Source organism: Myzus persicae, unplaced genomic scaffold (assembly GCF_001856785.1).
Source record: "Myzus persicae strain clone G006 unplaced genomic scaffold, MPER_G0061.0, whole genome shotgun sequence".
Classification (NCBI taxonomy): Eukaryota; Metazoa; Arthropoda; class Insecta; order Hemiptera; family Aphididae; genus Myzus; species Myzus persicae.
Window position 1 is genome coordinate 143620 of NW_019100980.1, and position 72089 is coordinate 215708.

General features: G+C 28.8%; 1 protein-coding gene across 1 annotated transcript; it reads right to left on the bottom strand.

The window, feature by feature from the left end:
- Positions 1-10256: 10256 nt before the first annotated feature.
- On the bottom strand, positions 10257-57690 carry LOC111027125 (tyrosine-protein kinase transmembrane receptor Ror-like). Its single transcript, XM_022305345.1, has 10 exons — positions 56928-57690; positions 21906-22061; positions 21700-21839; positions 18356-18523; positions 17587-17764; positions 16671-16832; positions 14088-14209; positions 13385-13558; positions 13166-13324; positions 10257-11134 (listed from the first exon to the last, which is right to left on the bottom strand). The coding sequence occupies exons 1-10, from the start codon at positions 56959-56961 to the stop codon at positions 10811-10813; spliced, it is 1617 nt and encodes a 538-aa protein (XP_022161037.1). The 5' UTR covers positions 56962-57690; the 3' UTR covers positions 10257-10810.
- Positions 57691-72089: the final 14399 nt, after the last annotated feature.

Below are 72089 nucleotides of genomic sequence, written 5' to 3' on the forward strand. Positions count from 1 at the left end.
TCCTTGGTTTCAATAGCTCTAAACATTTCATGGTGGGAAACAAATATTTTACTTCGATGAATGTTAACTAGTATTACTAAAATTCAATCTAAGAAGTTGTAGTTCTATACAGAGGCGTCAAAAATAAATATTAATATAATATTTTTCACATATTTTAATCTATGATGTACCGTGAACATATTGTAATACCAATACGATTTGAAAATCGAGTTCAAGACTCGTTTCTAATAATTTCTTCAGTTTCTCGTCTATTTTTCAAAATATAGCTTTTGGAAAACTAGTGAATAAATATATTAGCATAATTATATTAATATTGATTGTGTATATTATTATTTGAGAATTCGGTTTATAATAAGGCATAATTTAAATAAGCATTTTAATGCATTAAGAAAAGTATGGCATCAAACAGTTGTAACGGAACAAACATACACTACTAAAACGGCCATTATCATGGCCAACACATATCACTATATCACTATAGGGAGGGAAACACGAGACCGTAGAGAAAGAGATTTATATTTTGCCGATGGAAAACGACACTATGACAACCAAGCAACCATCGGAACGAGGACAGTTTGACTTGCCTAACCATGGGTCGGCCAGCCAATCAGGAACCGGAATACATTGGGGAACGGGTATATCTACGGGTGCGTTTCCCAATAAACTTCACTTCTTTCAAAACCTTCAGACCTTCAACATCTCTAACCAGAACAAACTCGAAGGACCTGAAGCCGCACCAGCCAACGACGATCGGAGAACTGACCACGGTGAAGACGAGCTACCAAGCGCTCCCGCAGCCCCGACGTCCACGAGCCACGACGCTCCGTAAGACGACAAGTGGAAACGAGCAACCAAGCGCTCTTGCATCATTACCACAACGACGATCTACGAATAGTCCGCGGCGAGCGCAGACATCAAGCCCTCTCACGGCATCGACCGCAAAATTGTCGAACACGCCGATTTCACCAGCAACGGAGTGAGGGTTGCCTATATTATACGACCAACGGCGCCTAGTATTGTTCGACACCGCTCAGGGCTAATCGACTAATCAGGCAACGTCGTACCCACCGACACCTGACGAACGTCCTCGACGTGCGAACAAATTAGCGTTAAACCGTATATTATATAGGCAACGCTGTGACACAGCCACAAGACCGTCGGCACTGACGAACAGTACTTCCGCTGAACTTTTATCCCGGCCGACGGCTAATACCGTCGGACAACCGCGGGAACCAACCGAAATCGTCCTTTTCAGGACGACCATACAGAACTCGACCCCCCAAGCGCCCTGTTACGGCCACGCTACCCGAACGAAGTTCATAGACCGAACGCCACTTGTATAAACGGGCCCGGTATATCAACTTCCTTCTTTCCACTTGACTTGTAATAATTATAAACCATTCACATTTCTGTACGGGAAACCGACGGCCGGGTGGCCCTCGAACCCTCCCCTTTTACAAATTGTAGATAATTAATCTTACCATAGAAATAAACAATAATCTTGTATACAAAAAACCCGAAGAAGTTGTTCATTATTACACGACGGTGCCACGTAAAATACGTGCACCGTTTCACAGTTTAACGTGTTCTCAAAAAAAATTATTATTTTTATCATTTTCACTCAATAAAAAGAAGGAAACTGAATGTGTTCAAAATTAATTATATAGATATATATTATGTTAAATGAATGAAAACAACTTAAATATTCAGAACAATTTGTCTACAGTTATTTAAATAGCAACCAAGTACACAACATCTTTAGTATCTAAAAACTTAGCAGTGCTCTCATTGATCCGATATCAAAGTAACTGCAATTAGTTTCTTACATCAACAACGCTCGAATAATGGACAAAAATTTACAATGTATAATTTCACTCAAATTCAACAATAATAACAATGCATTTTAAGTATGTTTAGAATCTTCTTTTTTAGCAATGAATCAATAAATTGATTTTTCAAAAACGTGGATTTTTATTTACTTATTAGTTATTAATAATATAATATGATAATACTAATTTTATCAATTATAAGCTTAGTAGTTGTACTTTATGGGGTAAAAGTAAAAATTCCCAATTTTTTTTTTAAATAAAAACGAAACACAAAAATCAAAAATAGAAAAAAATAGGAATTTTCACAGAATACTTTGATAAAAATTAAAAATATATACTTATGTAGTTAAAAATATAAAGGCTGACAGGCCATCTCACCTCAGAATCATTTTTCGTATAGAATAAATTATCATTTAGTTCAAATAAAAACATCGTATTGAGTTGAAAAACTCAACCAGTATTTGAAATTGAATTTTTAAATATCAATCAAAATCATTAAAAATCGTTTTAAAATAATAATATCAAAATCAAAACCCACATTTGTTATCTTTTCGTCTCATGAACGTACAACATAGCAAAATTCGTACTCAGTAGTTTTGATTTTAGTAGTAATCTTTAATAATAGATTTAATTGACCTATTATAGTACTTTAGATAAGTACATTTTATTTGTGCTTTTTCGTGGGTATCTTAAGATATTTTAATCATCAACCGAGACATGAGAATTTTCAAATTGTAATATTTTACTTACTCATATCTTACATCAAAATTAAAAATTTTAAGACCCCACATTAAAGCACAGAGAATATTCTAACCTTAAAGTTTGATAATATAACAGTTATCTGTATTATTACAGATTATCACACACAATTTAGGCTACTGAAGTGTCCTTTTGATGATGTTCAAAATTGATTTTAAAATTGAAAAACTATCAATTATATCAAACTAAAAATTGTTTTATAATTCATATAGGTACACAGATATATTTATGATAATTTTAATGTCAGGGCACTATGGAATAATTATTAATGATGGAAGAAACTCAATCAAAATTGCAATCTATATAACAATATTGAAATCGTGAAAATTAATAAAAATTATAATGTAAAAGTGATATTCGAAATGTAAATTAAAAATTGTATTTGAAATTGAAATACCTATACAAGCTCAAACACAATTAATTCGAAGTTCAGCAATAATAACAAAAACATAAAAATAATAACTATATTACATTTAAATTGAAACCAGAAAAAAAATATCGATAAGTGAAATTGAAATTAAAATAGAACCATTTTATTTCGATTTCAAGCCTCGTCTCCACGATAAGGTACACAACATGTACTATACAACAGAGCGGTACCTACTTCACCACTTTTTCCTTTTCCATTAAATTATATTATATTTTTTTTTCATTGATGACTCCTTTTCTATTAAATTATATTATGTTTATACATTTTCTTCATTAATGATTTTAACACATGTACTACATTTATAAAATATACATCAATATTATTATTTTATATTTATATTTACATTTTATTAAATACGTTTACATTTGTTAAACGCAGTGTTCGGTAGAATTCCGAATATTTTTTAAATATTCGGAATACTTTTAGAATACTGTTTCACAAAAGTATTTTATGCTGTATTCTGAATATTTTTGAACCATTCTAAATACATTACTCGGAATATATTGCATTTAATTGAAAACAAAAATTTAAAATTCAAATTCAATAGTTTTAAATTTGGAATTAATAATATTCTATTAATATCATACAATATCAAAATTCGTTTCATATGTTTACTGAGTACAATTTAATTTAATTATAAATTATCACAATGATATAATAAACAAACACAATATATTTCATCATTGACTATAATTTCTAAAAATTAAGTATTATTGTAATAATAAATACAAATATTTTTTAAGTATTTTGAACTCTTTGATTGTATTGGGAATACTTTATTCGGAATATTTTATTTATGAGGTATTCGAATACATTTTCGGAAAACTATTTTTCCATGAATATTCGAGTATTTATTCCAAATACTTAATATGTATTGTGAAATACTTATATTTAGTAAAGACTAACCTGCCCGAGACTGGTTGTACGTCACAGTTCATACTACAATTTATAACATTTGTTAAATACTAAAAAAGTTTGAAAAATACTATTTTAAAGCAGGCACCTACAACTTCGGTACCTGTGTCTAAATACTTTTTGTACAGCCAGTGTCTGTAACCGCATTTGAATGGGTACATACTTACCCACCTATCTTTTCACAGCTCAGTCATATTATATTATTACACCGTAACATAATATGATAGATAAAAAATATAGGCGTTTCTATCTCCATATTATTCAGTGACTAGAATTAATTTTGAACACAACTATTAAAATAATAATATAATATATTATAATAACATTTTGGGCTCGTGTAATTCTAGAGCAGTGTTTTCAAACAAACCGCTGTGGCAGTCGCGGCTGTGTTTGTTTGCAAATTATTCGAACGAATATAAATAATTTATGAATGCCATATTATAATGTTATATACCTACGTTGTTGATCCGCGTCAAGTTCTGTACCAACAGACGAAATTGAATATTTTAATAAAGCTTCAACATCGTATGCGCGTTTCACGTGCGCACACGCATATTTTATTTCGTTAGAAAGTCATATATAGGTTATACCGAAATTTGCTCGAATCTGCTGCGAGCTTATAACAACATCATCGACTTGCTGCTATATTAATTATTATCAGTGCCCGGATTTGAATACAAAATGTATTATTTTTCGGGGAAGTTCCGGCCAGTGATTTTAAATTACAAAATTCGTTTCAAACATCTGCAAATAATCGAAAACCTAAACTTTTATTTCATATTTTTTGTAACTTTTATGTAATTTTGTTAATTTTTGTTGCATGTTTATCCATTACATGCATTTTTGAGTGGTAATTCAAAATATTAGCCCAAGTAATATTGTTCTGACTATTTTTCATGTGTCGATCATTCTGTTTAAAATTTGGTTTTTTCTTCATGCCATTGTTTTCGGCGAGGGAGGAGCTAAGTTATAATTTTCAGAGAGCGTTTGATATTATGAAAGGTGTGTTTCTTTTTTTGAAAATTTTGTTTAGCAAAATTTAGCTTTTTACAAATACGGGCTTGGGTGGGGGCCACAGTTCTAGGACCCCTCTTCTAGAGCTCTGATGTATCTGCAGAGCGATTAATGGTTGACTCAAACCAGTAACAACTTATTGATCAGTTACGTCGAAATCGCTTTTTCTTCGTAAAATTAATATTTTTGTTTGCAGCTGAAGATGTGTTAAAAAATGTTTAGGCCATTTTTTAAGGATACTATAATCGTTAAAATTCATTTTTTGGAATTTTTGGATAATTAGAGGCATTTTTAGGCATAATTAGAGGTCCCTACTATTATTACACATTTATATTCAGTAGGTAATGTGGAATAAGCTAGGTGGGATTTTACATTTTTTTTATGAAACCCAGAATTATTTGTATTTTGATTAAAAAATTTGTATTGTCGGGATAAACATGAGGTTTCCTCAGTAATCACTAATCAGTGATACTACAAAAAACGTAATGGCTTTGGAACATTTTGAGTACGTAATTATTATTAAAACTGATAAAAAATTATTGTTAAATGTTTGATAAGAGTTTAAGACCATTTTATAATCAACTGATAAATATGTCCTCTCCAGCACTGTAGATAATATCTTAACATTTGTATTACAGATTTTTTCATAAAATTCATTAGGTCATTTTATTTTTTAAAGAGTATTGTAAAATTTTCTTCAAAATGTTGTATGGGGACTTTAGTTTCAAATAATCGTTTTTATAATCAATCAAACTGTTTGTTCGGTACCGTTGTTAAAAATAAATATTTCTGTTTGGGACATTATAGAACATGTTTTATGGGACTTTATTATTTTTATTTGATTTTTATTCACTAACAAACTGCTAACCTTAGTTTCTATATCTTAATTTCTTATGATTTAGGAAGTGTCAAACCAATAAGAAATGTATTTTATAACTGTGTGATGCAATGATGAATCTATAACTATCATATTTTATCCCAGTATTAGTTCTATTTTACCCCAATGAATGGGAAATTTGATATAGTTGTATAAATCTTTATTGTATCTTTATAAAATATATATATATGTCATATTGCAACTGAGGTTTTTAATCAACAACGTCCCATCATAGTATTAATATCAATGAAAAAAATAGTCTAAATAAAATTCGTATAAAAGGCTTAAGAATAATAGGTAATTAGTTACGTTTGTACTTTGTAATATGTAAGCACTTACTTCGAGTTTTAGTATTCAATTAAATTATACATAGCATTACGTTTATTAGCGCTTAGCACTTATGTATACCTACCTTACTAGTATATGTTGTTTTAATTAAGAATTAATTGCTACCCATCATAAGTAATAAAAACCTTATATTAAAATTTCAACTCATTCAATTGAGCCTTTACAGTTTTAAAATAACAATAATTTTAATATCTCACATTTTGACCAACGATAATTCAAATATTCAATATTACTCACTCTACGCTTACTCTAAGAAAAAATCATAATCACATTTTCTTTTAAAGTCATATTATAGAACTTTAGAGATCTATAGTTGGTACTTTGGGAAAACAAAAGTAAAACAATTCCCAGTGGATACACATCCAGTGGTTTTATGCCACGTAATTAATAATTATTGGTGATCATTTTTTTATTTTCTTCTTTTCGTTCAATTTTTTCATTTGTGAGTAAAAAAAGGATAACAATAAAATACAAAGCGATTCTTACTATTTTCGATACATGTGAATTCATAAGTATTATTCTTTGAAACTTTAAATGTTTACATTTTGTTGTAAATCAAAAGCGAATACGCAGGATACTTGAATGTTGATATAATGTATTGACAACAAGTTTCTAAAATTCAATTTTTCAAAATATTATTATCTTTATGAGCTATTCATGATATTTTAAATATTTTAGTATCTTTTAGTGAAAATTAAATTCATTGTTCTTCCTAAGTGTTTATTACTTGAAATAAAAAAAGTTATGTTTCATAAATATTTTAATATGCATTTTGACAAAATTGAATATTCACCGGGTTCATCGCTATTTTTGTTTGTAATGTCAAAATCATTAATCATAGAAATCTATTGTTACAATAGCTTTCTATACTCGACCATTATTATAATACCCTTATACTTTTCTCAGAATCTAAAATGGCATCATTGTCGACGGTTAAATTTTTTAGCTTTATTTTATTAAAATATATTTCAAGTGATTATTATTTGTTATGACACCTATGTTATATTGTTCCATATTGATTTAGGTATTGACAAATTCAACGAATGAATTTATAATTTAAAATTTTTCATGAAAATTTAAGAATATAAAATTATAGAATACCATAGACTGTAATCATAGAATTGTTTACTCAATATTGGTCGTACGTGATATTTTTGATTTTTATCCAATCGGTTTGTAAATTCTGTATAGTATAGGCACATATTATACTAACAAACTGGTGACCCAAACACGAGAGTGTCAGAGTGATATACATCGCCTCCTTTCCCTGGACGGAGCACGGCAGTTTGTATACATCTTACCTTTGGGTTTTCCGAAAGGAAAATTTTAAAACTCGTGATAACATTAATATTTTTTAACAATCCATTTGAAAGTGTGGACCAAGTAGTATCCGTATGCATAGCTATTCGAACTTGATATAAGTTTAGTCGATATGTCCCTTCATATTTTTACAAGGTGTTTCAGAAATCCCACATTGGTGGTGTAAAATTACAGACATATTGCGTTGCTATTGGCGACTCGTGCAGGTATGTTGACTATTAAATAATAAAACATGTACGCATTTTAATATTATGATTTTTCGAGTATCCTATCGTTTTATTGCTACATAGGCACCTAAATCAATTAAAAATGAAAAGAGACTATATTATTACAAAACGTTTTAACTGTTCAGTGTGCTGTCAATACAACATAATATGCACACATAATAATACCACGTACCTATATTTCCACGAAGATTGTTTACTTGTTAGATTCCAACTCCAATACCTACCTATAATATATATATATATATATATATATGTTGTGTTTCGTTGATTCCGGCATTGGGTTACGGTTGATTAGAATTAAATTTGTCGTTTCCGGTTATATCGAATTTCCTCTGCACAGTGTAAAACGAAATATGGGATCCGGTTGAACCTCTGTGAAGTACGATATTATATTATATAATGGCATGGTAGTTTATTCCGTCTCTAATAAAATGTTTCATCTGGAATTGATTGAAGTACCAACCTATATGAATATATATCGATTCTTTTCGTATTTGCGGCGTATTGCGTTTAAATTCATTCATTTCCATTTTCAGCCAGAAACATTTATATATATATGTCGAAGGAAAAATGATAGATGTTTTTTGATCGGTGTATATATAGAGGTACTTTTGTTTGAGTAAAAAAAAAACATTTCCGATCGCAAATAATACTTTATATTATAGATTTATTATTTTTATTGTGTTGATTTGAATCCAATAATAACGTTTAGCTCTCTATTATTTTAGTATCGGTGAGTTTTATTTTTCTTAGAAGTGGGCTTTGTACTCTACGTCGAAGTTTTGTAGACCATGTAAACCACAAAATAACAAAAGTAAACTTTAACACTATAACTCGAGTAAAAAGTATTATACTATATAGCATATACAATTACGGGCTTATTTTATTATTTGAAAATAATTATATCGAACCAACTCGTAAGTCTTAATACAGCTGCACAAAGACATCTTTGGAAACAATAATAAACCATGTGCCGGTTTCACAATAACGAATATAAAACATGTCTCGATGTTTTTTAACTTTAGAAAACTTTTAAGGCTTAAACGTACACTCGTGTACGCGAAAGAAATAAAACAGAAATCATAAATTATATTGTAAACAGTTCTGAATTCAATATTATACGTATATAGGTATATAAGTGATAGGGTATAAACCTTCTTCGAGCAATGTACATTACACCTGTGTCAATTGAATAAAATCTACATTTTTATTTTTTTTATATGGTATATATTTTATTTGTCTTTGGATTTTACAACTGTCGGCACAGAATTTTTATTACGACAAATCAATTACCTACTCAAATGTCGCATAATATGCATATTCTGTAGGGCTGTATAATAAAATCAAGACCATTTCTGTAAAAAACTTTGAATTCTGCAACCAAGTTTTATTTTAACGTTGTTTATTAGACTGCCCAGATTCTTAAATATCAATGTGTAGTTATAGGCACTTAATTAGCTACATTGCCTACATTTAAACTATATAGACAGTTTTACGAGACTTTGATCTGCAAATATAAATAATTATAATAATATAATATAGTCAAAGTTAATAGTTGTTTCTAATAATTTGACTGTAATAATATAAATAACAGTACAATTCTAGTTAGTTGGTGAGATTCTAGTTTCAGTAATGATTATATTAAAAATCACACACAATACAAATAATAATTAACAGTGTAGACCGGTATTGTTTTTTATTTAAATATTAATTGCGTTCGTTATGAGCAGCTAATAATATTCGATTTGGGTCAAGCAATGTGCGAACAGTTCAACACCCTTGTAGTGATGCCACGAGAAAAAAAGACATTCAATTTGAACGCACCGTGTTTTATTTTGTTTTCTGATTTTTACTCTTCCTCATCGTTTTTGTTTTAGATCCAAAATGGAGCTATTGTAGGTTTCACACAACGATGCGTGCTTTTCCCTTGGATTTATTACATTTTATCTGGTAATAAAAACCTCCACGATTTCCATTCAGCCCCTCTATAAATTGGAAATTGAACACGTACGGTACTTTAAATACATAGTTTTCGATAAAACGTAGTGGGAAACTGTACACCGAAGTAATTGAGTTAAAAAATTGTTAATAAACATATTAAGCATTTTTGAGTAAACCGATATCCACTCAGAATAATATTATTGCTTCAATTTTTTTTCCATGCTGACTTATCGGTTCCTGTAACCTGAAATGGCTAATAAACGGTGAACTACATTAAATAAAAATATTTCATGTTTATTAAATAAACATTAAGCTGTATATAATATATGAAACTCAAAATAACAATAATAATAGTTTTGAATTATGATATCAATAAAATAACAATAATCAATAAGTATAATAAATAATATAATGATAATATATTTGATTTTTAATTGATTAATAGATGGTTGATGTTATAATGATTTAAGAAAATCAATATACAATATTATTATCATATAACTGGTACAAAATATAATGTAATAATGTAATGTCACCACTCAGTTTAACTTATTTTTATACTATGAAATAATTTATAATTTACACAATACAAAATTTCCAAAGACTAAAATAATTGTAAAATAAAAATCACTTATTATAGTTATTATATAAATCTAAATCATTAATTATTCTAATTTATTATTATTATTTAGTAATAGTAAACAAAACCATTATGAACAGTTCACTAAAAATGGTAATTACTACTACTGATTACTTAAAATTATTAATATTTAAAAATATATTACAATATGACGTCGTTCTTAAAACTACAATACAACATAATAATATGTCACTTACAACTATATCTATACTATACTAATGATGTTCGAAGTTATTAAAATATGTTACATTTTGTTTATGAAAATCGATGTAAAAATGTATAGTATAAAGTCGTATTAGGTATCGAAAAAATAGCAGATCAACTCTTAAAATCCCAGTAAGTTTATGTTCAAAAATAATTATGTAAATAAACGTTATGACATATTCAAACTATAATGGTATACCTAACTAAAACGTAATCGACAGAAATCGTATATTATAAATATCGAGTACAAGCGACTTGGGTAGTAATAATATAATTATATTATATCAAAAGGAACAATACAAGAGTTTACAATGCAGGATATGGCATTATGTACTCCACAGTGACACGCTGTTCGTCGGGCTGCAGGTAATCGTCGACGTCCAAAAGTTCTTCCGAAGGCATTTTTCTCAAGCTCAGATGATCAACGATCACCGGCAATGTGGGTGGCCTGGGCAACGGACTGTCCAGTTCTGGTCGTTTGGTGACATTTTTCAAACGATCGTAAATGTCGGTGAACCGCAAACGTTCTTTGGGGTCACTTTTCCAACATCCGTTCATCAACACGCATATAACCGGAGGGCAGTTCATCGGTATGTCCAATAACACGCCATCGTGAATCAATTTTAAGACCTGAAAAATCACAAAATTACTCAATGCTTGGCAGAGACGTTGCTCGAGTCGGATATGAAACGGAAACTTCGAACACCAGCTGTAGGTATACCTCCTAAATATTATTGTATAATACAGTAGAAATCGTTTATAATGACACTGGCTATGGTGACATATCGGGTTTTATGACCTTAAAGTGAAGCACCCGTAGAAATGAATGGGTAAGTATTGTATATGTTAAATTTTATCCGTAGTTATGACTATCGGTTACTGTGACCTATATTTTCCTTAGTCTGAATGTCATTATAAACGATTTCTACTGCATTCTTAGGTTATTAAAATACATATGTAATATGTACTCAGCCCACTAATTATATGTTTAAATTGTGTATGTATTTTCAAATTTGATTTTGGAATTTTTAAATGAAGCGAAAGACAATATTTTCGAATACATATTTGAGTTTTTCATAAAGTACCTACATGTTTTAATGGAAATTGTGATTCAGATTATTTGTTTGAAACCATTGACGTATTTTAATTGAAATTTGAAAGAAATGTTCTGAGTTATTCTATTTCAAATACTAAGGATCTTCCTGAAAAGGTAATTGTTTCCTTTTCTTTTGAAAATAAGTTTGTGCAATATTAATCAATAAGCGTTTTGTAATATTATAACATTGTCTGAGTATACTTGAACAAGTAGTAATTATTAATACAATATTTTTTATTGCATACTTAATAATAATAACTAAGCTCGTATTAATTCGCAAAGTATTTAATATACTATACTATCCATAGTATTCAATGAAGAAAATCATAGTTTTAATAAATTCATTATTAGAGGAAAAATGAAGGCTCGTATGCTTAGTAAATTACTCTTTATGGGCGTGAACAAATGCATGGTGATAATATCATTTCACTGAGTGTAATTGTATTAATGTATGACTTTCACGTTCAACGACAACTATACAAATACACAATAAAACGTTTTTTAATATATTATTCTTTAGAATATTATATGGAATGTTATGCGACAGACGTTATGCCTAAACGTCAGTTTCAGTACAATATCCAGTGTTGTTCATGCGCCTTGATTGACGTATAATCGTAAACTTATAAATAATAGCAAAAGAATGATTGTTTTGTAATTGCATGCCATACATTTAAAATTACATTTAAGGCCGATAGGTAAATCCGGTATACCTTTACAGAGAATTAAGCACTGACGTTGGAACATGTCATAACCTAACCTAGTCCTGGTGCAATGTGTATGTAGGTTGTTAGATTTTGAATTTTCCTAGCATATTACATTTATGTCGTTTAAAAATATACAGTTTGAAGGAGGTGCGTTTCGTAAAATACCGACAAGACGTCGTAGATTTCCCATTATGCCTGTTATAAGTTATAGATATTCTATTATGTTTTTCATTGTTATAACTTTATAAGTAATATGCTTTGTTAATTAAATATAACATGTATTTGTCTATAATACACAGATGATAATAATTTATCGTTTGAATTGTTGGTTTTTATATTTTCATCAATAATAATAAGTTGAATACGTTCGTTATCTTTATATATATTTTTTTTTATATGATTTGCAAAATTCACATGGCACGTATAATATTATAATATATGAGCATGTTGCTGTGATTGTTGAACAATGCTTACGTAATGTTCGATTTGTCTAACTAACGCCGTATGTTCATATCGCACACCTCTAATGCTCGACAATAGTTTAAATTTAAAAGATTCAACTTTCATACTGTATAAAATCATTAATTATTTTTCGATTACTTTAAAAATGTCAACTTAGCACCTTTGACATAAGCAATCCTAAACAATTGAACTGTATCACTTGTAACTATTAACTACTACGGCAGTCGTATAATTGAACCCAAAATTGTAGATGGACAAGCGCCATAACAACTTTACTATTCTGTTTATTTATTCGGTCGAAATTGTTTTCTATGCGTAATTTATTATAATCATAACAATATTGTAATATATAATATACGAATCGAATTCAAATTATCCTAATCGTAAATTGCTCACCTCATCATTCGAATAACCATAGTACGGTTGTTTTCCCAGTGAATAAATTTCCCACAACACTACACCGAATGACCACACGTCCGATTCCAGGGTGAATTTTCCATAGACGACGCTTTCCGGTGACATCCACCTCACAGGAAGCAATCGGGATCCTCCGACCTGAAAACGACAAAGTCAAAATGAATGTCATATTCGTAGCGTGGTTAGGGAGCTTCGTACTTTGTAATAGTCACATGTGTAAATGTCCCTGCTCATTCCAAAATCAGCGATTTTCACAGTCAGATTGTTGCCGACTAGACAATTCCTACAAGCCAAGTCTCTGTGCACGAACCGCTGACTCGCCAAGTATTTCATGCCCGCTGATATTTGTAAGGATATCACCAACAATGCATCCTGAAAACGTTTCGAAATGTTAATTATAAACACCTATAATATTATGTATAGCCATATAGGAATTAAATATTTTTAATTGATTCAAACTCAGCTTTCAATACCTACCACGGTAATCTAATATTTCAAGTATTATGATCAACAAATCATTAAGACAATCTTAAGATGTCACCCGAGTATAAGGTTATGTATAATATATTTGTAATGTTCTAAAACCCGAGAACTATATTATTCGAAATTTATTTTTCAAATCTATATCTGCTAATATTTAAATATGTATGTCTTACAGCGAACTACAATAATAATATAATCTTTACAGTGTACTACTTTTCAAATCATTACATTTGGATGCGATGTTTGAGTTAGGCACCTATACACACAATAATATTAGTTTTTTTTATCTTTTGGAGTATTAATAGGCATATAGGTACCAATTTGAGTGATTTAATTTTAATGATAGAACAGAGATATTAACAATGATTCATTTTAAGCTTTCAAACATAATTTTTTTAATTTGTTAGTGAACACTTACTTTATCCAAATTCGGCAAATGTGCAGAATAATTTGTGAACTGATCACTGCTGTTTCTCAGAACTTCGGTTAAATCTCCATATGCCATGAACTCGAATATCATCCACGGAGAACATTTGTCTTCTAACCGAGCAAAATTTACAAACACACATTAATTACATTCATAATTATCACGATACGTATAAACATTATTTATATACTGTTACAGACAACTATGACGTATTTTGTATAAATTATAATATTAATAATCAACATATTATTATTATGTATTTTTAATTTTACATTGCGGTTGTGGTTCAAACGGAAGTAAATTCTAATCCCTACGGTTTATCAACTAGAAAGTACAGTAAAATATTGATTCAACATTGTCTTTTATTGCCTATTGGTAAATATGCACAATAAAAATATTGAAATGATTTACAAAATATCATCTATTAGGTTGAATACTTGATTGATTTATTGTAGGTATTCATTATTATTTATTTTACGCTTGCAAATCGGTTTGTTTGCCGCAAACGATTGAAAAATGAATGTTTGTTTATCTCAGAAAACAGTAGATTGCAATAATTAAGTGAACTTAATGGGCATTGTGAAAATCAATATTAATTCAAACATATTGTAGTTAAAACAAAATGCATTATAGGCAAGGATCGTGCAATTATCATAATGAAACTTTACGATTTAAACGTTATTTTAAATAAAAATAAAGTGAGGATAAATTAGGAAAAAGTAGCATAATGTACGACTTCGATAATCATGAATATAATTATTATACATTTTTCTCTAAGCATTTAAAGTAAATATTTTATTAATTTAAAAATAAAAATAATAAATAGGTATAACTTATAGGCAGTCATAGAAAATATTGAGCTATTAATCATCAACCGTTCTAATACTAATACATTAATAATCTATAGAATTAATTATTTTTATTTTTGATATATTTATTAAAAATTAAAAAATGTTCTGTTCAGATTAAAACAAATCGACAAAATTATTAGTTACATGTGGAATTTATTGTTTTGCCAATGCATGTGTTAGGTTTTGTCAGGTACCTACTATTACTGTTATGGATATGTTCGATCGATGGGTTTATGGGAAGTTCGTCAATATTGGATAATATGATATAAATCTTTGTAGTTTTATCGTTTTTAAATCAACAAGGAAAATAATTGCTTTTGCCATCGTTAATTATTATTTAATAGTTTTCATTCAATATAATATACTAATATCCAATTGTATCATAACTATTATTTGAATACTAATATTCTTTTAAAAAATAGCTAGGTATAGAAAAAAAACATTTAGTTGAACTTTACACCACAAACTTTTGACAAACGCGATAACTAGTTTTGATTAATACCCGAAATGGTGGTTCAAGTTCAAGTGCGTATATATGTATATATATATTTATATAGGTACCTATACATTACAGGTGGTGTATAATGTATGTATATATATATGGACTATAGATGAAGTAAATTGTTTCACTCTAAACTCTTATTTCCCTTGCGCGTTTAAACTTTTAACCACCTTAAAGGCTAAAGCTTATAATATATTAAAAGTAATTTGTAATTGAACACAGGTCTTTCAATACTCAACATCAGCCACACTCAACCTGGGGTTCAAAAAAACTTAAAATAAAAAAATGCATACTATTTTTAAAATAAAATTCCTCGTCACTATATAGCGCTCTTAATAAATAAAGTATATAACAAAATGAACATGTTTAGTGGGGTCTATCATCTTCTTGAAGAATAAATAAAATTTTACTTCTATACTGATATATATACATAATATATATAATATATATAATCAACTCTAACATTTAAGTTAACAGTGTGCAGAAATCTAGATTAATTAAATGAAAATAACTTCGAGTTCACAAAAAATATTTATGATAATAATTTAAAAATGTTCACAAATTGTAACAGTCGGTATGATATAATAATTAGCTTAACACTACTATAGTCCACAGCACTGAATTACGCTCGTTCTGCAATGTACCTACTCGTTCCAATTCCAATTCCCAATGCCACGTTAAAGGATGGCAATGGGATGGCAGTTGCGGGAATAGGTATCATTTGTAAGGTTTTATTTTTTTTAGTATCTGATACATTAACCGACATTATTATAAACTATAGAATTCTTAAAAGTAAAGTATTCAACTATAATGGTTTTAAATAATAACACTTCTGACTGTGTGATTATTATAGGTAGCTTAGATGTTCACATCAATAAATAAGAAGGTACTCAATAAAAAGTGAGTAACCATACAATTTTTCCCCCGGGTGTAAAATTATACGGCAACACTGCTTTGATCCTAGCATCATATGCTATGTATACGCGATATTAATTAAAAAGCATCAACATCAATCACGGACAATAACGAAATGGTATATTATATAATTAAATAAGCATGTTGGGTATAAACGTAAGCGACCTGTCCATATGTCGAAAACACACTTGAGAGTATTATATAAGGTTAAAATTATTATTTGAACAATTATAATCGTAAAGTTTAATATTAACTTTTATATTTTATTATTGTTGTTACCATGAAAAGCGTATCGCTTAATATTACCTTGGGGACAAACTCCAATCAATGTCAAGATATTCGGATGTCTGAAATACGTCATTATCTCTACTTCCCTCATGAAGTCTTCCTTGGCTTCCAAGTTTGTGTGATCCTTCAAAACTTTTATGGCGACTGTTTCATACTTGCCATCGGTCTGTTGGAGGATACCTGTATGGAAAATAGGTAATTAAATATTTAATTACTCATTCACTTTCAATACCGAATGCCAGAAAAATAAAAGATTTGCTTTTCATACACTGCATTGTAACGTCTTAATGGTTCGTATGCGATAATGCATACATGTGCATAAAATCAGATTAAACAGATTGTACAAAAGTAATAAAAAATACCTATATCAAAATTGTAAATAACTCATATTTGTATGACGTTAACGCATCATATAGTCTGTATGATGCTAAATATGAGCCGAGAGCGTATTCCTAGATGCGTTTCATATAATATATTATATTCAAAACAAATCATATTTTTATTAATGCATTTCTTAACTTTTTTCGAGGTCAGTGTTAAGCCTATATCGATTAATTGTATCTTTTATTTCATTTTGCTAAGTACCAACCTATAGTAAAGTTATATAAATTGGATAAAAAATATCCTTGTTTATGTCAGTCTCAATATTTGAACAAATTGTTCATCCTACTGATTTTTCTTTATGCATTTTTGATATTCTTTAGTGAATACATGGTTTTATATTTATATAAAAAACGAATTTATACAATTTAGATTTAATCTACAAAAATGCGTTCTTTTTTTATCATTATCTAGGCGACTAGGTAAATCTAAATATTACTTTTGTACAGGATTATTTTTAGATTGATAAGATTTATATTTTCTGTACTGAACATCACTGCCCGGGGTCCTGAAAATATAGAATAACTCCGTAATGGCAACAGTGTCACATTACCTTTGTAAACTTTTCCGAAAAATCCTTGCCCGATTTCCTCCATTGAGGATATACAACTTTTACTTAGATACGGTATCAGAATAGTATCTTTAGCGACGGGCGATGGAGCGGCGTATTGCGGATTCAGCGCGAAACTGTCTTCCTGGATCACTCCTCTTATCAGGGACACCACAGGTGACTAAACAGACATACGTGACGTAATTGATATTATATCATAGATTATTTGTAGTATTTTCAGGATATATGCTGAGTAGGCTTAGATATATTATAATACAATATACACACACAATATTAATTATATGTGCTTACAGAAGCGCAACCAGAAATTTCCAGGGGAAAATCATGATAATTATTATTGGAATTTATCAAATTAAATTTACCATTTTATATGGATACCGAGATACGGCTCAAGTACTCAACTCCCTTGTGGTTGCGATTCTATAGCACTTACAAGTATTGTGTACATTACATTCATGGTTGAAATATCAGGCATGGTTATTGCATATATTACATACTCTTCCCCATTGATTAATATTATATGATAAGGACAAAAACGTCAGAGTATAAAGGTAGGCAATCATGATCAATTATAATATTATGTGGTTCGCAATATTAATATCCATGTGATAAACCGTTAAGCAGCCATTTCGCATCTAATGATAACAATCAGTACCAAGGTATATGCAATAACCCGAATATATTGCAACCATGGTTATATCATAATATTATAATGGTACCCGCCTATACCACAAACACCGTCGATGCTTACAATGTTGTTGGCTGCTTTTGACTTGCAGCAGCCTTTCGAAGCTCGACTCCACCATATAGCCAGTATCAACGCCACCGACAAAAACGCTGCTATTCCCACCGCCAATATCATGAGCACGTTTATGCGCAAAATAAAACCCAATATGTTGACGTCCATGTTCTGTTTCACCTGCAGGAAAAAAATTTCATATTATGTTGTTTGAATGGTAAGAGTAATTCGATCGGCAATGATAATAAGGTGGATTCGCTATCAATTTAAATACATTATTTTTGTTTTTTTTTTCGCAAAAGGATAATTCTCTGAAAACCTAGTTATGACTTGTCCCTTTAGTTAAGTAGGTACTTTACTTAAGAATAGTCAATAGTGATGAAACAATTCAGAAACATAAATATTTTAATGTACCAGCTATAAATATTATACTCGTAAATTATAATATTTCTTTTAGCAATAGGTACTGTGACACTATACATATAGTGAACATATTATGCAATAATAATAATTTTACGGATCTGACTAAAGCGGAAAACAAACTAAAACTGACAATCTATCATATGAGCTATGGAAAAATTCAAAAACGCATTTTATACGCATGATGGTTTCAATAATATTTACAAAAATAAAAATATTGTTATTTTGTAACTTGTAGATTTTTGCTTGATGTATTTTTCACTAACGTGTTTTTTCGTCAATTTCCCATATATTTACTACCACCACACACAATTTGTTACGAAAGTCATTAAAGTTATTTTTTCAGTGAGTACTGCTTTTACTTTGGGACATATAATTTGAACTTTTGCCTACTTTTGTTTCAAATCGGGATTCCAAACTACACTATACCTACGTGTTACTCCGAAAACGTATTATAATAAATAGTTATACCATAAAAATAAATTATATGTTATGTTGTATTTGATACAGACAATCCTGTCAAAAACATATTTTATGGGATAATATGAAATAGATATTATAACCAACGTTCTATAAAATAACATTGCAATCAAGCTTTATTCACAGTACTAACCTAATGACCGGCTAACATCGATTGGTCATTTTTCTGCGTACACCGAGACGGTATTAAAATTAATAATTTCTCATAAATAAAACACAAATTATTCGTTCACGGTTATAAAATACCATTTTTTTATATATACATTTAATATATATGTATTAATACATACATAATAATGCGTATGCCGACAGTATGATATTATTTGAAGTATGACGTACAGTCTGAACTCAATGAAAACAATATATTTGCATTAAACGTTTCTTAAAACTATTTTATAATAAACGAAATATATTAAATAATTATTTTTAAAGTAGAGTTATTTGATTATAATATCAAGATATACGGATGAGTAGTATTATAATAAAGTGCAAGGTGGGTATTTTTTTAAAAAATTGTTCACTGCTGCAATGACTTAAAATCATGTACCTACAATTAATATTTTCACAAACATTAAATATTTTTCGTGTACATAAATTAATGTTGAACTTTAAAAGGATCGCCTTGTATATAGGTATTATTGTATTAACTATTTGGTAATCAATAATTATTTTTTATTACTTCAACTGTTTTTTTCTTTTCAGTAGGGGTGAAATGATTGAATTAAATAATTTATTTGGCAAATATTTTTTATATACATATTACATGGGCACAACTTATATCAGCAATCAGCTATCGTATTATGTTTCCCCATCAATAATTTGTTTTGCAACTCAATTTTTTTTAAAACCTGATTTTCCAATTATTTCTATTCATTGCCAAATGGCCAAATTATTTGTTATTGTTATTTTTGTTTTTCATGATAATGTATTATTTGTATAAAAACGGATGTAGAAAAAACTAGCAAAAAATAGTTCGTATCCAAAAACATGCTTCTGTAAGATATGATATATATTGATATCTATATATGTATGACAATGTATATTATATAGAAGATAATTATAAAGATGGGTAATTTTATGCAGTAAAAACCTGACAAATATAATGTGCACTAAAAATGCATAAATATTACATGTTTTTTTTATAGCATATTATGCATTCAAAAATGTACATTCTTTTAAGTATTAGAAGTTTAAGCTTAGTGAAATTCAAGCAAATCAAGAACATGTTTGGAAATTATTTTGTAGATAAAAACTAATAATACTTAGCCAAGACTTAAAAATATCATCCAAAGTTTTTCATTGATCGCTTTCATGGTAAACTAAAAAACTCAAAAAAAATTATTTTGATAGACCTTTTAAACTTTGACTGAATATAACTCACAATATTTCAATATAATTATATTGTAATTTAATAAATATTATTCATGGGGACTTCATTGATATTTTTCACTACTAATCAATGCAAATATTATTTATTTTTACTTGACTAATATTGGTCTAGTGGACTAAATATTTAAAATATATTGATTTATTTTTAGGTAGTTAGACCACGAACCTATTCACACAGGTCTTTGGTACATTGTTATTGAGTCATACGTTAATAGCAGTTAGTAATATTTTAATATAAGTGATTATTTTTGGCAAAACATAGTTAAATTGATCGTTAAATAAATAACTATAATACCAGTTCATAAATATTATGCAGAAAAACATCTTTAGAAAACTGAGACAAACAGTATCCTTTCAGAATCATTTTTTTCGTAAACAATAGTAGTTAATCATTAAAATTAATGCAATTTAACACGACCACCATTACTCAATAACAATTGAATTCCCCCCAATTTTTTTTTTATTTTACTTTGATGACAATATTATTTGTGAAGTTGTTGAAAATAGTCTACAAAACATCAAAATTTGCACTAAAAGATTAAATATTATGCATACATAATCGTAAAACAAGTCCTCCGAACATCAAAAGATCGAAATATGCATAAACATGAACTAAACAAGTTTCAGTATAATATTTTATCCTACAATGTAACAAATGGCGTGTTTACTAAACATAACATACAATCAACTAAAATAAAATACATGTATATTCATACAAGATACAAATTCACACTTTAGTGATAAAATACCGACTTCACAACTACGCACTGTCATGAATGTCATCTGAAATTTGAAATTAAATGGATTTATAGTTTATAACAAGCATATGGCCATATTAATACAGCAATAGTTATTCTTTGAAAAATCATACTTAGAACAATGCACAAGGAAAAAAGCTTTCATCAATGTGGATAAACAATTCGGTGATCATTGTACTTTTACCGAATCAATAATTTCCATTTCAACAATTTTATTTGTTGTTTTTATAATACATTTTATAGTAAACTACTCATGTCGAAGTATATCATGTAGGTATACAGTCGTAAGTCAAAATATTTCATACTCACGGGGGGAAATGATGTCGTTTGGTTTAGTGTGGTCTTAGTTGGCTGACTGGTGGTCGTGAACGGATGCACCACAGTTTCCAACTGTTTGTGTTCGTTTTTGTTGATGCTCAAGTTCACAAATGATTTCGGGGCCACTGGCACTACATATGGAACGATATACAGTAAAAATCAATACAAAATAATATGAATTAAAAAAAATATTTTACCTGTTTTTCTCGTGAGACATTTCAAGTCTTCGGTGGGCTCACTCAAGTCTTGTGGACATATACATATATACCATTCCTTGTCCAATTGCCGACAAGCCGCTTCAAACCCACACGGTCTCTTATCAACGCAAGATCCTAATCGGCGGTTACTTCCCGCTGAAATTCAAAATATTCACGTTATGTACATTATTGTATAATATATCTTTGAAAGTGGTCTAAGTGCATTAACTCGTAATGTTTGACATTATTATGATATTATAAAATAAATAAACTGACACACAATGCAACAGTTAAAATTTTTAATTTTCTTGAAAATTATTGAGTAGTTAAGTCTCTGTGTTATTTATTGAGTCAAATATAAAATATAGTACCTATGATAGTGTAATATAGAATGTATTAGCAGAATATCCATGCAATATATCATGTTATAAAAAAATGTATTTTAAGACTTATACATCATTTAATTACATACGAAAGTTACTTATTAAATTAGGTTAAAAGTCATAATTAAGACGTGAAACAACACAAATATAGTAACCCTTATAAAATCAATTTTTTAAATTAAAATCAAGCCAACGTTTTTCGACATAATTTGTGACTCGTTAACGCCTAGCCCCGGCCCTCGGTCACAATATCGAATGTACATTATATTATATATATATATACATAGACAAATTATGTATTATCCTAGGTGTGCGTAATCGTGAGAAAGCGCAAAGACGCGCACCGACCATATGTTTTAAGACGTACCTAAAGACATCAAAGGAACCGTGCGACCGTGCACAGAGGACGCCGACGTTTTAAAATAACGGATTTACATTTTCTACAGAGACCCAAACGCTGCAAACAGACAGACAAGAGTCGGATTACCGACTGTAATTTCAAAGTGGTCATAAAACAGTTGTTTACTTGTAATCGCGTAAAGTGCACGTGAGGGTTAACGCATAATAATAATATAATCGTCAAGGGTGCGTATATACATATATATACGTTTAATTATCGTCGTTAATTGTTATTGATATTTTTCTACTCGTTTACCTATTAAACACATTATTATTATTATTGTTATTGTTTTAGTGGGTATACGCCGTACAGTGAAATTTCAAATTGTTTTACCAACGCCATCGTTATTCGTTAGCTCTCACAATGCAGGACGATCAATTATATTATATTTTGACTTGTAATCTAGAGAACGACCGAAACTCCTAACGATGAGGAGTGTAATAATTGATTTATGCGTTTCCTTTTTCCACCAGCCCTTCATTATACGTATAAAATAATGTGTAGTCTAATAGGTTTTGATTGATATCAGTTGACAGCAGGGTGTTTATTTCCGTTGTGATATATTTTTGACTTTCGAATTAAAATTATTATTAAAAGCAACAACCTATTAGCAAAAAAAGTGAAAAAATGGAACAACGGGCCAGTCCAAAATGCTAACAATTATGTCAAGACCAACGTCACCTGCACTACAATTATTGGTGCCGTTTTTGAACACTGGGCACGAGTCGTAATAATCACTGATTGAGGAATACTATTTTTTTTACGGTTTCGTTGAAGGCACGTCCTACAGTGTTATTTATGAGACGAACTATCATTACTTTTACGCCACACATATTTTTCCTTCACAAATAATAATAATATTATGTCGTTGCTGTAATATATAATATTATAGTGCAAATATTATTATTGGAACGTGTACATTTTTATTTCGAATTTAACGACGGCGATTTCTTATTTTGTAAATCAATTTAATGAAATATATACAATGAACATTTTATTCCCGTAATTGTATTTGGACTCACCCATAAAAGTTCAGCATATTTTTATGAACTTCTATTAAATTTATATTACATTTTATGCGAACGCCAAGAAACGAAAACACTATAAATATTAAATATACAAACTGGTAAACATTGATTCGATACAAATACTGATATAGCGCATAAAAATAGAATAACCTTTAGACGTAGAAGTACCAAAACAGTAAATATTTGAGCGTTTTTTAATAGGCGCCGGCTGTAATGAAAAATACTCGTAGAATCAATATTATGTAGCGACAGCAGTATTCATTTTAAGAGGTACAAAAATGAACCAGCAATGTGTTATAACCTAACCTATAATTTTATGTTGTATATATAGGTCATATTTAATATTTTTTAGGGGGGGGGGGTGTATGGAAAGTTAAATTTTTGGTGGCTTACTTACTCAATAAAAACAATAATAAACTTATTAAGTCGTAGAAAAGTTGCATATTTTTTTTAAGTATTTTTACAAATAATAATTTATATCACAATTTTGATTTTCATAGTAAAAAATGTTGGCATAGTTCTTCAATAATCTCATCTGTACTTATTTTAACTTTTCGAATTATAACAAGACCGCATTTAATACTAATTAATTGCATTATTTAATATCGTATTAGGCAATTTTATAATGAGTACAAAAAAGAAAGTTAAGAGGTATCATTCCCCCATATTCACCCTGTAAATATGAGTGTGTACAAGAACAAACACAGGGAGACTCGGACATTCTATACCATAAGGTATTATAGGTGACTATAATATACAATACATTTTCATCTATACTCATACATAAAACAATGTATTATTATATGTATTATCTATAGACATTAGGTATCGCAACTGTAATAAAAATATTTATATTTAGTTGCATTTACTATATTAAACTATACAATATAACAGCCCCGTTGGGTGTGCAGGACAAAAATGCAAATGTGTAATACGTGAATTTGCCTACAACTGTAAATAGGACTCGTGGGCTCAGAACCAAAAGTGGAATATTGATTTTTTTGAAAATTCGCTTTTTGATACACGAGGTGTGTCTAATCTAATCTCACATGCAACTTTGCATAGGTACATTATTTAAAAAGTTATGCAGAACTAAAAGGTACTAAATCAATACAATTTCAACATTTGTTATTTTCTAACGTTCTAAACAGCACCTATTGGTCCTTAACAATAGTGTTAGAACCAAAAAGTTCTATTTCCTAATCATTGAATTAATCATGCAATAATAATAATATGATGGTACAATATTATTATTTATTGTATTGTACAGTTATCAATAAAACGAAGATTTTTATAAACAATAATCTGTAAATTATAAATGATTAAGTCAGCGCGACCGTAATCCGAACTCAATTTAGGGAGATTGTGGGGTTATGAAAATCAAAACCATATAACATTAATGTTAAATTGAAAATGGGTTTTTTACGTTAAGTAAGTCTTAGTTTAAAAAAATAAAACAAATTGCTGAAAATAGCAGAATAACTTTGTGAATTTTGAGATGTGCCAATCATTAAAAATTATACGTTACGAAAAAATATAACACAGTTGGTCGAAAACAGTTTAAAATAACTCCACTGAAAAATTTGATATTTTGAGAAATCACCTTTTAGTTCTGAGCCCAAGAGGTTTTAATTTTCATAACTTCACTCGTCACCATTTTTCACGTATCACAGTCAATATTAGTTTGACTAATGCAAAAAAAAAAGGCGAGAGATGCTATTTTTTGTTCACAAAAATGGCTGTTTTATAATTCTTAAAGTTTTCACATTTTTTATTTCCCCGTATTACGACCAGGTATAAACTATATAATATTATAATATGCTATAGGTGCATGCATTATTAAGATAGCTTCGGGTACCTGTCTACTGTGCATTATATTATAACGTACTCAATTTACCATTTTCATTAACGACGGCTGTGTGTATATATATTTATATATATATAATATATTACCTGTCCCAGCATTTGCGACTTGTTCGATAACATCAAATATTAATTAATGCAAACACATAACGCTCACTAAGCTCAAAAATCTATTCTACTCCCCATACATAATACACCGGATGGATCACCAGGCATGCGCTATCCATTTTATCATAAATTAATATATTTAGGCCTAATCGCCAGACAAAACTGTGGGATTTTAGTTGGATTGAATTCAATTTTGAAAAACATTTTTGGTTTATCAACAATTTTACTGTGAATTAATCCAAGTGGTTCTCGATATCTGTTTTTCAACTAAAATAACAATAAACGGTAAAAACAGTGTTTTTGTACTTTCATTTTGCATTATTATAGAGTTAAACGTGTTAGCAATATTAAAAACCTGTAAATTAAAAATAAGTCTTCATAGATAGCAGATATGTTATTTGAATACTATTATTATTATGTTATTGTTCAGAACTTTTAGTTATTGAGAAGTTCTTCAAAGTATTTTAAAATTCTTAGATGTACACACTAATTCAGGAATATCCTGTGGACTGTGGTATACAATATTTTTTTTAAATAAGTAAATAACTTTTGTTGTGTAAATCGACATTTTTAATTGTGTTTTATTTCATCTGAATCAAAATTAAAACAAGTAGTTTTTGAGTCTTAAACATTATTTTGATATAGTAAATATAATAGTCTTTATAATAATGTATTAACATAGAACATAAAATAATTGTAATATTGAGTACACTATATTTTTATACTGAGACAATTTATACAAATTAAAAAAATGTTAATTTATTTATTTGAAACCATCAAAGCATCATAGCCTCTGTATCGTCCTTAATCCTTTTATCATGCAGGAGTACAGGACTATTATCCTTAGCCTAAGTACAGAACGTTTAATAAATCAGAAACTATAATCCTTAATTCTAATTGATACATCCACTATCTACATTTTATAAAAAAAAATCATCTGCTCAAAAATTCACAATAAAAAAGTTTAGATTAGTTTCAACCCTAAGTATTCCACGACTACTTCTTAAATAATATAAAAAAATCTAAGTGCTTGAAAATAAAGTCTTTAAATAAACGTTAAAATCGCAAAATATATCAGAATTTTAATAATTGATAATCGAAGGAGGAGAAATGCTTACTGAATAGGTAATGCGCTACCTTGACTGGTGGCAGTGTGTTCTTTTGTTGCGGGGATAGGGATTGAGTGGTATACCTAAAATATGTTATATATTATGTATACATAATAAGAGATGAGCTTTTACATTTTAATGCTGTATCGTCAGTCGTCGTCGTCATTTTGTCGGCTCTCTGCGGTATAGTCGTAAAACAAATACTATAATTGAATATCAACGTTACCTATATAATATTTACTTTATGTTACAATATACTGGGTAATTATTTTAACAGTAAACACTCATTATCTCGAAAAGCATTAACGTATTTCACAGAATTTTCTTTTGAATAATTTTAATTATTTACAAAACTACATTTTTCCCGTTATAATTTTTAAAGTTTTCATTTTTTTTTTTTTTTGAAAGACAAAAATAAACTTATTCAAAATCAACAGTGCTTAGCAGAATATTTTAACTGTTATCTGTAAGAGTTTCTAACGAATAATTAATATTAGTAATCATTGTTTTAAGTTTGATGAGAGTAATTGAGTGGCACACTGTGTGTATCTCGAAAAACTTTATCCTCTAAACTGTCTACTCCGCTTATCTAAAAAAACTTAGTTCGAAGTTCAATTTTTAAACAACGAATTTCTAAAAAAAAATCATGATTCTTGATTCAGAATAAAAAATATATGTTGTTATTCAATAAAGTAAAAACATGAACATTATAAAGAAAAAATTAGTAAAACAATCTTTTTCTCTGAACTGTTGTTTGGTAATGAATTAAAATTATTTATGCAAAAAATATTCATCAAAAACACAAAACATTTTTAGATGACAAGTATTCAACTATTAAAAGAATCACCCAGAAGATTTTGGTTTTACCAGTATAATATAGAATTTATCGATACCTAATTTATCGAAAAATCGTTTATCGTTTGCGTAATTGTAATATATTGTTAGATAATCACGATAATAACTAAAAACATCTATACTTCTCAATGCACCGGCCACATGAAGGTAGGATTTTATGTATGTTTATTCATTATCGTATAATAATAACAATAATAATAATAAAATGTTGCAGTTGATTTTCAATTAAAAACCGATTACATTTTTTTTTTATTAATATACATTTTTTTAATTCATCGATGGTTTTTAATTAAATATCTTCGTCGTTGCCATATATAAGTACGCTTTCAGGTTTTTCGATTATGTATCGTGTAAGGTTTCTGCGAAATATAGCCAAATCAAATTAAATAATTTATCGAATAAACAGGAAACCCTTTACCTGCAAAGCCTTTCGTAATTGTCAAACATAAACCTCCACACACATGCTTTAATTATAAGCATGTTCACTAGGTACAGGTGTTTTTTTATTATTTTTTTTACTAAACTATGGAATAATTATTAATGAATTTATAGATTCGTGTGCTTGAGCACCCCATGTGAAATGCAATAAATAAATAAACATATTAGGAGATCAGAATATTTTTATTTAAAAATGTTTCATGTTTGTGACTCAAACACACCATCATAATATTATACATATAAATACAATGATATTTTGAAAAGTCGGTTAGCATAGGGATCATGTCTTGTATGTTTTGTGTCGTTAAGTCTAACACATTTATAATTTCATATCATAATTTTTATAAATTGATTATAAAAACCGCCCAGGCATCCACCAATGGTTTTCCGTTCTCAAATTAGTATAATTATTTTAAATTTTTTTTTACGTCCAGTTTGTTTGATATGACATTTCTATGTAAAGTGCATATACAAAAAAAAAAATACTATAGGTATTTGTATGTATTATCCCATACATCACATATGTATATTTCATTGGTAATTCAACATTATATTATTGATCAAATAGAACTACAGTAGGTGGCAATTGAGAAATGTGGCAAAATGTCATACTTTTTTTCATAAAAATTAAATGTTTTTTAAAATATTATGCATAACCTTAACGACCCTTATAATCTAACATATTGATTAGATAAACATTTTTGCTTAAAACACAAAGTTTTCATTTACTTTTGACTATTTATCAAAAAGAAAATCGTAGAGTGTGCTTCACAATTTTCCTTAGAGTAGCCGTTTTATACACGTTTCCATATTTAATACTATGACGTATTATACGAGTGGAACCGGTACCTACGTGTAAAAAATAGTTGAGTAAAACTATAAACCATATGTTTAATGAGACTATGATCGAGTACACTCGGCCGTCATCACAATTTTCCTTTGTTTATATTCATATTAGGTTTAGTGGCCGCAACTGTTGTTATTTGTCAGTATGAATCAAAAAGTTGGCCTTTATTTCAGATTAGAAACAGCTGTTATAAAATAAATCTTTTACACTTTGCACTGCTAACAAATCGAATTCATGATTGCAGAAAGTATGAAAAAATATTAATATCCCAATTAATATTTTATAAATATAATAATTAATAATCATATAGAACAACATATTCTGTATTCTATGCCTATATAAAAACGTATTTCCGAAATTAAATTCGATATTTTAGGTGTGTACATAAGGTCAGGTTAACCTCAACCTTAACATTTTCGAATATAGAAAAACCACATTAAATTCAACATTTGTTAACACTAATTAAAAGTCCAATCAGTAATAAACGATATTATGTAATATATTATAATATTACTATGTAATATTTCTATCAACATTAAAAAAATAATACCTAATTTTAAGTGTGTTAACATTTTTGTTTGAACAATTTGAAAACATGAATAACTTTTATTATTTATGACTACCTATATTATTTTACAGTTCGGTATTTTAAACAATAATTTTCACTGTGAACATTCATTTCAACGGAGTTTGCTAACTAAAGTTTTTAATAAGAAAAAAAAACAAACTGAAGGTAGGTACATTTATAACGTTTATTAACATCAGGAAAATTAATTTTAACTTATGTGTATTCATAATTATATTCTTCTAAGTTTAAATAAACTTAACTGAGTACATTTATTTAAAAGCAAGTGTTAAGTCAAATATTTTATGAAAATTACCGAATTCAATTATGACGCATTTCACCCAATGAGTCACCTAATTTGATCAAATTATTTATCATCGTTGTTAATTTTTAGAGAAAAAATATTTTTTAAATATAAACGAATCTCTTGAATTTATTAGAAAATACCATTACTTTAAATATACAAAAAAATAAATAATATAATAATTTATAAATATATAGATTATAATTTATAAGTATGCCGAATATTAGCAACAAACATAATTTAAAAGATTTCACACTGTTAACTGAAAACTTATTTCGTAAATCTAATAATTCAGGGATTTATCCTTAAATTTAAATTGCTGCCACTTTCAAATATTTTATTCAAATCGTGTTAAGAGTATAAACACGACATTGAAGGTAATAAAATAAGGTACCAACTTACTTCTCTCATCCAAACATAAATAACTCAACAAGATTTCGGGTGTTCGATCAAAGGCATTCTGAATTATGTAATACAAATATATTTTGTCGACATCAAGAGTTAATAAGAGACGAAAAACCAACCAATAGTCCTTTATTATTGTGTTTTAAAGTACATAATAATATTATGGTGATTCTCCAAGCATGTTAACACAAAAATTGTTCTCTATTAAATTTTCTAAAGCTATTCAAATTCTTATTTTTGTAATTTATAAGCAATCACATATTTCGTAAGTAGATTCTGTATTTCGTAGATTCTTAAGTAGTACTCTGTGTCTGTAAAAATTTCTCTTTCAAATGATGATTTTTGATTGTAAATTATTAATAGAAATAATTTTTCGAAAAAATCTTGATGTCTATAATTGTTGTTCGAACGAATAGGATTATAGGTCTTCGTGATTACAGCACCTTAGAAGATATGTAGTCAATTTATTACGACTTGAAATTATAGTAATTAATATAATAAATGCATTACAGTTGTACCTACTAATTGTATATAAATATTGTGAAAGGAGGTGTAATAAGCACAAGAGTTAATATTAGATTAAAATTATAATAAAAAAAAATAAAGTGAATAAAGCAATGGCATCCATGCCAAGATAAATATTGGTATTGAGTTTACAATATAGTAGATACGTATGTATAATCAATGATAATATAAGTCATAGTAAATCAAGAATCTAAAATATGCGAATCTTTGCAATGGACTATGGTACCTATATTTTAACTATTATTAATCATTAACCGGATGTTTAAGTTTCTACAGTAAGGAATTCTGTTACGGTCTTAGATTTTATATACAGTGGTGTACCCAGGGGGGAGAGAAGTTAGATGTAATGCCCCCTCACATTGTCCCATAAATCCCCTTATTCGTGTCTTTGGTACCAGCACCACAATTTATTTAAATGTATTATTACCAGGGTTGGGATTTTGTAACATTTGCACATTTTTTATAAAATACTTAAGAGATAGCAGAATAAGCTTAAAATTTGTTTTATAATTTAGAGAATGAAATTATACATTTTGCTTACGTTTTCTCAATCGAAATTGGTTATATTTATTGAAATAATATTTTAACAAACCGGTATTTGATTATTGTACATTTAAAAATACATAGATATTAAGTAAAATAGACCCAATACTCGAACCCATTGACGCATCATTTCGTATTAGGTGTTTGGTCTTAATTTTAAACTTTTCTTGTCTGCTAATTTCGAGGGACCTTTTTTTTGTCACTTACAGCCGTGATTTTCATAGAACATGTATTGAAAGCATTGGGTAAAATATACTATGTTAATACTGTAGACTAGGCACACAGTATGCTCGTACCTACTGTACCTACTAATTGTATTTTCGGTTGATTGTGTTGTAGTTATCCCTTGTCGTACCTTAAATTGTGAGTATCTTTGTTTGGAAATTATAATTTTTGTAGATTTTGTTGTTTTTATTACATATTTTCAGCGTATATTTAGAGAAATTAAAGTATTTTTATAACACATATTATTGCGATCTTAAGTGCTATACAATTTCAACCCCCATTATTACTTACGTATAACCTCACCTCCATTGAAAGTTCCCGGCACGCCAGTGCAACACGCTTGTCTTATGTATCTATCTAATATGTATTTAGGATAGGTATAGCCACAAGTCATAACATTGTGTCGGTGTTTGACCATCATAGTGTCGTACTGAATAAATATTATTCTGATGACTCATGAATGATGTGATTAGCAATTTACATTAATTGTTTTCTTATCTGAAAGTTACCTACTCTATAATCTTCTATGATTCTATCCATATAATACCGTTTAATAGCATCGTTGCATATTTTTATGTAAGTTAGAACTCTCACAAAATTCAATATAAATGAGAATTTGGTAGACAATCGAACACGCTGCACAAAAATAAAAATAAAATTACTAAATATTTTTCAACAGAATGTTTTGTAAAATACCATCTCTTTAACAGAGATTTCTATACTAAAAGCACAGCCTAAATCTGTATAGTACGTTTATTTTACCTACCTACTAAATATTTGTTTGTTTATTTCTTATCATTTTATCATTTACCCACACAATACGTTCGAACTGGAAGTGTACATTTTTACATACAGCATTATGCCATTATATCAGAGTTGATTTATTAAATTTGAATTACTTATTTAAGTTTTTTAATCATAAATAATTGGAAATTATAATATTACAATTGATATACACTGTTCACAAACTCACAATAAACGATATTTGTATACATATATATTATTTTTAAAACTTGTTTTATTTTTAATGTTATTCACTTTTGTTCGATTTATTTTGTGTGTTCGAAAAGTGTATAACATGTAACTGAAGTATGTCATTGATTTTAACATATTATAATGTTTAATAAATAGTAATTGATACTAATACATTTTTCGATATTTTGAGCTATTCTCTGGAATTCCCGCCAAGCTGCGTTCCCGGAAATTGCACAAACCCTAATTGCTACAATACACCTCTATGGTTTTTTTTTTTTAAACGTTTGTTGATTTTATCTTTTTTCCGTTATTTATAACGACGTCGGTGTCAGAATAAAATGTATACCATAAACGATAATTTTCCGACGGTAATCACCCGGCAGCCGAAGGAACGTAATGTACGTAAAATATCATTATTAACCCTCGAATCATTTAACAAAACAGTAGTGCTGAAAATGAAAAATAGTGAAAAATACATAAGAAATGTTCAGAAATATAAATACCGTGTACGCTCAGTGTGTGTGACTGTGTGTGTATTTATTTAATCGGTTTTGTAGGTATTTACCCTTAGCCCCAGACACTTGTTTCGGTTTATTAACGCCTCGACCGTCGGCGGCACGTCGACCATTGGACTCCACCCACTCCTACAACTCACGCAGTCACACTCACTCAAACACGTGGTCTAGTCGCACAAAGATTATTATTATTCATTACACCCGGCCCATTTTAATCGAATTCGTTTCGCCGTCTCAGCGCACCCTCACCGAGATGGCCCGACCACTACCGCAGAACCATAATATTATGGTATATTGAAACTTGAAAGTGAAGATCCAAAGAAAACCGAGTTTTTCGAGATGAGTTTCACCATACATATTTTATTTTATGATGTGCCCATAATTTCTTACTGTGATTAATATGCACCCCGAATGGATTTGCAGACATTTTCCGATTCCAAGTGCAACATAAAATAACTGAAAGGCAATTTCCTCATCAGTAAAGATAATATGACAATAACACTAGAACACTCAGTCCTGAAATAGACGAGGTCACAATTCAAAGAGCTCACTTATGTACTATAATATATAAATATTTTTTTTTTATAGGTTCTAATTTAAACTATCATAACTCAACAATTATTATTGACTATTTTAGGTATTTTTATCCAATCACTGGTAGGTAAATAGCGGGGGCAAAGCAATGTGAAAACTGTTCGGCTCTTATGAAGTCACTTAACAAGAAAAAAAGATATAGGTATTATATTGCTAGAACTTCCCACACCGAGTACGAAATGTCTAAAACATTCTATGAATCTTAAAAATGTATTATTTAAAAACGCTTAGAATTACTATACTTACAACTATTTTCTCTTTATGCTATTAAACAATGAAATTCATGATTCGTCTATATTAAGCCTGATGTACTTCAAAGTTACAAACCATTACACTCGAAATAATCATTTATTTTATATTTACCCAGTTTCCCAACACTACATGTTTAAGCAACCAATCAATATTTTAATGTCTAATGGCAACAATCTTGACGATCATAATCCATTTAAGTAAATTACATCCCATCCTTTGTATGTTGTTAACTTTATTATAATTTAAACTTATTAATGTACGCTTAACTCACTATTATTTTATTCAAAATTGTCACTATTATAACACTGTACTTGAAATTGGACAATTTGTCAGTAAATAAAATAAAATAAATAAATACTTTAAAAACCATCCACAAAAGGTGATAAAAATAATATTTCGGACTCACTACAATATTAATATGATTTAAGCGGTCACTAGTGTTATTTTTTTATTTATTTTTTTTATTGCGGTCATAAAATCTACGAATTTCCGCTTCGGCTACTAGGGCCATTAGCGTTAAATTAATTTATATACTATGAGAAAAAAAAGAACAAATTAAAACAAATTAAACAAATTAATCAATTATATACAAATAAATATATAGTTTTATAAGCAATTAGTGTCTTACAAATAGGTACGTGGCAATATTGTTGTTGTTAACTTATAATAATTGTAATATAGGTATTTGGGATTTTTTGAAGACATTTATTGTTTTGGTTTCGTTTTCTGGATTAAGTCCTAGACTTTCGTCGTGGCTTATGTTTAATTCTTCTCTGTTTTTTTGGTTTTTCTACATTCTTCGAATATGTGTTTGATAGATAGTGAGGTGCCACATACTTGGCATATACTGGTGTTATTATTAGTATACATTTGAGCAAAACAGGTATCGACCTAATCAATTTTTTACAGTTTTTTTATTTTAAAAGCATTGAAGAATGGAAGCATATTTTGTAATTTATTAACTTTATTACATCTTGATGATTCCGAGAAATGAGTCCAAAATAAAAATTCAAATCAACACTCGCGTTTTAGTCACAATACAAATACAATAATCTACGTATCTGATCGTTATAATAGTATTCGTTTCTAAAACTCTTAGTCTTTCAAACAGGGGTAAAATGCTCAGATTTTTAAATTATATTATTTAATAATATATTATTATAATGGACTTTAAATTTATGGCATAAAAATATTAAAAAGAACAGCATTATGTAATATTAGTGGACATAAATATGGCCATGTTAGACAGATAAAACTGTCAGAAAAATGTTTTATTACATTATTAAATGCTAACTTAGCAACCGAGTCGGTGGCTGCCCCAAAACAATATTTTATATCACTAAATTCTTGTCTATTTATATTATTATAATATATTTTTATAAGTAAGTCAAAGTTGAACAAGCTTCAAACAATCAAATAAGAATTTTCTTATGATATTGATAAAAATACGACTTTATTGATGAACGTTTATATGTTTTTTCCCCATAATTTATTTCAAAATGGAAACTGGCATTTTGCTTACTACAATACTACAAAGTACCAGAAACGTTATATAAAACAATCGGACAAATTTATAATAACTTTGTAAGTTGATTCTCAACAAAAAATGTGTAAACATTAGAATATTGTTATACATCAAATTAATAGATATACCTATACCTGTATCTGCTTAGCACACACGTGTAATTGCACAAGAAAAAAAAAATAATTGAGATATATAAAGTAAATAATAATGCAGAAATAACCAACCCCCAGGAGTGACTGCAGCAGCGACATTGTGTCGAAAATTACTTGAAAAGTTTGTGTCACTTCGTAGTAGTTATAAACGCAATTTGTTAGCTACCTATATATAGTTATAAATAATATAGTTGGACAATATGATATAAAAGCTGCTGAAAACAACTAAAAGTGTTATTCTGGAAAACGTACCCGTAACTAAACTTTTAACTTTTAAACTCGTTAACGTCTGGCTTAGTGGCTTCGATCACGTTGGTACGCCTAATTTACACAGTAACTCGTAAGTATCAATATGTGTTTCTGAGAACCAAATTAATAAATGAGAAGCTAAAACTTTTATTCGGCTCACCTTTTTTTAAAATATTAAAATAATAATAATAGTAATTTGATTTCTATTTTTAAATATTATGTGAATTTAATCAAAATATGGCCGGTACATAATATTGCTTTCTTATGCGATCACAATATTATTGTCTTTATTGAGATTAAAATATATAATTATTATTACATTGATTATTGTTTTATTTTTATTAAAGTAAGTGCCGAGTATTAGCGCGTCGACGAACTTATAGGCTACCTATAATAGAGCAAAATATTTTTATTACATTTAGCTCACAATTAATTACTCGTTTATAATATGCGATAATATTATGTTTAATAATTATACAGCCTATAAGCCTACCAAATGGGGTTTTCTCGGTAAGCGTTTGGCCTAGTATTTATTCGTAAGAAACCAAGAGATATAATACTTGTACTTAAACATAGATAAAATAATATGTTGTAAGCGCGTTATAGCCGTGGAGTGGGTAAAATTACCAAACTATTGAAACGTGCTCTCGGTGCACCCACACTTGCCCTACAAACAGATAACGACTTGTTATCGGTCGGGACCTTTATATTATTATTGTTCTGTACAAGTGCAGTGGTTACCGCGACCGTGTAAACGTGTTCCTTTTTGGTTCACTCGCCTTTATCGAAATATTGTGTGTGATCTTTCACAGATTAGACAGTGTTGCGTACGCGGCAGCCACACACGTCGTTAATTTATTATTAGGTATACATATACATATATATATATATATATATTATAAATTCAACATCGTATTATTGATAGGCATAATATTAGATAATATTATAATATTCACAATATCAGACACACATGCAACGATAGCAATATATTATATTATTATAATATACTGGTTGTGCTCTTTTGGACCGTGCCGATTTGTATTCAACATTATACTTATATATCATACTAATAATATATTGCATACCTACAATGATGCTATATTATAACTACGAAGTGTCCACGCACGGCCGATACCGATGTTTCCCGCCGACACTGTTTTTTTCCCCCCCCCACTTATTCAGATAGACTACAATGTTATTATAACACAACTACTCAGTGCTCATTCCACGTATAATATTATTATACATAACAACATGATACAGTATTACCGATATTATAATAATATAACGATAATAATTTAGTCACTCTTTCTGTAACTGCTACGCAGAAACGTTGCCGACGTAGTAATGATAAAATTGTAACTAAATAATACGTATGGGTTAGGTAACATACCTAACAGCATCAAATAAATTAATAATATTGTTGGAAATACAATTACTCATTCAATAAATCGATTGACGTGCCGAGTCAAAGGGGGGAGGGGGTGCTCAGTATAGAGATCTGTATCAAAATACTTGAATCACAGCCCCCTCTCCCCCGATCAATCGTTGTTCAGAGTAAAGACGTCCAATTCTTTTCATTATTTTTTCGGGTCAAACCAAACACAATTTTTTGATGTGATCACGAGCGTCTGTTTAAATTTTACGTCCAACGAGAACATAACTTTTAAAATATTTTAAATAATATTGACTTTACATTATATACAAAAAAAGAATTATTAATTAAGTAACAAAATAATAAAGGCTATTTAAGTATGGCTTACACATGTTAAAATATGACTCCTGCATGATATATGTGAATATCCATAAATGTATGTTACCTATTGATCACTTTGATTTACAGTTTTATTAATGAACTTCATAACTAACATAAAATCTCAGAATTAAAAACCGTACTAAAATTGAAAAACGTGTGCTCTCTACATGTTACATAATTGTCATATTTATAAAGATAACTGTACCACTCTTTTGTGTTTTTATTATTTTATTTCACATCATTTTGTCATAATATTATGCCGTATGGAAACACGCACTGCACCATTCGTGGTGTGGAGCAAATATATTGTAGTCCTGTTTGTCGATTATGGGAGGGGTGGGCACATCGAGCTGCTTTAGCCGTGAGTGATGAGTAGTTATAATCAAGGCATGAAAGCTCTAAAAATATGTTAAATAGCTTCGCACTTACATATAATAATCTTGTATGCAATAAAATGTATATCCAATAATATTCCCAAAATATTTAAAAAATAAAGAATTGCATCAACGAAAAAATCGAAAAAAACCTAGAAAAATCAGACAACTTTTAAATCCATACAAATAGTTCAAAATATTTTCTAAACTGTAGATGTCTTGAAAAATGATAATTTAAATGATATCAGTTGTTGTGGTAATAGAGTGAGAAAAAAATAGCAACTTCACTGGAAATAAAAGAGATTTAACTTTCGTGATGACACCTCATCGCAAAATAATTTAATTTGATAATAATCGTTAATCACATATGATTCTAAAAACATTAGGATTTTGACTCAAAATTAAATTCCCTACAATTTTAACGTTTGATTGATATCAAAAATGTAAGTAGATAGAATGACAGTAGAATTGACATTTCCAAATATTTGGTGAACATTTCAAGTCTGTAGTTTAGTCAAAAACTAATTACATTAATATTTCCGAATTCCAGAGTTTTATTTTATTTTGTTTGTCCAAATTATAATGAAAACTTCCATTATTGTCTATTGTTTACTCACCAATGAACTAAATAGATCTGATTTGGGACCAGAAACCGCCCTCAAAGTTTAAGATTGAAAACGGATGACAAATAACTGATAAGTACACAAAAAATAAAATAACAAACACGCCATTATAAATCCAATACTTTTAACGCTCCGCTTAGAACCGAAAACAATTACAAATATTGAAATACATTACAATATTAAACTATAACATTATATTATCATGATTTTTGTTTTTTTTTCTTAAAATCTGAAAAATACAATTTCTCTGAACAGTTAACATAGTTGTAGACAATTTTGCTGGTATTAAAATATTATAAACTAATAAACCTTATAAAATATGCTAGAATAAAAATATTAGAAGAAGATATGCGGATTTTTTTGTTATTATCCTACATAAAAAAATTAGCTCATCAATTAAAGTATCTTAGATATGCAGTTAAGTTATGCTAAATCCTTAAAATAAATGCAAAATATAATTTCGTATCTACAATATGCTATATTGAAAACAATTTTCGATTGAATTATACTCATTCTTTTACGAAGTATAGCAAAAGTATATAAACATTCGAATGCAACTCTCTGGTTGTAACGAATTTTAAATAATGTGAGCTTAAGTTTAATTTGTTAATTTGTTGTAACTATGGTCACCTCCGTGATGTTATCACAGCATCAACATCAAATATTCTCAACCGCAGAACGACCAACGAGTATCCAATAATAATCAATGTAAGACATTCAATTATATTGCAAAATGAATTCTGCCCAATTATACTGGCCTTTGAAATAGAAAGCTTCTAGACTGGCTATTCGAAAGCATAAATACACGTATTCTACACTTTTTTTACAACCCGTTCGTAATGTTTTATGTCGAAAAATAATTCATCGTATCGATCTTAAGACCAATTTTATGTTATTCAACATTTTCAACTGCGGTACAACGTCATTGCAGCTACTGGATTTCAGGTCTAAGCGCTTATAATAGCGACAAATCTCAAAATATTATGTTGTTGAATTTCTTATACCATGCCACAACCGCACCTAGGTCTATAACTGGGAATAATATATTGCATAAGAAAATCCCTAAGGGAATACTCTTGACGACTGTCGTTGTAGCAGATCTGACAATATGACATATTATATTATTATTTATTACTTAATTGATAAGTTTATAATTCTATATTACGGAAAAAACCCATTTTTTGGGAAAACCGTTTCGAACAGCTATTTTTCTTTATTCTCTTCTTATTTTAGGTATTTGTATTGTTGAAACTTATCGTAGATTTTGAACGGTGGTTGTGTGAACAATATAATATTATTACGGTTTTATAATAACGGTATTGTATTTTTTTTTCAGATTATAATCGGAGCGATGAATGTATTGGCTTTACAATGATGTGTGCTTATAACAAAAACCTTGACGATTTAATACGATAAGTTCCTAATTTATTGTTTTAACTACTGAAATTAAAAAAAAAAGTTTTGGGTAAAGCTACATTTATTTTTATTATGAGCGTTTGAAAATGAAAATGAAATGTTTATGTAATTCGATATTTATATAAAAAAATAACGATTTTTATCGGATCTTATATGTATAGGTAGGTATTTACTTAAATAATTTTATAATTATGAAATATTATAACTACATTTTTAAGATTACTACACTTATGATTGATGAAATATTTGAAATTTTGAAAAAACTTACAAAACATGAAAATGTAGTACCGCAAAGTTACTCGTAAGTTGCCCTTTAATTTCCTTTTTTAATAGGCATTTGAAGTTCAAATTTCGACAAAATTGAATATTTAAATGAAAAATAACCTTTTTTTACTGATCATTTCAGTTATTCTAATTTTCATTATTTGTTGTAATAACAAAATATATTATCACCGAACCTTTTAAAATGTGCACCTAAATTGGAAATATTATTATATTATTATTTCTATGCACACTTCAACTCCCCAAAATATCATTTTAATAATTTTAACCTATTTATACCATTATAGAGTACGTCGATGTTAACTTATAATAATATAATAATACAATAAGAGTCAAAAACAATTGTATGGCATAATATTATAACTTCACCTACCTCTATTGCCTAATATTATATTATAATATAATATTATATTATATTATTATATATTATTTATACTTATGCTTGGAAATAGATGCTGACACTGCGCCATCTCAGATCGGAATTTTTTTTCGTATATAATAGTTTATCGTTGACAAGCACATCCATTCCAGTGAATTACTACTCAATGGCCAAGTACACTCGAAATCTTTCATTCAGCAGAGCGAGCTCCCAGATTATTTTTGAAATTATAATTCGGCTTAACATTTCTGGGTAAAAAAGACCCGTGCAAGCTCTTATAGTAATAATATGTCGAAAACCCAAAGCTTTAAGTCTTATCAACCCATCACAAATGTACAACAATATATTATACTGTACAATGGCACGAGCAGCGTATATAGGTATGACATCATAATATAATGGAATAATGGAAACTATCTTTACTTATTATAATATCATACATGATACATGATGTATACAACTACGGCAGAGTAGAGCGCACGCGCACACGGTGTTCAAATATTATGTTTTTCATATTATAATCGTGAGGTCAGATCGTCACGAACCTTATACCAATCAAAATATCCCATCCTTGCTTGCTGGAGGCACTGCTGCAGTGGCATTGTCCGTGGACAATTATTATTGTATTTTATCAGAGATGTTTATACAGTTGTCATACGGGTTGTAGGGATGATCTAGGCGTTTGTTAACATTATTTTTATAATGCATACATATTTACTGAGTACGTAAAATATATGAATCTAATTGAATTGGACGTGTTGTAGGTTGTACACATTATTAATTATTATAAGACGATTATAGATTTCAATGATAATAATTTAAAATGTGATACAACTATACAATACACAACAAGATTTTTTAAAATTATTTGATTGTAAGTTTAAAATAACAATCATTGTATTGCGTACAAATGGTTGGGGAGGAAGGTTAAATCCGACTATGACAGCCCTACGTGCGTATATGAACTGTGGTAAATGTGTGTGCCTCCATCGATTTCTGATAAGTGCCACCTACACGACTACTGGCCGAATTTATACAAAAAAAAAAAAATAATAAGCGAGAAGCACACAAAGGCACATACAATACGAACTTCGTAGTGATAACATCGTTTCTCCGCTGCAGACTTCGGCTGCAAGCATATTATTATTACCTACGAGACCAACCGACTCTCTACCACATCGCGGATCCCAATCCTTACTGCACCCTCACGACACTTAACTATATGGGTACTTAACATTTCATTCAGAAAGTATGTACTATATGTATTGGTATACGCGTGTATGTATATAGGTATAGGTACTTCGGTTATTCTCGGACCTGCACGAAGACGTCATCATATTATTCGCACCAGCCTAAACGTGTTCTAGGCTTTATAGAATATTTACAGATCATCATCATAATAATAATAATATGTGCTTTTGTGCGTCTACTCGAGTTTCAACTGCGCCAAAGGTGAAACACTAAAATATCAGATTTCACGTACATACGCAACGTTATATTACATGCACTCGAATAAAACGAATTTATTCCACCCGAAGCTAAAAAAAACTTGTTTGTATTTAATTTCAATTAAATAATTCACACTACCTATAACACATTTGGAAATTGATTTTTAAAAATAACTTAAATCCAATATTGTATATTACATAATATTGAACGTCACGTCGTCATCTAAACATTTTTGATTTAAAATAGTTGATAATTTACTAATTAAACGTTTACTAATTAGTATTTGCTAATTACCATATGTGCCTACCAACTATAATATTTCCTATATAGGTAATATACTCGTGTACCATGTTATTATCACTGATAATTTATCAGTTGTTGCCAGTTGTGTAAGCAATTTTATAAGAATATCAGGTGAACGATAAAATTGTAATCATCTGTACAGAATAAAATAAATAATTTCTGTTGGAATAAATGTAAAAACGAACAATTTATCGATTTATATATTTGCTAATGGGCCAGCGTACCCTTTGCGGGTAAATAACATTCCATTAATTGTTTGAACTTATTCAAGTCGTTATAAAGAATAATAGCGTCCAAAATAATAGCCAGAAAAAACACATAACAATAATAGAATATTCAGAGAATATAATACTTTTTTAGTTCGGTAAAAGTATAAATTCAATTTAACATTTACGCGGGTAGAATACGACTGTGACTGTAGGTGCATGTGGAGCGGTGTTATAATATTATTATTATATCGTCTCGTTTCACTCACTCAGTGCAATATACTTGAACACGGTTATTATAATAACAATATGAAATCAATAATCAATTATCGAATCGAACACAGAAAGCTTCCCAATTAAAAACGGTCAAGACTTTATTGAAAACGGGCGTTTTGCCATTTTTTTACATGACTCGACACTTTTTTGTAGTTGAAACGATATTGGAAATTGTTATACAAACGTACGGCAAACGGATTATTGAACAAAAAAAAGTTGTATGCGTCTAACCAGATCCTAAATGTGTCAAATTTACAATAAAGTCAATAATTATTATATAGGTGCTAGCTGGTATATTCAGTCGTTGCTGTGCTGTATAATACAGACAACATTTTTTTTCACAAACGACATTACCCAACTACAATATATTATAAAAATATAACCATAGGATTTTCAAAAGGTTGTCAGACATTGTCGCAAAAAAATTGTGGTATTTCCCGTATAGTGGATATTGGTTTATCCGTATGATTTTCGTACATTGTTGAAGAGCTATTCGAAAACCGTCTCGATATCTCAACTTGTTCACTTCAAAGTATCTATGTCATGTTTCCCGTTTCTGTGCTGAGTATTATATATATATAAATATAATGATTGAATGAACCTTTTTCAGCGTCGTCGTCTACAGGATTTTTATACCGTCTATACAGAAAATAAAAGAAGAGAAGGAAAAAAGTGCACATTATCAAAGAACCGTTTTAATGGGAAAAGTAAATCGTTTCGTTTTTTATATTATCTACGAAGTTTTTTTTCCCGATTTAATATATTATTAAGTAACACATTATTTACAATATTATTATGCACAACGACGACACTCAGACCGAGCTATTATTGTATATCAATATATCACAATATGCTTACAAATAAAAACAATAGGTAAAAAGGATGACGGAGAAAGTATAAATTTAAAACGAATCTGAAGAGGAGGCCATTCATTAACAGAATCTCAGAAAATGTATTTATTATTTTTTCTCTTTTAGGAGGTTTTTAGACCAGTTTATTTTTAGTCGACGAGGAATTTTTGGTAATGTGAGAGGGGACATATTTTTAATGAAGAGGCTTATATGCGGTTAGTTAATTTTGAGTGGGAACTTTTATGGTGGCTTTTGAGCAAGCTCGTTTACTGTTTGAATTTGTAGCTCGTTATGGAGGGCTGCATTTTTTATGTACCGTGGGGCACCCAAGTCTTAGGGTAATTGACTGAAAGGTTTAAATAGCAGCTGATATTCGCAGGTTCAACTGGGACCCGAATTTGGATGCCGTATGACGATACTAGCCTGGTGATTGTTTTGTATAACAGTATAATTTGTTTTTAAGACTCAAGTTAGATTTAAGACATTTAAGTAGAGGTCTAAGTAAATGGAGTCGAAAGTTAGATGTTTTCATTTTTGCTTGGTGTGGTTTGACCAAGTTAATCTTTTGTCCAGAGTGATACCTGGGTACTTAATTGACTGGTGAAGTGGAATTGGTTGTTATTGGAATTGAGTCGGGGGCATTCCATTTTGTTTGGGGAAAAGTTTATCTGAACGAATTTTTTGTCAGTATATAATATATTACTACGAAGAACAATTATTATTGACCGACGTTTTTGCAGTGCAATGTGCATGTTATTATACTTTTAATTTGTATTAAGTATTTATATTTTCCCAATACCTACATACCGCGATCAATGTATAAATGTAAATTAATCGTACGTTTTTATTTACATTACATGTGTAAATACATAGTATTATCCGTGAAACTTATCGCAATTGTATTTTCGTAATGGCTTTATGAGTATAATAATTAATATTAATAATATTATACTTCCGGTGCTAAAAACTGTTGTCGTCATATAAATACACGAAAGTATAATAGGCGCACGATTGAAATACCGGCGTGCAATCAATTAATTTGTTGTTTTAAACATCCCCGATATATTATTGGTAGGTATTATGATTTTTTGCATGTATATAAATATATAACAATTTATATTTTATACGCATGCATTATTTATATAATACATGCAAAACAATATATTAAATAATGTAAAAGGAATTTGGAATATTTATCGGCCGTAACAGTTCAACGTTAGACAATATTATTAAAGTCCGTGATGAAGCTACATTCTGTACGAAATTACTGCATCTTGAATGATTTAAATGTTTCTCATCGTAAAACTGAGTGCTAATTATTTGTAACATTTCAGTAACGTTTATGTATTATATTATGTGCAGCTGCTGTATGTATATGCCGATACATATGTGTAAATAATGATTTCCCATTTACATACAATACATATTAATAATTTGGTTATTATTACCATTATTCGAAGTTACAATAATATAATAATTGTTTGAGTGATTGATTTTCAAAATGACCTGCAGTGAGAGTTAAATAAATACTGTCGCGAAGGACCCTCGAATTGCGACCCTATATAATATGATATGAATATATAAATATAACATCAGTTTTTTTTTTTCATTCAAACTTTAACCCAAAACCATTGAAGTCAGACGTTATTTATATCAAAAAATAAATCACATTCATAATATTGTATACGGATACATAATCTATACACATATACATCAGTATATACATTTTATCAATTTTATTTATATTATTATTTTTCTGCGAGCGAAATAACTCTTATTTGAATATTATTTACTGTTTAGTACACAATGAAGTGTCTAATGTAGCTATTTATACATACACAAGAGGAAGTGGATTTCAAGGGGTAACCTCCCCACCTCAATACAATTTTCTTTTTCTGCAATCATATTAATCAAGCAGTTTACTTAAAAAGTAATGCCTTTAATTTTGGTACATAATAAATTATTGACCTTAATTACCTTATTGTCTTTAGTTCTTTACTTTTAGTTTGAATACTCAAATGGTCCATGCCCCACATATAATAGTAATAGAGTTTTAATTAATATACCTACTTTTATATTATGTGACGTTTCTTTACGATCCAAGCTGGAGAGCAAAATGTTTGGACAGTAAAAAAAAGTCTAAAAGCATTATGCACAGCACCTTTCAAGATCGGAAATTGCATTCATCAAGAGTTACGTTTTTGGTACAGTTATTTTTTTAAATTAGTAAAAAATGTGATGAAAAGTAATAAATAATAATTAGATGTTGGGTTTTAATGAAATCTTTACAATTATTTATAATTTATATGGATATTATACTAAATATAAAGTACAACAAGAAATTAATATACCTAATTGAACGGACCACTACACTCCTGTTAAGATGCTTATCTAAATAAAAAAAATATTGTTGCTTTATTGTAGTAATTCGGTAAGGTTATGTAACTCTCCACTGCTATTGGATCAAATATTCAAGTAGGTACACATCTATATTTCAGTGCAATCGCAGCTTATAACGGTACATTTTTGGGAAAACTATTTTACAGTCTATAGAAGCAATACAATTAACTTGATAAACCGATCCGATAAGTTCTCGTGTTGAATGAAAAACAATTTGAAGTCCGTGTTATTAATGAATTATTATTATATAGCAATAAACGAAATATTTTCCACAAAGAATCAATTGATTTAAATTCAAGCACGTCACCATTAACATTATATTGCAGTTTTTTTACGTTTTATAACCGAAACATAATGCAGGTATGTTATATATTGCTGAATACTTGATGCCAAAGTAAAAATAAAATATGCTTTTTTATTATACCACAGGTGATATAGATTTGTACGCATAGGGTAGCTCGTGTATTGATCGCATGTTTACACTGCAGATTTCATTTCGTATATAAAATTTCCAATATCGAACGTGCTTGGAGGAGTATAACTTTTGCACGTCAAACAGATAATAATGTTAAATCTCATTGTGTATGCTACTATAATATATACCTATACATCATAATATATGTATTGTATAATAAGAGAAAATTCCAAACAATAGGTATTAATATGTAAAATATAATATAAGTATGTAGGCTGTGAATATAAAATAATTGTGTTGTATTTATTTATTGGATAAATATATAGATGCAGTCATAAAAGTAGAAGTATATTTTACATTTCATGTATAAAAATGTGACACATTATCATATTAATATAATTACAAGATTTTTAATTGAGATTAATACTGGTAATTATAACAGTATTTCACCAAAAATGAAAATTTTAAAACTTAAATGTATTTAAATATCAATTCTAAGTATTTATTGTGAGTGGTTTCAAAGCATAGTGGTTGGTTGTACTATAGTTTCTAAAATTATTTAGAAAATCCATTAAGATATGTTTATTATTCTTGATTAAAGACTCATCTTATAAAACCGAGAGAGATGTAAAATATTTCGTGGAAATTACATATCCGTTTTTGAATATTATACTATTTATTATTTACTTTACAATCTAAGCCTCAAGGTATAAGAAAATTAATTTTTTTTTTTTTTTAAGCAGCTTAAGCTCTAACTGTTTGAAAACCGATTTCTATAAAAATTGTAGCGGTTTATTGTTTTTCATAATGACAACGATTTCTTGTTTTGTCTTTCTGCAAATAATACTACAATTATAAAGACAAAACGCAATTATTTCAAAAAAATATTACTCATTGTAACATTACGAGTACAATGTGTTATATATTTTTAAACCCAAACAATATAAAGAAACTGCTGGCATTACGATGGTGTAAGGCAATCGGTCTCTCTTGTCTTCCTTGGAGCAGGATCATAATTTTGCAGGTGGTATGGTGATAAATATGATAGCAATTATAAACTTTGGTACTCTAAACAGATATGTTTCTAGCGGTGCACTATTAATATCCCGCTCCCTCTCATTTCTTCAAAATTTAATTTTCTATTTCAAAACTGTTCTGCACGCAGCCACATAAACCCTAAAGATAATCAATTAAAGTATATAATTCACTATTGATGTGTTTCAAAATCTGAAACTATATTATGTCCTTTTTTTTATACAATACTTCTTAATGTCAGTCTTTCAAAATGGTTTTAAATGGCTGAAAAGTTACAGGAGCCTTCCCATATTATGGCATACTAATATTTAACAAATCGTGAAAATGTATTAACCTGTCACTGTTGTCTTTCAAATACAGTGATTCAGTTTTACATTTCAATTTTCCAGGTATCTTAATAGGTAATTAATAGTGATCGTGTCACCTGCAGATATTGATCAGGGTCGGGGCTCGAATCGTTCTGACTTTGCAATTATTGTATTATATAATACAACTTTTTATTTATAGGTACACTCTCGATTTTATTTAAAACTACTATAATTGAAAATCTCGTTATTACTGACGATAATAAATAAATAAATTGCAAATGTTATCTGTTTGGTGAGGGTACTGAATCCTTACCACCCCTTCCACAACGTACATGTCACTGATGACAATTAATTCACTATCTCTTCCAGAAGTGAGTGAAGCGAAATGAGTGGTCAACAATAAATCTCAGCGTCTATGTGAATTATTTAATAATATGCATTAAATAGGTGATGAGTTAACACAGACATTTTTTTGCAGCTAGAATAAATTACTTTTACGATAACGAGTTTTTTATATTTAAAATTATATTTACGTACATACGTTTAATGGACTAGATCTTAATAAATTATGTGTTCCTCTTTTTATGCGAAACAATTTCAGGCATTGGAATTCGTTTGGAAATAGATACCTACCTAAGTAATAATAACCGATATCGCCATATAGAATATTATCATAATTGAAAAATGTTTGCTAGTATAGTTAGTTGATATGCTTATTAATCTCCTACAAATTATTAACATTGTTGAACTCTGATATTTGTTAATGTATTTGGCATTACCATTCAGCAGTTCAATTGAATTATTCGCTACATCAATATTGATTGTATTTGTCAATTTTTCAACTAATAGTATTTTAATTGAATTTAGATTTTTATACACATATACCTCCAATACATTATACACAAAACTTTATACAGAGTGTCAAATATAACAGTTATTCTTCATCTTTCACATAACTTTTTTTCAAATTATTTTTTAAAACATAAATATTATTATTTATTTCTCACGTTATTTAAATCGTAGATTATTAATTTACTTTCATTATTCATAACCCTGTATAAATACTATACTTAGGATACCTATGTAGGATCGATACGTCCTTGATATAGGACATTTATAAAATAATACAATTAAACAGAAAATAAATCACCCGATGGTACTCTATTTAACGCTCGGAGGCATTTTATACTTAATGATAAAATTAATAATATAATATCTATTTGCATTTATATTCACTATTTAATTATTTTACTCAATCTCAAAAACTTAATAATTTATAATTTTCTTTAACTATGTAAATAAAGTACACTAAATAGGTAAACATTAATAAAATACTTATATTTAACCAAGTTAATGGATTTTAAAACGTATTAATAAATAAATGAAAAAAATGTCATTTGGACTTGAAATAATTTTGTATACTATCAAAATTATGTTATTTAAATTATAATATTATAATTTACAGTAAAAGCCAATATTTACGTACGCTTTGATAGCGTTAATATAACAAAAGAAAAATGATTTTTAAACAAGTAGGTAATTTTATTCTGAGCGACACGCTGCATTTATGAACTTAGGTACGAAAAATGACTGAAAGTTATTTTTTATGTTATAGTGTGGATGCTCTAACTCGATTATCGGTGAATAAAAACGATATAACGTTAAAATATTTTAAATTATATTTATGTTTCGTTGCAAGTCCGAAAGACACGTTGGTTCCGTTTTTATACTTTGTATTCGTTTTAAAAATACTAACAATTCTTTTTCTCATTATCATTATTGTTATTGTCATCGAAATACCCCTTTACGTACACAGTTGGTCCGTTTCACCCTTGACGGCACGGCGCAGCGACGGAGGTCTAAAATGTAAATAGGTACCTACAAATAACTGGTATAAGGCTATATATAATATAAATTAGAATTAACCAATAACCACGTTCGAGGCGGTATGGAAGACTACGTTATATATAATAAGTTAGTACCTTATTTTTTCAAAAAAACAGCAGACCGTCAGCCATATAATTCCATAGTATATTATTCTCGACGAGCTATCGACATTAAAACCTTTCTGTAGTTATAATTGACTTCGAATAAATATTGTAAACGTATAACATCAAACGGTTACACTCTGATACGCGCCATATAACTATAATAAAGGTCTTAATAGTTTCCCTGCGGCCAAACTCTTTGAATAGTAATATCGTTATCCATGTTTGTTATTCCGTCCAGAATTACTACAATAATAATAACAATATACAATATTGTGTTCCCGTGCCCTATATTAAAATAAATCGATTTATTATCATACACACAAACGATTGAACGAACACCATTAATGTTAGTTTAATGTTAATTTGAAAAAATAAAACGTATAAATTGAAACGATAATTGTGTATATTTTATTTTCTCATTTATTATTGCCCGTTCTTTAAATTTCTCGATAAATTAAAAATCTAATTAAATAATGTTTATTGCTTATTTTTTTTTCAATATTATTATAGTGCACCGTGGATAATGAAAACGAAAAAATGGGGTAAAAAATAACTAGAAATTAATCAAAGTGTTGGAATAAACAACGGAAAAAGATTCTGACAATGATACATTACTAAATTATTTAAAAATCATCAGTATAGGTATTATAAGTATAAACTAATTAAAAAACATTTAAAAACCGCTCCGTTTTTTCCTTTGTCGATCGGTAGGAACATTACTGCAGAAAGGCAGAAAGCGCAGAGAAGGTATGAGCGGTTTTTTTTTCAAATTACCCACCCAGAATACAGTATTATTTTTTAATTTAAGTTTTAATTTTGTACGCATTTCTTCAATAAGAATCTTAGAAGTATTTTAAAACGATTAATAAGAATGTTGTTGTATTTGTATGAGTAGATATACTGTGAAGCAAACAACAGTCATTGTGTTTTTAAACATCGTTTTTTTAAATAAACTTTTAAAATAATATTTATTAAATTAAGCTCCAACGAAATTACAATATAATTATATAAGCAGCTTATTCATTAAATTGAATATTTCATTGTGGGTATTCAGTGTAACTCAATAACGTATATTGCACGGCGTGGGAGACGAGAGGTAAAAATCTGCAGTGGAATTTTTTAGTTCCAGGATTCCTTCCACGTTCACCATTCCCACACGCAATTATAAGTTCTAAATTTAGCTTGGTTCAGGTGGTTGAAACTACGACGGTAATCATAAAAACGATATTCTTAGATGTACATTTCAAAATAACATGATTTGCGTAGGTAGGTATTTGTGAATGTAGAATTCATCCTCATATTATATTTTATTCAATTATTTGATTAATAATAAAAAATGTATTTGTAGTGGATATAAAAATTATAACCAATATAAACATTTCGGGAAAAACTTGAAAAACATTTTTTTTTTTTTTCATAATATCTGACATCTTCACATCACTCCGTTAAAAAATTCTAAATATACCTGGACATTTAAAGATGATTAATATATAATGTATTCACAATTGTTTATTTGTACTGTTTATACGTATATTATATTCCTACCTGTCCTATATATTAACATTTTTTTTTTTGTTATTATACCTGTATAATATAATTAATATGAATTCGCTTCAGTTGAACAATAGGCAAGTAGGAATTCCTAGGTTTTAAGGTACCTTCATATGTCACAAAAATACGTATGGTAGAACAATATTTTTAACAGTATTTACGAGCCCGTTTCATAAATTGTAAACCTCGTTAAATTATTACTGAAAAACAATAATACCCTCAAGTCCCTAATGATTGTCAGTTTTGACTATGTACCATAATGCCTACTTTGTTTTTGTTTTTGTGTACCATATAATAATTATTTTTCAACTCAATAACATGTCTCATGTAAATGGTTACGACTTTTTTTAATCATTATGGTAGCATAATCATTATTGCCGATAAGGTAGCATATTAAGTATAATGATATTTCCCTCGATTAGTAGTAGACTGTTTAAATAATAATAATTACGTATAATTGTTTGTAAAGATATTATATCTTTATCTAGTATAAGATTAAGTTTTAAATAAATACGATAACACAGAAATTGACATTTTTGATTTGAGTATATTAATTACTTTATAGAAATCGCAAATGAGAGATAGCTAATAATATATTTTTAAATAGTTCAACTTTGATAACATATTATTGTTAGAACCACTAGAATTATTAGAGAATTGTTCATAATATTATATTATTATATTATTATATTATTATATTATTATATTATTATTGAATATTTTAAACTATATGGTCTAAAAGCAATTAATTAATATATTATTTGAATTTAAAGTATTAACAATAACCTTTTATTCCCTTGCTATTCTCCTAATCTAGTTCGTACGAACCCTCGAAGAAAAACAAAACAATTAAAACTGAACCAAAAATACTCTCACTACGATTAAACAATTAATTTAAGGCATGAAGCTTTTTATTTATTTATTTCGTGTAATTTATTACACAAATATACCTAATCGTCTAGTATACGTCTATACTTGTATTACCTATATAGAAATAACTATAGGCACTGATACAAATTATTTATCATCATTAGCTGTGAGCAATAACGCAATTGATAATGTCATAAATATACCTATCATTAATTTTAAGACTGAAATAAAAATCAAAACTACTAGAATAAAAATAAATGTAATTACTTGCAGATATACTACTTTTTTATTGGCATTAGGCATGATAATGTTTCTAAACATTTAAATTTTATTTATTAATCAAACAAAAAAATGTTTGTAAATTTATGTTGTGGTCACTCTTTATAAAAAATCAGTGCAACTGTCTACAATAAGAATATATTTTAATGTTGGGAGAAAAAACTATATCGTGTTCAGAAAGTTTTAACAACACTACAATATTATAATCAAACTATTGAGACAAGTTATGAATTTTCTTAGGTCAAACGTAGTAAATTGTTTAAAATGTAGGAATTATTAGTTGTATCTATGTAACACTAATGCATGGGATATCGTGATATAATATGTTGTTGTCTGAAAAGTTATTTAAATTGTATAAGACATAGTAAAATAGGGAAATAACAAAATCTAATGAGGGTAAGTATAGAGAAGATTTTGTACAATGGCCAATGGGTATATGGCATTATTTGTATAATATACTTTAAAACATCTCAGATATCAGTTCTTCATATTATGATACGTATTCAAATCTCTCACCGGTTCTGCCCAGAGAACGGAGAAATTTAAGTTCATAATTCATAAAATCGCAGAACGACATTGCTGAAACTGTACATCAATATTACTTAAAAGTATATTGTGTAATTATAATAAAATTGTAAATTTTTATTATTATTTTGATTTGTATTTCCGTACGCCATTTCATACATTATAACGTTGTATTTGTGTATAAAATATAATATATATGAGATGGCAATATAGTAACTAATTGAATAGTTTTATCACGAAAATAATATGTACTCGAAAAATACAATATATCGATTTATGTCAACACAACATTTAGCTATGGAAACGTAGGGCAATTAGAGTGTTATACATTGAACCCTAGAGGGCTAGATGAGATAATCTATACTATTGTACATTTGAACCTAACAAAAAGCCATCTTATATCATTTTGAAAACATTATATTGTAAAAACGTATAATGATCGGCGACGATAAAACACACATAAAATAACTAAACTAATTCGTATAACAGAGTGGTATTATATTATCGTATAATTTACTTAAATCATTGGCGTATTTTTTTTTTTACTATCTATATAAAGGTTCGCGGGACAAAATAAAAACTATAATTTATTGCTGAGTAATATCAAACAATTCCTGACAGTTTCTAACTGAGAGGACATTTAATCGATTTGTATAGTTGAAATAAATGTCAACGACGTTTTAAAATAGTAACTAAATTGGATGTGAAAAATGCCAAAGAAATTATTCTCTCGTTATATCACCATTAAAATACTTCTCTACGTCAGCGTCGCGAGCGTCACAACGATCAAAAATTATAATTTAATCTGTATTATCTGTTATAAACGAACATTTTGTACGTTCTATAGAAACATTTGTCAAAACCACACGATATGTGATCATAATGTTTATAGCTTTAACATTTCATTTATCGACTACCTACGCGAAGTATCGCCGAGCACCTAGTTACCTATATAATAATATTATCAGTATTATGAAGGAGACGGTTTCGTCGTTAGTGTCATATATCGGTTGTCCCGTTTCGGGGTCAAAACGAATGAATGGGTAAAAGACTACTTCATTCATCTCGAATGAAATGCGTGTAAGCAGACCTATCATCATACATATTATATACAATACACGTGCCTCTAATATTGCAGTAAACATAATATTATATAGCTAACCAACTGCAGCAGTTCGATTGGCAATACTTGCAGGCTAAAAGTGTACTAATATCTGAATACATATGAAAAACAGTACCAATTCTGAATAATATGATATATGTCGTAAAGAATTATTAATTAAATATTTTGGAATACATGTCGTAAAGACGTAATTTATTTTGAATAATACACCTAATAACATTATTTAGGTATATAGAATCCAGAACATTTTAATGTTTTATCATTTTTTGATCTATAGATATAACAAATTAAAGGATGAATAACCAATATTATAGTAATTAATGAAGCTCAGCTGTGTAATCAGAGTGTCAGTGGTCAATCGCTGTAAGGTTCTATATTATAGGTATTTTATTCATATAATTAAGTCACAAGAAAAAAACGTCGTCCTATTCATTCTTTTCGTGTGTACGATATTATTTAGTTGAATATACACACGAACGGCCTGCAGAACATAGTAAGTTCTACCAACCTGTACCTGACAATTATTACCGATATCTTAGTGTGTTATTCAATGGGAGGGGGGAAATAAATGAGATATAATATTATATTATAAAATTAATTAATTTAAAATTGTTTTAAAAAAGTTATACAAAACACTCTCGAAAACAGTGTACATTAGTTCGTACAACTATCCAAATAGGTATGCCAATTAACGGAGCACCGTGCTGTAATATTATATCATTCAATACGAGCAGCGTCTTTGTACAGATTTATTATTATTATTATTAAAATAATATAATAATATATCATAATATATGCGTTTGTGCAGAATGATATACCATATAATATAGTATTGTTGGTAGCAGCGGTAACAATACAATATTGTATGGTCGTCAAACACGTATATACAACAATATATTATAATATGTTTATAGCAAAGAGGTGACTAATCCATATTTTAATGGTCTGCTTTGGCTGGTTTCTGTGAAAACCCGTAAAAATATTAAAAGTTCATCGTCTTCATCGTCGTTTTGAAAACATAACAACAACAGAGGGCACGAGTTCACGGGCCAGTGATAAGGCGCTGTTTTCCACTCGAATTCGAAAAATAACAATATTATACAGATAAGAACTGATATGGAAGAAGGATTAAAACGGTGAAGCAAGATCTGTTAATAATGAGACTCCGTAATAACGTCAGACGAGAGTTGATATGTAATATATATTATATTATTTATCGTACGTTGCCATTCCTCGTAACTAATCATTATTTATTGTTACAAGTAATATGTAAATTCATATAACTCGGCTGCCTCGTATATATTATTATGAACGTTTTCAAACGGTTTTTTTTTAACGATTTTAATAATAATAATTGTATTCATTGAGCATATTATATTATAATATTGTCAAAGAAACACTTTTCTCCGGCAGCATATACGTAGAAGACAAACAGCACGTAGGTACCCAACACAGTTGTTTATCGATCACATAATTCAAATTATTTTCTTATTGTACCAGTTTTTCTTTTTCATTTTTGAACACAATACAACATTTAAGTTGTTACATAGGAGTTCTACTCTGATATCTTGATAGCGTCGACGGACAATGTACAATACATCATACTGGTGCAATATAACTACTATATTACCATACCAACCGAATTTGTGTACAGTAAGCATAATATTAGGCTACGTGTAACTCCTACTAATGTAACCAATGTTTACCTATTTATAATTATGTTTTCATACTATAGTAAGACGAAAACATCACAAAACTTTCCACTAAGTAGGTCGGTAAGAAATACATAGACTCGTCAATATCACGATGTGTACGTTATAATATTTTACGTCAAGTCTTAAATCGCATGATTACATGAAATATTGTATTGATTATACTATGAGCGATGTTCTCACCTTGAGTATGATAATATTATTACATACGATCGATACAAATACAAGTTTACTTATAAGGTATACCTGTTACAATAATTAGTTACAGTAGGTACATGTAATACCCATTATTTCAATACGAGTGCCTATATGACGTACCATACTAACTAACTTTTGAATCAGCCATGTATAGGTGATTGGAATTAAGTCAATAACAATTATAAACATTTAAAGTTGTTCTATCAACGTATTATTATAATATGAGCAGACTACAATATCGCTGAATTATAATATCTGAAAATGGTCAATTCGACAATTTGATTAATAGTGAATAATAATATCTGTATACACCTACAGCGAGTTTACATTCGCTGTACGATAATATAGACATAACATAATAGTGTACCCAGCAATACAAACAAACGCATATATGTACCGGAATTGATTTAATTTTGTTTGCAAAACTTTTCACCATGTGCCTATCTATAATACGACGCACATTCGGATTAAACAAATATTTGTCTGTTAAAATAAACGAAATATACAAAATTTAAAATGGATTATAACAAAATATTCAAATTTATTTTATTTATTTAAAATTATTAAGTAAAATAAAAAAAAAGAAGGATGAAAAATAAATAGTAGGCGTAATAGAGAATTTATATTTTAATTATATAGATAATCATTTATCGTTTGATTTCAAAAATACACTGTCGGTCACTAACTGCGATTGGGACTCTAACCAATCACACCAAAAACGAAACCAAACAACTATTAATAATTTAATCAATACCTATTTTATTATGTCTATATTACAATATGATATAATTTAGTTGCGGTATTGTTATATTAATAGGTATGAGTGGCAGGACTACTGACCTGTCGTCGATCTTTTCTGGTGTCTGATATGCATGGTGACCGGAACGGGTGTCGATTTCCTGGTACTCGAGGGCGGTGTACTGCAATGTGAAAACGATGCAACGGCTACTGCAGAATCGGAAGTGCAATTTTACTTTTCACTTGCGTGAGGAAACGGACGGGACATTGACGCATTTCACTGAGCGCTCGGCCACAGAGAATCGAACGGAACGAAACGAAAACCGACGAAATCTTAACGAATGAGCGAGTTAAAAAAATTATAAAATCATAAAACCAAAAAAAAAAAAAAACCCCAAAAAAACGAAACTCGAAACGTTCCACAATCGGCACAGCAGTATGGATCGGCAGCGTGGCGTTTGCTGCAGCAGTGCGTCGCGGGCGAGATGACGTCCAACTGATCACTCTAAACGGTTTCTCTTCCTTCGTTTATCGACGTATGATAATGTTATTATTATTACGGCGCGTTATCACGATTTAATTACCGTAGGTATATTATTATTATAACGTTTTATATTTTATTGTTGTTATCCGCGGGGCTGGCGGCGCACACGGGTACGGTGGGTACGCGGAATAATGATAGCGATGATGTATCGGTATACGGTAGGTATATATAATGCGGTATGGATCACGGGCGGCGGGCACGGACAGTGAATCATAAGTGGCGATCGGTGGCGGTCTATCCCGCATGTGGGAGCCCGAGATCGAACAGGCCTATATCATAGTCGCGCGCATCGATCATTGTAATGGCGTTTTTATATTATTACTGTACGTTGTTGTCGTTCTTTTCGAGACGATTACAACTGTCGTCGGGTGGGGGTGGGGGGCGTGTGTAGCGATACCGCGTTTACAATACGCCGCCTTCGCCGTTACATTTAGTGTGTATGTACCGATGTATACCATATTTCATATTATGCGTTACCCCACTGTTTCTACTACCACCACCGCTCCCACCACCCCCGCCGTCTGACCATACTACCGCCCCTGATGCAGCAACCCCTACCCAGCACTACTGCTGCTGCACGCAAACATATTATACCTACAGCACAAACGCACAATCAATTTTGTGTGTAAACGTAAACAATTAAGTAAAAAGTAAAAAACACTATCTATGTTTGAACGTCTTTTTTTTTACAATATTTTAACTATTTACTGACTTATGACTTTATGAGTACGTGTAAAATATTGCAAATTAAAAATGCTCATCGTAACACGATCTAAAGTTAATTTATCGCAAAAAGCCGACTTGCACAACATATTATGTATTATTATAATATTCTTACCTTTAAGTTCGATTATTATTATTTTCGCTTGACAATTTTAACAACTCATAATAATTTCCCTATTTACAACAATATTATTGTGTATTATTGTATTACCTAACTGTAATTTGCTACCATGTGGCTTACAACGGGAAAACATCATAGACAATAGACGGCCATAGGGAATATTAGGACAGTCGGCTGTTGTACGGTTCTTATGACCTCACTGCAGCGATCATGAGCAACACCAACTTTGAATTTGATGACGATGTATCGCTTCAACACAAAAGTTGACAAAAAAATTGTTCTGCAAAGTTGCAACGTTATACGTTTACAAGACGTGCGGCCGTGTGGCGTCCTCTTATTATTAGTCGTGTTTTTATGACGTATAACATTTCTTTATAATATCGCACCTCGGCCTCTGCACGTTTTGTACTGTATATTTTACCACCACCCCCCCCCCCTTCCACGGATTACACGCGGCCAGACAATATTGTTTATAATTGCTACAGAGGCGTTCCAACGATAGGAGTGTCTTGGGGTTGATTGTTTTGGGTTTGTTTTATTATTATTACTATTCTTTCGCCCTACCCTCGTGTCTTAAAATCCTTATAATATATGAGCGTTCCGACTAATTAATAATCATATAAGTGTGTGCGAGCGGATCCGTGACGCGTGTGATGGATGTATAATATGCTTCTATAAATGAAAATTGTTGTGCTCGGCTGTTTGTATTTTCATTTTTCTCCCACCTGACTGTAAATAGTTATTATAATATATAACGGCCAAGGCCCCGTTATTATATGCCATGAAGTCGCGGATGATGAGTTCGGATAAGGAAAAAATGTCGAATTATAATAATTTTATGATAGAATATTATATCACTATAGTATGTTGTATTGTGTGTTTTATATTGAAAACGACTGTGTTCTCGAGAAAAGTATTTTGTTTTTATGAGGGCGTTCTTGGTAATAGTAATAATTATTTTAAATGCGAATGTGATAAATCGATGGGAAGTTGATAATAGTTAAATACGGTACGACATTAAAAACACCAGTAAAGTTGTTGAATTCTTGAATTTAAGTTATTTAATGTAGACATTTTGTTCTCAAATAATATATTCAATGCTAATGATACTAATAATAATTGTAATAATGTATAACTAAAATTATTATTATTATTGTTACTTTATGTTTATATAAACAAAACTTAAAAGGAAATTAAAACAATTTATGGTAAAAATACATTTTATTAGCTTAGGGTTTGCTTTATTAAAATAAAAATATAAAATTGCTTTTTCTAAAAGTAAAATAATAAACACAAAACGTACTGTATTGTATATTATATAAAAGCCATCCTGAATCGATATTTTCAGTAAATTACAAAACGTGAACGACTACGTATTTGGGGGATAAATCCGACCACGGGATTGTATATTTTGATAAAAAAAAAGGTCGCAGGAATAAATAAGTAAACCTTAGGGTTTCAAATATATATAAGAGCAAAGGTCGAGAATACCGACAAACATTTTTTATAGAAACTTAAAATAAAAAAAAATAAAATATCGAAGAAAACATTTTTATAGTTCAGAATTCCTTTACCTCGATACTAAAAACTAAATTAATTAAAAAAATATGCTTTTAAATAAAACTTTTTGCAACAAATTTCTTTAACAAATTACAGCATAAATATAATGTTATGCAGATACTATAAATTATAATATCGCTATAGTATAACATGTATAGGTATGTGTGCCATTATTTACGAAAACAAAATATTTGTACGGAAGTCCTTGAACAACAACTACAACAACAACTACAGTCGCTGTTATAGTAATAAACTACCTTAACAAGCTTACATTTCGACGTGGATGTTTTGTCGGTCCCTCATTTTTCGGAAGTACCTACCTACCTTACCTACGCGTAAATACTTTTCGAAATATGCAATTTAAACATACCAGAAATATACTTATCTGCATACCGCTTTAAAAACATTCATGTCATTTTAAAATGTAATTCGAGAATATCGTAAAAGTATAAAAATCGTCCATACTTCGGATATTCAAAGCAAAATCACATTCCTCATATGTTTATAAATGTCAACATTGTCATGCTCAAATATATGGGATCATCGTCGCCGTGTCGATAAATTCATTAAACCTATAATATAAAAAAATATATTCTCTAACTGAAACGAATAATTACGAAGTCAGTCAAACAAATTATTTATATATGTTATGTTTCGCGCAATTAAAGATTATAAAAACTAATTTAAGTACATTTATTTTATGGACGCAATCACATTCTATAACATTATTATATTATACATATATTATGTATTGCTTTATTATTTGTACATTCAACACTGGACCACAATAATATCAACTGAACATTTAAATAAGTGGTATATGACATTATAAGTTTAATTACATATTTACACGAGTATATATGTTGTATGTGAACTTATCATGGCTCTGTACTGTATATCATATTAGTATAATATGTATAATTAATTCAAAGTTAGATATCTTATATTTTGTGTAACATGAAATATGTATAGTATATACTGAACAAAAACTAACACAATTATATTATTGTACATTTGTACTGAGTTTTATTTTTCTTGTGTTTAATACTTTAAAAAAAAAAAATTGATTACAAAATAATATATGTATATATGGCCGCAGGTGTGTATAATCAACAACACAGATACGTCATAAGGCCACGTATCGATGGAATAGTATTTTGATGTATTGGTCAATTAAAATATAGGTATCAACAGATTATAATATTATACAAATTAGGTATTCAAACTGTTAATATTAAAATGATAATAATAAACTGTCAACATAGTTGTATAGGCCATTTTATAATGCCGAACAAGTCCCCTTATATGAATTGAAGAATAAAAATCTCGGAAAAAAAATCATCAGACAACTACAATATTACTCATAAATACATGCAAATTATTGAACAAATATTTTTTAAGCACTAATCAGTGTAATTACCAACATTATTAATATTATGAATTTTTATTAACATTATTAATATTATAGTGTAGTAATATATAATTAAAATGTCGAAAATGTTCAATTTTAATATCTAAGGATTGAACGTTTAAAATTGTACGTTTTCCATCATATTTTGATGATAATGTAAATATAATAATATTAGGAGGAGTTCTTACAAGTATTACTCTATACATAGATGCACATGCAATGTTTAAATGATTATAAAAAAAAAAAGCAAAAACAATTATCAAACAACAGTTAATGAATGTAGGAATATAGGTACATACTCACAGTTAGCATAATATACAAATATTTTGAATGATCGATATACGTTAAATAATACAAATAATTACCTTATATGTATTATAGTTAACCAAAGGTACACACTAGAACATTACCGTTGTACTACACCGTACACGACAATAGGTTACATTCTAAGTTCTTAATTTTTATATCGTATATAATATTATCGTCTAAATGTTATATGGAAACTTAAAAAAAATAATATTTATTTTAATGATTTAGTTGTACAGAATCATACTTAATGTCGCAGTATATAACAAAATATTAATGGTATATATGTAAAGTATATATTTGTTATTAAATATTAATAATAATAGTAATATTACTAATTAGTAGTAATAATTACACTAATTAGCGTAAAATTTTTTTTCAGTACTTGCATGTGTTTGCGAGTAATATTGTAGCCTGGGATATTTTTTCTGGGGGATTTTTATTTCGATTACTTCTTTATATAAATATCATTACTTGCGACTATACATATATTATGTATATATATTTTACACCAAGGATAAGTAAATAACTGTAAATTGTAATCGTAGTAATAAACTGGATTAAGATAGGTTGACTCAAAAACCAACATTGTAACCATTAAAGTTAAGTTGAAGGTAATAAATTATTAATAACCTTTATCCAATATTGTCCATAGCAAAAACTCAATCCCAATTATAATTTTTTAAATATTTTAACTGCACCAGGGATTATTATTAAAAATTGTTCGTTACACTTTATAAGTATAAGCCTTATCTGCAATGCCAGAGGTCGTATAGCCACATAGGCTCACTATAGCAATAAGACCAACGAAAAAAGACTAACACGAATAATAGGTATATGTAACTCGATGTGTAATTTGTTTGGAAATTCTAAAACGAAAAAAATAAAACATTTATAAAGTATACACTATACACAATCGTTTCTGTGTACATCTATGAACTATGTCTATGGATGATAATATTGTATTGGTAGTCAACAATCATATCGGATATTATCGAAAATTATCTTATCAAACTATCGATATTTTTAATGACTCACAGCCGGTACCACGGTTAGTATGGCTAACATGTGTTGTCCCGAACTTATATATGCGAGAGGGATACCGCGATAGAACATCATAGGCGAAAATATGGCGATTGGTTTTTGGGTGGTCATCCTATCACCCCGGTGGATGATTTATTTCAATTACTCTGTGACTGTATATATTACATATTATTATGTATAAGCAGTATACGAAATGAAAAACATTTTTATGAAAACATATATTATGATATATCAATATCTGTACTGTATGACGTGAACAATAATTTTCGGCCATCTTCATAGATCGAGAACGAAGACTTAATAAAATATGTCAATAATATTATAATATGAATTTAGTGCATGTTTAGAAGTGTTTGATTGTTGGCAAACATATAAGATAATAGTAATGTAGAATTAGATACAATAATATGCCTAAGTCATAACAGCTTATAGTCCCAAATGATTTTTTCAATGTTTAGCAGGAGAATACATTTAATATTTGAAGTACAACTAATCATCTATAATACCGATATCACACGGGTATAATGTTTTTTGAGTGCTATCGTAAGGTTGTACTGAATTATTCTGGAATGATTTGAGACTTGAGTTGGTATTATATACAGTAAACAGCGGTAAACAATTTACTATACGAATATAATATAAACTATACGATTTATAAATATAAAATATTTATTGTTTTATACAAGCTATAAATAAATAAATGCAAATAGTTGTTAATAATATTAAAAATTTAATTTGATATTTAAGAATACAATTTACTATGAATTGTTACTTTATACATTACTCTAAATTAAAATAAGTTCTTCAATCACTAGAAAAATGAAGATTAATAGCATGACAGAAAATATTAATTTGATCTAAACAAATAATTCTTGTATTCTTTTCATTGTATTGTATTCTAAATGCAGTTTTCCTGAAATTATTAAGCCATTTTAAAATAATCGGTCATAAATCATAATACATACAATACTTTTGTAGCACCTGTTCAATTCCCGATATGGTGCTGTAAAGGTTCTATACGGTATAATATCGATATATTACGGTATCATACGAAAAAAAAAAACCATACTTTAGCATCTCTAAGATGTAATGTAGGCGGTGGCGAGGACGAGGGAGACGTCAGTTGTTCATAGAAAAGTCACAGGATTCCAGTTCTCGTTGATTTAATTCCTTATATCTTTTATTATTATGTACTATAATTAATAACATAGGTACTTAATATAAAGGTACATTATTATATTGTTGCACACTGCACAGCAGTCGTGACGGTCCGCAGACAGTTGTTGTTTTAGTACTATTGACGTCAGAAGTAAAACGCTGATGCACGCCCCAGAGGAATGGCGACGACGTTTGGCGGTCGAAAATGCTGCTAAAATAATAATATTCTCGGCCGGCGGAAAACAGTTATTTACGGGTGTACCACTCAGAACGAGTCGAGTTTGCCGTCTACGACGCATTTTTATTATATCATTATACTCGCGGTTATTATATTATTATTATACCTACCCTGTCCGCAAAGCGCCCCCCACTCCCTGGCTGCTACGAGTTACGACTATAACACTAAGCCTATAAGATTAGTGTCTGTATACATATATATCATATGCACGGGGCGGCAGCGTGTGGAAACTTTAATCGTTATATTACGGGTTTTTTTTCGAAACACGATTAGGTTTGAGACATTTCGAAATCGGGTAAGTATAGCGTATACATCAATATTGTGAGCACAAACGACCTTTTTTCTCGTCGGTATTATCGAAATTGTACCTTACAAATACACAAACCAATAGTATAGGCTACCCGTATTTCTGTAGTAATGCGTATTATACCCTCAACGCCAATTTTAGTTTGCAAAATAATATGTGTAGTACGAATTTAGAAAATGTGTAGGTATTCTGTAGGTATACAACTATTGATACAGTATTAGAAAGACGTTTATGAAACTAATGTTCGAATCGAAAAATAATGAATCGATGTTTTCATAATTTGTACTGTTGTGTATTTTAGTCCTATGATTTTACTATCTGGAATTTTTATTGGGATTTTCCCGTTTCATAATATTATATAAATTAATGGATAAGTATTATTATACATGGGTTCAAATTTTCCGAACGAAAATGTTACAAAATGTTTTATCCACACGGGTACCAGAATATTGACTATTTTTTTTTTAAAATAAGTTCTGTTTATTAAGGATCATTAACCGAAATATTCTGTGAATGAATTATTATTGGTATATTATTATTAGAACGAAATATTATAATCTATCTTATCTGCTTGATACACTTAGTGGGAGCTTCTGAAGCACCAGGGGTTTTTTTCCATAAGTTATTATTATTTATATTCATAAGATATAATTTTTTTTAAAACAAAGAAGTGTTAGCTCATTTATAGGTACTTGTTCAACACCTAATTTATTGTTTTGAATATAATATTCCCACAATTAAAATAATATAATTATTATTGGTTACCTAGTTTTTACTATTAATTTATGAACAGTTATAAATGTATTACAAATATCCATTATATTTTAATATTCATGACAAATTAGTTTCAAAGGGTTTAATATTTAGGAAGTCTTATTCCTTCAGCTTCGCACAATATGTATCTGGTATAGTGGTATCTAAAACCCGGACAATAATGTGAAATGTATAATATGGTAAGTCCATGAACTATACAAAAATACACAAACAGAGGAAAACTTTTTCATAAACATTTTTCAGTATAATTTCATTTACCACACCCTTGTGTTCGTATTATAAAATGTTTGTCCATAACTCAAGAAAATTTTAAGGCTATAAAATAAACATAATATAAAAAATATGTAAATAGAAAACTTATGGAATGATTTCGGAGAAACAAATTATCCACTTCCCAATTTATGTAAAAAGAATGTCAACTGAAATTTCAAGAAAGGAAAATCTAAGCGACATTAGTATTTAAATTGTATTTATATATTTTCATGTAATACGAAATTTAAAGTTTTCGTTTTTGAAATGTTTGACAGGAGAAACATATTTTGCACTAATCATATGTTTAAACAGGTATCTTGTGATACCTATAATACTTGCTGAACTAAAATTTTTAATCTCCGTCGTAAAACATATATTTTATTATATTCCTCGAAGATGTACGGCAGTATATCTATGATACCACGGTTAGTACACAAGCGTATACGTGACCTCATTAATATACTCTTCACCATTAAAATCCCCCAACATCGTAATAAATTCGCAAGCCGAGAAAATTATTTGAAATTAGATTTGCGTTATATTTCCTAATTTTATCGCTGCGTTCTCAAATTCCGTTGCGGTATGTGGTTTATATTACGATTGTTTACAAACATAAGTAACAGTAAATCGTTTTAATATATTGTGAAAAATATTAATACAATTATTGGTACTTACACTTAAAGTTTCAAGTGATGGGCACTAGGACCCGGGGTGAATCTAAAACTTCTTAAAGAGTGGCTAAGAGAGTTATTAATGAGGGGCATATGCCATATAGGTCAGCTATCCCTAAAAATTACATTTTTCTATACAATTTCTCTCCAAACTACGTAGAGTAAATTGTACCAGTTGCTCTCTGCAACATATTCTATACACGGCCATCATCACCACCAGTCCTAAAATAGGGAAGGCAAGTATGTGACAGTACGACGCCTTAGACAGTGGACGGCCGACTCCACTATACAGTATCGTAAATATGAAATAATAAAAACAAAAAAAACATATAATAAACGAACAAAATACATACAATATTTAAAATGATGATAAGAATCGACATACATTGTAATTTGTAAAAGAAAGGAATAAAAAAAATGTTCACTTCTAAAATTACTCATATTGGTACCATTTTTGCTAATTTGCGATATTGAGGGCAACTGGTATATTTTCTAAATTTCGAAAACTTTACAAAACTTTTGAGGGCGACTGGTCGATACCCTTCATGAGTAATACACATTATAAAATGATGAGAATATGAATTGAATACATTGCCGCATTTATGCGATTTGGTGAAAATATATTTTATAATGTAGTTATATATTTGGCCAAATGGACGACTCTGGAAGAAAAATCAACTGCAGGTGATGAAAAGTGTACTAAAACTGATATTAATAAGAGGTTTAAAAAACATGAACTAGTTTTTGTTTGGAACGAGTTTTTCGTTAAGTCAACTTGAAGAAATCGATACTTTCACACTTTTTTTCCACAAATTAAAATATAAAGTTTTTTTAATTTCTACTGTTTTAAAATACATTTTTCACGGTTAAAGAAAGTAAAATCAAACATTTGATAAAGTCGTGATAGAGTGACAAGTGTAAACTTCAGAACAAATTAAAATCTGTTTTCAGAATTCGTATTGCTTCAATAGATTAAACGGTACGATGAAAATAAAACCAAATCTAAACTCCTGTAGATATTGTGTGAGAGTGTGTGTTATAGACAAAGGCATAACACAACCACGCTCTTTCAATTCCCCTAAGACTAAAACACGCCACCAATAGGTTATCGCAGAATATTAACTTAAATTATCTCTTTTCTAAACGATATCAACGAATTATACATAAATAATAATATTTTTAATATTAAATAATTTAATGATATCTATAGATGATTAGTAAACGTTTGATACATGCATAGACCTTAAAAAACTTGTATACTTAGTATACGATCCACATCTACATAATATGATAGCTATTTATGACGCTAACTGTAATCGGCCAAACGTATTATCTCCAGACTACTATAAAGTTGTAAACACAATTTTTTTCAAATAGAGAATTTACAATCAGTAGTATATGTACAATATGCAAATAGGATAAGCCACCATTTCGACAGCATAGTTTAAAAAAAGATGTAACAAAAATATTAAATAAAAAATCCCAAGTGAAGGCGGTCGCCACATAAACCACCATTATAGTCAAGACCGCAACGAAGAGTATAGAGAATAAAACAGTATAATATATTGTTATTTTTTAATACATAAAATAATATTATTATTAAGACATCCGAAAGCTATCGTAGCGATTTATTACTGCAAAAACATGATTCTCAATTCAGTATTAAATAGAATTATTGTAGTTATTTTAATTATTATCATTATTATAAGGGTACTATAGCCTATAGGCAGCAAAGTATTTGAGTTTCTGTTTTTAAATATACAGCTAAAATGAAATATTACAATCGAGTAATAGTACAATAAAAAAACTACTCACTATTTTTTAACCATTTTACCACCATTAATTTGTACAGCGATTCACATTAATTAAACTCAGTTAACCTATACAAAACGCCTTAAGCCAAATTCATATCTTTTGAGAAATACTATTTTGTAGTTGAATTCACCTGTTTTTAAAAAGTCGTATTGATTATTGTTTATAAGTACTTGAATTCAATGGTTGACATACTTTTTTTGTATTTTATCGGATAAAATTATTTGTGATATGCAATGACATTGATTTATTTCATAATTATTCCAACAATCTATACAATGGAAAACGTAATAATTTTGATTTTCGATATTATAATAATTGTATTATTACCATTTACCTGAAAAATTATACTACTAAAATAATAATATTTTGAATATAAAATTAAAATAATCTGAGCATAGTTTTATATTTTTCAAGACTGACAAATTTGACACGATGGAATAACATATAGAAATGATTTTGTAAAATCACTTCGTTAAACAAACACACTCAAATAATATTATTGAATTTGTTTAATAATAATAATTTAATGTATCTTTAAAGAGAATATTTAATTTAAACTTTGTTTTATTTCGTTTTAGTCGATCAGCGCTGTAAAGTAAACCCGCAATAAAATCGAATGAAAAACGTCATAAACATATTCCACACCAAACACAATTGAAAAACATAAGTTGCTAGATTCGTGAAGAAAAGTGCTGAACAGAAAACTCTTGGTTAGAAGTAATTTACTAACTTTTTTTAAAAGCCTTTATTTTTGAAAAACCAGCAACAATTATTATAGTCATAATATAATTTTGAATTTAATTTTAGAAACAGTTTCGGGTTAAAAACATCAAGGGAAATCTAAAATAATTTATTTGACGTGTTCAATTCCCTACTCAACTGGAATGCAAGCAATTATGTATGTAATAATATGAATGCAGATATTTACGCTATCGTATAATAATTATGGACCAAAATTTGCAGTAACTCATTTTTTTCAAAATTATTGTGACCAATATAAAGTTCTATCTTGTATATTACATTATTGTGTAATATCATATTCAATGTTATTGAATTATATTAAGTAAAATGTCAACTTTTAAAAAGCGGTCAATTGGAATAGGTAACCGCTCTATTGTCAATAGTTCGGTAGATAGTGTACAGAGGACAAGTCATTGAGTAAGACACTGCTGGTAATGTATGTAATAAATTTAAATTTCAACGATAAATCATTGATTTTGAAAAATGGTTATAAGTTTAGACATAGACACATAGTCAATCAACCTATAGTATTACTAAATGTATTTTACGATTTATTTATATTACTTGTATAGTAATTTATTGTCATATCAGTAATTACGTGGGATGAATTAATTTTGAAATAACTACAACAAAACAAACATTTTGTCAAATACCAGTTTTGGGTAAAAACTTCTGTTTTTCAAGAAAAATCCTCGGTATCCTCAACACTACTAACTAGATCCACTTTACTGACAGAAAAGATTTTAAAATTGAAAATCCAAGCATTTTACAGCTACAAAAAAATATTTAAAAAAACACACATATGTTGTGAAATCAGTACATTTATCAAAATCTAAAATGTATATGTATTCATGTACAGGTATTCATTTTAGAATTTCCACCTGACTTATTTGCACTATAAATAGTACCAATACCAAATAACTTATACTGACATTTTTTTATTTAATTATTAGAAGCCTAAGTGATAGGTATAATGTATATACCATATAAATAAAGACTTTGAAGTTATTTTTGTTATTATTGACCATTGTTATTAAAAATTGTTGACCTAACATTAATGCCGTGCAAGTTAGTGCTTTAATAAGTACAATTTTGAGTTCGTGGAAAATCTAAACAAAAACTAACACACTCCTAGCACATTGTTTTTAGTACCTAAGTTATATAGTTCTAGCAATACGTACTTTTCTAATAAATAGGTCATAATCCATTGAAAGATTAAACTTTTTTTCTGGTCAATTAACATTTTTATCTACTTGTGGCTATACTACCTACTTAATAATTAATATAATCAGTTTTAATAATAAACAACTACTCGCAATTTGAATGAATACAACAATGTTGATTAAATTATTTCAGTAACCTTATTCATTTAAAGAAAAAATAAATTAATATTTTTACATTTCCTACTAATTAAAAAAAAAAAAAATGTTCTCAACAACCATAAAAATAAATTAACTTAAAGTAAACTGCAGTGCTTAATTTAAAATAATTTGAACTTCATAATATATTTACGGCGGTCGACGAAAGCTTGCAGCGCATGACGGCGGTGCAGTAGGTATTCGTCACAGCCTTATAAATTATAATATACAGACAATAATGAATAAATACTCTCAAGTATTTTTAAGTATTCATAAAATTCAACTAAATCTAAAAAAAATATCCCTCTTACATATAAATATACAATACACTGTATGATATTCACATTGATTTTTTTTCCGCTAATCCGTTTTTTTACAAAATGGATAAAAAAAATGGTTTTCCTTTTTCACGAGGTCACTATAACGAGGGGGGGGGGTCAGAGATTGCCTACATCGCCTAATAGGTAATCTGTCACAGGATCATAATACAATGAATTATAGCAATGGCACATTAAGCTAGGACTATATAACTAATATCACTGGACAAATGTTTAGCGATACATAAAAATTAATGACTGAAATGTACCAAATGGTTTATTACTAATATTATTTTAATTGATTGTAGTAAAAGCGTACAGTAATGCAGTTTCATATACAGTATAGTAAAAAATGAAGAGGGATATAAGAATTTAAAAAATATGTTGTTAGAAAGTACAAAAATTATTATGTTAGTAAAAGTGTATAAGAAAAATGTAGCAAATTATTATTGTATTTTGTCTGAAAAATATTTCAAGTATTTCGAATGTATCGTAGGTTAAAAAATAAAGTTTGTGTCTAAATATATTTCGGCGATACAGTGTTTCAGTTAAGTATTGATTTTGGACCGGAAAGTAATTCATGTGAAAACATTTTTATGGAAAACTATTTTTTTTTAAAATTAATTTGACTTATGTTTAATAAAATACGCTATTTATGATACATTTTTATTTATCTTTTAACTTTATTAAGATAGGTAATATTTAATTTTATTTTATTTGATGATTATACGCCCCGAAGAGCATTTAGTTGACAAAAATATAGTAAATTAGATAAATTACATAAGTAGAAAATAAGTTAAAAATAAATATGTAATAATAAATTAAATATGTTTACAATACACAACAATAATAACCCTACTCTGATGAAAAGTCAAAGTTACCGTTTTAAAAGTTCTGTCGGTTCGTCGATTGCTTCATACACCATTTAAATAATATTGTTATCCCTAAAGAATAATTAATTAAACATTAAAATTCGCTGTCGAAATATTGTAAAAATCTGTCTCCTTTCATTGTTTTTGTGTGTCGTCGTTCGTCGGCTTGAAAATCTCTGACGGTTTCCAGAGTGGGTGGCATTGATTATCTAAGTGTCCAAAGAGTGGAGGTTTGTGAAGTATTTATATAATATCGTGTGTGGAGTATTTTGAGATTGAACAGTTATTTACAGTTCGTCTGCAGCAATCTTACTTTGAGTATTACGCTTACACATTTCACACAAGCGTATGCTACTTGAGTATACGCAAGTATTGTTAACTTCAATTCACTTTATACCTAACTATAATAAATCATCCTTCGCCTTAATGCGCACTTCCTTTAACGCCACGAGTGCAAAATTCTGTCGTTTTTTCGTCTGACACCAGAAACATATACCTACCACTTTTTATACGACAATAAATCTTCATTTTTGTAACTTTCAACAATACCCATGGCAAGTATTCAATCAAAATAATCAAATTAAACTATTAAACACAATATTATTATTCAGAGTGACTCATTTAGAACCATTTTTATTTGTTACACGATGCATTTATACAAATTCAAATGTTTTCATATTTTAAGTAACTCGTACTTAAAGACAATATTTTTAAATATTTTGTTGGTTTTTCACCATCTTGTGCAAACGTATACAAACTTTTTTTCTTCAAATAAAAACTACATTTGCTACTGTCAATTATTAGATTTTTTTGAAAAAGATGGTGCATCTAAATCGAAATTCAAACGAGTAGTTTAGTATTGTATTAGTCCTTATATAATAATAATTTTACATAAAACAATAATTGTAACTTATAATAATAAATTCTTAGTAAAATGGAAAATGTTTTTACATGTTTACAATTGTAATAAATTATTATAGCTAAACATCTCAAAGAAATGTAATTAAGGACACCATTTAAATTTCATACAAATCTAAGGATTTAGGAAAATA

Coding starts and splice junctions, on each gene's coding strand:
- LOC111027125 (XM_022305345.1), bottom strand. CDS start 56,961: ATGCATATCAGACACCAGAAAAGATCGACGACAG. Junction 16,833..17,586: donor TTTCGGAAAAGTTTACAAAG/GTAATGTGACAC, acceptor TTTTCCATACAG/GTATCCTCCAACAGACCGAT. Junction 13,325..13,384: donor ACACATGTGACTATTACAAA/GTACGAAGCTCC, acceptor TGTCGTTTTCAG/GTCGGAGGATCCCGATTGCT.